This window comes from Poromitra crassiceps (assembly GCF_964638095.1).
Source record: "Poromitra crassiceps genome assembly, chromosome: 2".
Classification (NCBI taxonomy): domain Eukaryota; kingdom Metazoa; phylum Chordata; class Actinopteri; order Beryciformes; family Melamphaidae; genus Poromitra; species Poromitra crassiceps.
In genome coordinates this window covers 118,034,261-118,106,349 of record NC_139624.1, presented here as the reverse complement: position 1 = coordinate 118,106,349, position 72,089 = coordinate 118,034,261, and the positions used below count along the sequence as shown (strand labels likewise).

The 72,089-nt window shown below is 44.5% G+C and overlaps 1 protein-coding gene across 1 annotated transcript; it reads right to left on the bottom strand.

Annotated features, from left to right (window-relative positions):
* Positions 1 to 13,380: 13,380 nt before the first annotated feature.
* LOC310771490 (XIAP-associated factor 1-like) lies at positions 13,381 to 52,361 on the bottom strand (the record flags this gene model as incomplete). Its single annotated transcript, XM_083631914.1, is given in 5 exon segments — positions 13,381 to 13,489; positions 44,576 to 44,694; positions 51,654 to 51,822; positions 51,915 to 52,195; positions 52,197 to 52,361. Coding segments are annotated over 5 exon segments (843 nt in total).
* Between the last annotated feature and the right edge of the window lie 19,728 nt (positions 52,362 to 72,089).

The following is a 72,089-nucleotide window of genomic DNA, read 5'->3' as shown; positions in this document are numbered from 1 at the left end:
GCCCAGCCCAGCCCAGCCGACATGTAGGCTACCTTTTGAGTGAACTCTGTCCCTAAAAATCAAAAATCAAAAAAATATGTTATTATTATTAAGCTATTATTATGATTATGATTATGATTATTATTATTGTTGTTTTTATTGTAAGTTGTTATTATTATTATTACTACTATTATTGTTTATTATTATTATTATTATTATTATTATTATATTATTGGTAGTGTTATGTTATTGTTGTTACTATTATGATTATGATTATGATTATTATCATCATCATTGTTATTGTTATTATTTGTATGTTGTTATTATTATTATTATTATTACTATTACTATTACTATTACTATTATTATGATTATGATTATGATTATGATTATTGTTTATTATGTCGCGGGTGCACATGTGTGTGTGTGTGTGTGTGTGTGTGTGTGTGTGTGTGTGTGTGTGTGTGTGTGTGTGTGGTTAATACAAATCTGTATGTACATTGCGACCGTGACATTGTGTCGGATGCAGTAGCCTACAACAGATTTTACCATCTAGTGGAGCAATGAATAAACATCCAAGAATGTTACCAGAATGGTCCAATTATAGTACTATTCCCCCTATAAACATAGCTCTGTTGTTTCAGAATTGGCAGGGAAGCCTGTTTGCTGTGCTTAGGTTGTTACAAGGTGTCAGATCTATAGTTTTGAACCTCATAGGCCTATGTGGAGTGTTTCGTGAAAAAAGGAAAAATCTAGCCAACTGTAGTCCGCCATTCACTATATGCACAGAGCAGCAGCATCCCGATTCCCGCGGACAGCCAACACGAGATCAAAATGGCAAAGCAGACCATAGCTGGGCAAGTTATTTTTTAAACATATGATGGTGCAAGTACTTCAGCCGAGGCCAGCAAGATGACAGAAAAGCATCAAGCTCCTGCTACTCCTGAGAAGAGGTCGGGATGCCCTTATATCGATAAAACACATTTCTTGGATGATTGCATCTACCTTTGTTTTTGTGTGTTTTATTGCTGTTTAAATTTTATTTCTGAAGGTAAATTCAAACCTGAACTGAATTAATTAATTAATTAACGAGTGGTGAGGCTCTCCTTAGTGCATAGATAATTATTTTGAAATAAACGTCAACAAAAATGATTTTAAAATGAAAATTGTCTTTGCTAAAAATATGTTATCTATGTAAAAAATGATTAAATCGATCTTCTTTCAATAGCTACATTTTGACTGGGTTGGTAAATATTCTATAAGGCTGGAATTTTGGAAGATACTGGTTGCATTGGCCGCGGCCACTAAAAATCCTAGCCGAATCCCTGCTGTCCATGGTGCTGAAATTGAATGGAGCTAGGAGAGATAGACACACATCACTTTGATTCAAACAGTCTACTTTTCGTGGTGAATTGAACTTTCGGCCCTAATTCTAGGCTATTTTTTTCTCAATTGTCTCAATCCACAGAATGGAAACCACGGAGAAGTGAAATTTGCAGTGACGTCAATGAGAGAGAGAGAGGGAGAGAGAGCTGCACCCACATGAGCAGACAACGCGATCTGATCACTTATTTAGTGATCAGATTATTTAGTTATTTACTGTTGGCTATTATTTTGTTTAGGTTTTGTTTATTTTTGTAGTCAACTAGCCTACATTCTATTATTTCGTGAGTGCATAGACATTATACTGTATGTTCAGACTCAGAGTGCAGACAGTTCCTGACATTTTGCATTGTGCAAGGACACTCAGGTTTAATACTGCCTTCATTTCACCACTGCTGCAATAAATATTTTACTTGATTTCGAAACAGTAGTCTTTAGTTTCTTGTGTTGTTATTTAGCTTTTCAGAGGCTATTGCATGGTTAACTAGAACGACCGCAACGCGGACTTATGCCTCCGCCATTGTTCATTCTGGAGTCCAAATGGCCATTTGAGGCAAATTGGAAGAGATTCGAACTTTGACCACCAAAATGTAATCAGTTCATCCTTGAGTCCAAGTCGATGTTTGAGACAAGTTTGATTAAATTCCGTCAAGGCATTCCTGAGATATCACGTTAACAAGCTTGAAAATGGCGTTCGAGAGCTCACCTTGACCTTTGACCTTTGACCACCAAAATCTAATCAGATCATCCTTGAGTCTAAGGCGATGTTTGAGGCAAATTTGATGAAATTCCGTCAAGGCATTTGTGAGATATCGTGTTAACAAGCTGGAAAATGGCGTTTGAGAGGTCACAGTGACCTTGACCTTTGACCAGCAAAATCTAATCAGTTCATCCTTGAGTCCAAGTCGATGTTTGAGACAAGTTTGATAAAATTCTGCCAAGGCATTCCTGAGATATCACGTTAACAAGCTTGAAAATGGCGTTTGAGAGGTCACAGTGACCTTGACCTTTGACTTTTGACCACCAAAATCTAATCGCTTCATCCTTGAGTCTAAGTAGATGTTTGAGGCAAATTTGATGAAATTCCGTCAAGGTATTCATGAGATATCGCGTTAACAAGCTGGAAAATGGCGTTTGAGAGGTCACAGTGACCTTGACCTTTGACTTTTGACCACCAAAATCTAATCAGTTCATCTTTGAGTCCAAGTCGATGTTTGAGACAAGTTTGATTAAATTCCGTCAAGGCATTCCTGAGATATCGCGTTAACAAGCTTGAAAATGGCGTTCGAGAGGTCACAGTGACCTTGACCTTTGACCGCCAAAATCTAATCAGATCATCCTTGAGTCTAAGTCGATGTTTGAGGCAAATTTGATGAAATTCCGTCCAGGCGTTCCTCAGATATCGCGTTAACAAGCTTGAAAATGGCGTTCGAGAGGTCACAGTGACCTTGACCTTTGACCTTGGACCACCCAAATCTAATCAGATCATCCTTGGGCCTAAGTGAATGTTTAAGGCGAATCTGATGAAATTTTGTCAAGTTGTTCCTCAGATATCGCGTTAACAAGCTTGAAAATGGCGTTGGAGAGGTCACAGTGACCTTGACCTTTGACCTTGGACCACCAAAATCTAATCAGATCATCCTTGGGCCTAAGTGAATGTTTAAGGCGAATCTGATGAAATTTTGTCAAGTTGTTCCTCAGATATCGCGTTAACAAGCTTGAAAATGGCGTTGGAGAGGTCACAGTGACCTTGACCTTTGACCTTGGACCACCAAAATCTAATCAGATCATCCTTGGGCCTAAGTGAATGTTTAAGGCGAATCTGATGAAATTTTGTCAAGTTGTTCCTCAGATATCGCGTTAACAAGCTTGAAAATGGCGTTCGAGAGGTCACAGTGACCTTGACCTTTGACCTTGGACCACCAAAATCTAATCAGATCATCCTTGGGCCTAAGTGAATGTTTAAGGCGAATCTGATGAAATTTCGTCAAGTTGTTCCTCAGATATCGCGTTAACAAGCTTGAAAATGGCGTTCGAGAGGTCACAGTGACCTTGACCTTTGACCTTGGACCACCAAAATCTAATCAGATCATCCTTGGGCCTAAGTGAATGTTTAAGGCGAATCTGATGAAATTCCATCAAGGCGTTCCTCAGATATCGCGTTAACAAGCTTGAAAATGGCGTTCGAGAGGTCACAGTGACCTTGACCTTTGACCTTGGACCACCAAAATCTAATCAGATCATCCTTGGGCCTAAGTGAATGTTTAAGGCGAATCTGATGAAATTCCATCAAGGCGTTCCTCAGATATGGCGTTAACAAACATCCGTACGGACGGACATCCGTACGGACGCCCGGCCGTGCGTACGTACGTACGGACGGACAACCCGGATCCATAATGCCTTCGGCCTGGCTTCGCCGGCGGAGGCATAAAAAGTGCAGAAATAGTAGGCATGGCGGGTATATAACCTAATGTTTTACTACAAAAAAAATATCAGCCCCCTCCCCATAACTGCACCCTCAGTCATGTCATCCTCCCGCCAGCCCGTATAGGCCGAGTGGAGGCATAATGTTAGATTGCGTGGACAGCTGTGGAGTGCATGGAGAGAGAGAGAGAGAGAGAAAGAGAGAGAGAAGAGGAAACTAGTTAAAGTATCCTAAAGCAGTACAATAAAATATTAGTTTTTACAGTCGGTTTAGGCTACATTTCAGCACCCCTGCCGATGGACAGCGACATCAGCCTGCCTGGGAAAGGATGTTCTTGAGTGCGACTCAGCCATTGGTGAGAAATAGCCTTTATTTAGATGTCGGCTGCCTTTATTTAGCCTAGATGTCGGCTGCCACAGATTTTTTTTTTTTTTTTTTTTTACAGTGTGACTATTTTTGTAGGTTTCCAATTCCTCATGAAGCCTTGGTTAGACGCTCCCATAACTCCCCTCATTCTCCTCAACCGAAAAATAATCCACAAGACCATTTGATGAAGCTTAACTGTTTACTTAGACGAAAAGGACAAAAAACAAAGCTTACAGTACAGAAAATATGTCCATTTCCAAATCCTCGGTTAGAGAGGGAGAGAGAGATAGAGATAGAGAGAGAGGTCAAAAAACCGTGTGGCTCCACTCTCTGTTCTGTTTGACTGCCACACCCCCTCCTGCCACCAGCATCCATTTACCCAACTTAAAGTGACATTGTACGGTTACTCCGAAAACAACAGCAATATTCAACCATGTAACTTTATGCATTTTAAATTATCCACAGACTCTATGAAATTATTGCAGCAACATCTGTAAATACATTAACTGTAAATACTGTAAATATCAATCAAATTACTTTTAAAACAATGCAGTCTAACTTACTGATATTTTAATTATGAACTTAAATTATTGCCTTTTAATTAGTCACCCATTAATGAATTGCATTTACGCTCCTACATTACCGGCCCCTAATTGTTGTCAATGTCCTTGAAACAATTACCTAAATAATGTAACTTAAATTAAAGGAGCATTCATGATATGTTAATCAGTCAAAAGGTTAACTCCAAACTAAAACAATCTTCTTCTCATCCTTCACCCCGTCTGAATCGGGTAGTGTGCCTCGAGCTTTAGTCCATCATTATCTTCTCCTCATTCCAAACTTGACTTCCCAACACCTCACTCAGTTATCTTCGGATTCTAGCAGGAGACATAGCTTTGTTATTGGACGACAAAGCTCGTTGGTCTTAGTCTTGACTTTCACTTGGCGAACAAGGCCTTTCTTGTCAGGAAAGGTCTCCACAATTCTTGCAAGCGGCCATGAATTTCTGGGTGACGTGTCGTCCACAATCAGCACCACATCACCGACGCAGAAGTTTCTTCTAGGCGTGGACCATCGTTGACGTTCTTGGAGCTGTGGGAGGTATTCCTTGCACCAGCGTTTCCAGAAGACGTCCGAGAGGTACTGGATCTGTTTCCATCTGCGGTTAGCGTACTGGTCTTCTCTGTTAAATACTCCTGGCGGCAGTGCGGGCTTGACCTTGAGCAACAGCAAATGGTTAGGTGTTAAGGCCTCTAAATCATTGAGGTCTGAAGAAGCCTTTGTGATGGGCCTGCCATTTATGACAGCCTCCGCTTCACACAGCAAGGTATGGAGACCTTCTTCATCTAAAGTCTGTTCCTTCACTGTGATGTTCAAAATCGTTCTCACCGAGCGTATCAGCCGCTCCCAGCTTCCTCCGTGGTGAGAACCTGCTGGAGGGTTGAAGTGCCATTGGACACCCCTTTGTTGCAAGTCTTTTGTTATCTTGCTGGTGTTCCATTCTTTGATGGATTTCCTCAACTCACTGTCAGCCGACCGAAAGTTGGTCCCGTTATCTGAGTACATCTCTTTCACTTGTCCTCTTCTGGCAAGGAATCTTCTGATAGCATTGAGACATGCATCCGTGTCAAGTGAAGAGGCGACTTCTAGATGTACGGCTCGTATGGCGAGACAAGTAAAGATCACACCGTATCTCTTCACTTGGACTCTTCCTCTCTTCACCAGGAATGGGCCAAAGTAATCGACGCCGACTCTTGTGAATGGAGGATCGTCAGGCAGGACCCTGCAACTTGGTAGATCCGCCATGAGCTGCTTTCCAGCAGTTCCGTGTAGTCTTTTACAGACGACGCACTTGGACAGGAACTTTCTGATCGCTCCGTTCGCTTTAGGGATCCAGAAACGTTGACGCAGTTGAGCCAACATGTGATTCCTTCCGGCGTGAGCTGTAACATCATGAATGTGTCTCAGCACAAGCTTTGTGATGTGTGAATCCTTCGGCAAGATGACTTGCTGTTTGGAATCATCCGGCATAGCTGCTCGGCTCAACCTTCCTCCAACTCTAATGACTCCGTCTTGAAGTACTGGGTTCAACTTGTAGAGTGAGCTACTCTTCTTCACCCTTTGATGTTCCTTTAGCATTGCCAGGTCTTCGCTGAATCTTTGTTTCTGATAGTACTTCACAATTTCTGTTTCTGATTTCGCCAAATCTTCACATGTGAGATCAGTTCCTTTGAAATCTTTCTTAAACTGATTCACTCCGTTTTCTCTGCTTAAGGTGTTTGCTTCCTTTCTCTTCGCTTTCAGTTCCTTAAGTAGATCTTTCAATTTCAGAAACCAGGCAACACCACGTTTTAGCTTTGTCCAGGAAGAGTAGTGTGTCATCCACTGGTCCATTGTGTCTTTGGGCTCTTGCACCTGAATGACGTGCATCTGAGCTAATCTTTTGACCTCTGGGTCATCAATATCCAGCATTCCCGGATCTGGATTCTTGGGCCACTGATCTTGCGCCCGGAGCAAGAAATCTGGTCCTGAAAGCCAGCTTTCATTTTTCAAAAAAGCTTCTACAGTCTGTCCTCTTGAGACATGATCAGCAGGATTCAGAGTGGTATTGACGTATCTCCACTGTGAAGTCTGAGAGTGTTCCAGGATTGCAGAGATTCTGTTTGTGACAAAAGTCTTGAACCTTGTACTTTCGCTGTTCAGGTACTTTAGCACCGCCGTGCTATCAGTCCAAAAAATGGAATCGCACAGTTCCAGTTCAAGCTCTTTCTTCAGCAGCTTGTCCATCTTGACTGCAACTGTGGCTGCGGTCAACTCCATTCTGGGTATGGTTGGAGACTTCAAGGGCGCGACCCTTGCCTTGGCCATCATCAAAGTCGATTGAGCTTCACCAGTTACATTGCGTAGCAGCAGGTAGCTTGTTGTTCCATAAGCATCCTCGCTCGCATCGGCGAAGTGATGTAGCTGTGCGAAGACTGGTTCACCAAACTGCTTTGTTTTGACACATCTGTCAACTGCGAAATTCTCAAGCAGTTGCAGACTTGAAATCCACCTTTTCCAGCTCTTAACAACATCGTCTGGCAGATCGTCGTCCCAGCTGTACTTCTGCCGGCATAAATCTTGTAGAATTCTTTTGGCGGGCAGGACCACTGGAGCGAGAAAGCCCAACGGATCATAGATGGAACTGACGAGGGAAAGCAGGCCTCTCCGAGTGTGTGGTCGATCTTTAAGGTTGATTTTGAATTTGAACCGATCTGATTCAGCACACCACTGGATTCCCAATGCTCTCTCTATCGGCAGGTCCTCTTCATCCAAGTCCAGGTTTTGAAACCCTTGAGCTCTTTCCTCTTCAGGAATTGAGTTGAGCAATTTCCGGCTGTTGCTCGACCATTTTGTTAGTCGAAATCCTCCTTTTGCCAACATGCTCCTCAGGTCAGCACAAAGGGTGATTGCCGTGTCTTCATCAGTAGTCGACTTTAGACAGTCGTCTACATAGAAATTTGTCTTGACTGTTTTAGCAACTTCTTGGCCAAAGTCATCTCCGAAATCTGTTGCACATTTCTGTAGCGCAAAGTTGGCAACACTTGGTGAAGATGTAGCACCAAAGATGTGGACCAACATCTTGTGTTCAACAAGCTCCTGCTCAAAGCTCCCATCAGGCCACCAGAGAAACCTGAGGAGATCTATGTCTTCCCTGCAGACTCTGACCTGGTGGAACATAGCCTCCACATCGGCCATAACTGCCACGTTCTCTTGTCGGAACCTCATGAGGACCCCCACTAGTGAGCTTGTTAGGTCCGGTCCTTGCAGTAGTTGTTGGTTGAGCGAAGTTCCTTGAAAGCTTGCTCCGCAGTAAAAGACTACACGCAGTTTTTGCTTGACTGGATGTCTGACTCCATGATGAGGCAGATACCATGTTCGTCCCTCAGGTTTGTGTTCAACACTGTCGAGTTTCTTTGCGTAGCCTTTCTTAAGAATGTCATCCATGAATGCAACGTATTCTGCATAAAACTTGTCGTCCCTTGTGAATCTTTTCCGCAGGTTTAGCGCACGTTGCTCCGCGACTGATCTGTTGTTTGGCATGCACAATGACTTGTTCCTCACCGGAAGGCAAACATTGTAATGACCATCCACAAGTTCTGAGGATTGAGACACCATGTTGATGAATTGGTGATCCTCCTTGGACATTTCGATGTCTTCATTTTGTCCAGCGTCAGGGAAGTCCTGCCTGAACTGCAGGTGCCAGAGCTCTTCTAGCCTGGCTACAGAGATTCGGTTTACAGCAACCTCTGTCAATTTGTCTGTCTGCATGATGTCACTTCCACCTTTGAGCGGTCCATTTACCGTCCAGCCTAATATTGATCTCACAGCGTATGGTCCGTCGTCCAGGCTGTTGATCACTTGTAGTGGTTCCATCGCCTTGGGAACGTTTGCTCCTATGAGCAATCCAACTTCTGCTTGGATAGTGGGAAGTTTCACCTCTTTCAGGTGAGGCCAACTATTAATATCCTCTTGGCGGGGAATATTATCTTTGGTTACAGGGATGCTTTTTTGTGAAAACACCTCTGAAAGCTCAATAAACTGGTTGCCATCCAGGCTACCGACTTCCAGTCCAGTCACAAAACGTGTGTTCACAACAGATTAATTTCCCATTGTTCGCAACAAGATGCTTGTATTGCGTCCATTCATGTTAAGTTGACTTATCAATGACTCTGTAGCGAAAGTAGCGGAGCTACCGGTGATCCAAAAATGCATACGTCGTCACTGTCTTGGTTCCTTTTTGTGCCTTAACACGCACTGGGACAATTGAAAGATAACAGCAGCGTAGGATGCAGTCGTGAGCATTCTTGACATTGAGCTTTGTCTTTGCAGCTGCTACTCATGTGACCGTGTTTCAAACAAGCAAAACACAGACCTTTGCTTCTCAGGAAATCAATCTTTTCTTTGTGTGTCTTGTTCTTGAGTTTTCTGCAAACTGTTAGGCTGTGTTGCTCTCCTTTGCAATAAACACAAGGCTTGCTATTTGCGTTCACTGAGAGATTTTGCGTTTTTGTTGTTTGTTTGTTGTTTTCCATGTCAACTCTGGTTTCGGTGGGAGGGACAACGGCTGTTGTGAATACTTTCCTTGTTTTGAGTGTCTCTGTGTACGTAGGTTTTGATTTTTGCCGGACTACGTCTCCTGTGCTTGTGGTGGTTTCCTTTATGTTTCCATAGAGCGGGTGTAATATATACTTAACCTGCTTGTTGACAAAGTCGACCAAATCCTTGAACTTCACTCTTTTCTTTGTCTTCTCCTGTAGGTCACAAGCAAACCTTCTCCAACTTTCTTTGAGTTTGTATGGAAGCTTGTTAGCCAGTGCCTTTATGTTAGCTGTGTTATCCAAGTCTTCCATGTAGCTAATGTCACTCATTGTGTTGTAGCAACCTGTGAGGAATAACGCAAAGGACTGTAGGGCAGCGCCATCTTCTGGCTTGATTGTCTGCCAATCCAAAGCCTCCTTTATGTATGCTTCTGCTATCTTGTAATCATCGCCAAAAAACTCTTTTAGCATTTGTTTTGCTTTGGCGTAGCCTGCTGAAGATTCCATGTGAATGCAGCTCTTTACCAACTCATGCGGTGGCCCACTTGTGTACTGCAACAAAAATTGTAGGCGATCACGATTGTCGTCAGTACGGCATTCAACTCCATGTTCAATAGATCTGATAAAGGATTTATACTCCAGCGGGTTACCTTTGAATGTTGGAATGATCAGATCAGGAAGCAATGATGCTTTATGATTCTTCACGAGGTACTCTGTGACGTTGACTTGCTGAGAGATGGCTTTGCATAGACTATCCAACACTGGTCCGTCACCGTTTTCCATTTTTGTAGCATGTGAGGCTCTGTGAGGCATTGCTGACTGAGCGCTGTGTTTTTCTTCAGGTGCAGCTGTGGCATGCTGTAATGGTGGCTGAACATTAATTTTTAGCTCCGTTTCGCCAGCCTGTTCATCAATTTCAATGATGTCTTTGATTGATTGTGCATATTCATATTTTCGCAAAACTTCCATTTTTGCATCCGATTCAGCAAGAGCAGTGTTCATTGCATGCATTTCCTTTCTAGCATTTATAGCGGCATCTCTTCTTCTTTGCTCTGCCTCCAATTCCGCCTCTCGCCGTTTTTTCTCTGCGTGCCATTCTGCCTCTTCCTGGTCTATGGCCAACTTTTCCTTTAAAGCTGCAGCTTTCGCTTGTAATGAAACACGCTCCATTTCCGCTTTCATTCTGACTGAGGAAGATGTTGTTGACGCGCTTCCACATCGTGATCCTGTTCTACTCGGTCGCCTAATGGTCGATTTTGACGATCTGCTATCTGTGTGTGTGACTTCTTTATCACTGGCTTCCGCCTGCCGAGAGCGTTTCATGACCTCTTTCATCCATTCTTCGCATTTCCAGAAGAAATCATTCATTGATTTATTTTTAGGACCAAACCAATTATTTTGATCATCCACATATTCCTCTTCAGTCATGTATTGCTTCAAATCAGAATTTTGCGCATAAAATTCTTCAATCAGACCACCATATGCAATTTATTTTTAACGACATCGACATTTGCATCATCTTCCTTTAACTTCTCAAGTTGCTTTGCCATGCTGGTTATCTGAGCTTCTGCCTGCGTGCCTGGACTTGTCTATTCTTGTGTTCTTCTATAGCCTTGTCAGTCATTTTTACTTTTCGCTTTTCTTTTTCACCATCTTGTTCATTCGGCACTTTTTCACCGTCTTGTTCATTCGGCACCTTTTCACCATCTTGTTCATTCGGCATTTTCCACGCTTAATTAGTAAAAATGTCAAAGCAGAGTGAGCCTTACACACAAGATGTGTTCCACTTCGTCATTCAGCTGAATGGCGTTCTTTTTCCATAAGACTGAGGCATATACACCACACTGAGGCATCCAAATAGGCTATGTTCGATTAGCTTAAATTAGCTTAGCATCAAGCACATGGCATGGCTGAAAATGACTTACTGCTTTCTTGTATTTTCCAAGCAAGTTTCCTTCTTTTCGACGTCCGTTGACAAGCAGGCTGTTCCAAGTTCCTTTTAATCCGTGCAGAGCGGGTTTTTTGAGTAAAATGTAGGTTTCCAATTCCTCATGAAGCCTTGGTTAGACGCTCCCATAACTCCCCTTATTCTCCTCAACCGAAAAATAATCCACAAGACCATTTGATGAAGCTTAACTGTTTACTTAGACGAAAAGGACAAAAAACAAAGCTTACAGTACAGAAAATATGTCCATTTCCAAATCCTCGGTTAGAGAGGAAGAGAGAGATAGAGAGAGAGGTCAAAAAACCGTGTGGCTCCACTCTCTGTTCTGTTTGACTGCCACACCCCCTCCTGCCACCAGCATCCATTTACCCAACTTAAAGTGACAGTGTACGGTTACTCCGAAAACAACAGCAATATTCAACCATGTAACTTTATGCATTTTAAATTATCCACAGACTCTATGAAATTATTGCAGCAACATCTGTAAATACATTAACTGTAAATACTGTAAATATCAATCAAATTACTTTGAAAACAATGCAGTCTAACTTACTGATATTTTAATTATGAACTTAAATTATTGCCTTTTAATTAGTCACCCATTAATGAATTGCATTTACGCGCCTACAATTTTATTAGATAATATGTATTTCTGATTGAATAAAAACTACATGAAATTGATTGTGACAGACAAAGCACTACTCGGGGCGATTGTTTGCACTCTGTTGTTCAGAATCGCGCAAGCTGCTGCTCAGGGACTGGGCACAGCTGTCCCGCTTGCTTTCTCCCCCACTCCGCTGTGGGAGATCTCCCACAGAGCAAAATAAATAGGCTACACCTTGAGAACGCACACTCTAGTCTAAAGCGCGTATTGGGCCCGGAGCAGTGTTTTTTTTTTTTTGGCACACAGACCTTCCACTCTGCTGGTCTAAATACCAGGTGTGGTCTTGCACATTCCTGGCTCGCAGTTTTCTGCAGGTGCACAGAGATATCTCTACAATCACTAAACATTGCTCATTTATGTTGTCTTGCCACACAGTTTGTTAAGTTTGTCAAATGCGTAATCCGAGAGCGCGAGGATCTGTTCCACAGCAGCATATTCAACTGATTATTTAGGCTATATCTCCTGACACACCGACAGGATCTAATCATAAATTATGTTTTCTACACATCTAAAGGTGAGCTGTTACACACGCCCACATTCATACCGTGAAAAGTGTTTGAAAAACATTTATTGTAACTTTGAGTCAAATGCTCACAGTTGAATAAGGACCATTGAGTCATATTAACAAGATGAGGACGTTCTTATTTGTGAATGCCAGTCGGATTGAACTGATTTTGTGTTATGAAAATCGGAGGAAATTTAGCTTCCCCATTCCCGATGGTCTAGCGCCGCCTATGCATATTTTCAATAAAAAACAATGAGTTGAACGTTAATTTCAGCTTTTGTAATTGGCTGCAGCTTTATTTCCGAATTGTGCGATTGCAGCCGGAGAGCTGGCTGCAGTGTTTGATGCAGGAAACTCGGAGAAATATGGACTTGAAAATCAATTTCGGAGTGGGGGGGTTTCGAAATGGAGGGAATGTCCCCATTCGGAATAGCGGTGTCTTTAAAAAAAATGGGAAACCCCTCCATTATGAAGAATGGAGGTCGATCTTCGGAGTGGGGGGGTTTCGAAAAGGCAGGGTGTATCCCTTGACTGTAATGCTAGCTTGTCTGCCTTTCTGTGTAACTAAGAGTATCATCTGATTAGCATAAGCCCTAGGTTGTTTACAGTATACAAACTGTACAGTATAGCAGACTGTACAGTTTGTAGTGCTAGCTTGTCTGCCTTTCTGTGTAACTAAGAGTATCATCTGATTAGCATAAGCCCTAGGTTGTTTACAGTAGACAAACTGTACAGTATAGCAGACTGTACGGTTTGTAATTATCTACTTAGACACACACACACACACACATTCTGATATATCTGCCTGTGAAGAACAATCTTCATCTATACTGATATAACCTAGGTAGCAGGGGCAAGATGTCTATCTCCCTCACATTGAACACCAGACGTAATCTTTAAAACAAATAAAGGTCTGGAAAACATGGAATTTTTTTATTTGAAAATGTGAAGAAACCCTGTGTTCAACAAAAACACAATGTGGAACATAGGCTATCATTAGAATGCAAAACACAGTATACAATGTATTTTGTTTTATGTGCAGAAGTCATCTTTATGGACCAGACCAAAAGCCTCCACCACAGCCTGGCCTGCCTCCACTACAGCTATGCCCTGCCTCCACAAGAGCCTGCTTTGCTTCCCCCTAGAGATGAAAGGGTAAGAACATTTCATATCACGATTATAGTGGCCAAAATAAAATGATAATGATGAAATACATTCACTGTAATAATTTCACCAAGTTTTATTTAGAAAACTCAGACGTGCAACCTGCGTCTGGATAGACCAGACCAGCAAATCTGGGTACTTTGCAAAACGTCAAGGCGCTGCGCCCCTTTTAGGGGGAAAACACAAGCCACTCGCCGTTGACTTCAATGTAAAAATAACAGTACAAAAAAAATCAACAGAAAAAGAACAGAATTAATTTTGTTTATAAATGACCCAAAGACACCATGACATGACAATATATTTCAACTCGGCTGTGCTTGCCTTATATGAACGCTGTGTCCAGCCCACTGAGGAGTTTCAACCAGGTTACCTGCATCATCCATATAGACGGTGTCCTTCTGCAATTCATTCTCTATGTAAGGACGCGCTAAACGTGCTCTCAACATGATTTTCATAGCTAAAATGAAGTAACCAATGCACTCTTGTAGGTGAAAAAAGTTAAAAAGCCTTTATTGTATGGCTAATGCATAGTAGCAAGAATTTAAAACGCACCGACGTGTTGCGGCACACAGGCCTTCATCAGGGTGACAAGGTTGTTGTCACCCTGAGAGGGCAGAGAGGACGCCTCAAGAAGGCCTGTGCGCTGCACGTCATTCGCCTGCGGCGAGCACCTCGCTCTAGCCTGAAGGACCCCAGGCCGCACCGATCTTTGCACAGATTTATAAGAGGCTAATCCGTAGCGTTTGTGGATTCCTCCCTCACGAGAGAGCCAGGATCAGGTGCTGATCCCATCCCGTACCGGATGATGTCTCTCCGACCGTCAACTGTCTCTCCAGCTTGTCACCAAACTATACTTGGTTGTCACCTAGTCGATTCCTAAGTGTCACTGGCCAGGGGAGCCAGTGACACAGTATTTACAGTCTTTTTCAAAGCGCTGTAATCAAACTTTGGTTTTATTGATCATTAAAATTTGAAACAGTAATACTATCATCAGGAATTTGATCATGGTTTATCAGTAAACCGGTAATAATTTCATCCCTACTTCTACCACAGCATGGCCTGCCTCCACCACAGATGACTGTCACTACTAAAGCTGCATGTGTCCCAGTCACACTTCTGCCCCCTGCATCACAAATCCCCAAGCACAGGCTGCTCCTGCTGTTGAGAAGATGGTCCACACCAGCTTGGAGAAGCAGCAGCTGCAACAGCCACCTCAGACATGCCTCTCCTGTGGCCAACCCAAGTCTCGCTACGAAGGTGATTCACTTTTTCTATCAGGGTGGACAAGTCAGATACTGTTATTGCTCATCCAAAGTGTACAAGATTTACAGTTCCGAGGGTCTCACAAAGGGGACTGCCCCCTAGTCCGACACCTCACGAGTCCGAAAAATGATGCATTGGACAGACATCTCATTAGTCCGACAGCTCGTTAACCCGACAACGAAAATCTCACTAATCTGACAGCTCGTTAGTCCGAAAGTAATGTGCTTTGACTCCAGCGCAAACGGCAAATTTCTCTGCTGGTTTTATTCTTTCTCTCATGAACATAATGTAGTAAACCTGCTGAGGTAGAAGTTTGGAGGGTGTGCACACACACACACACACACACAGAGAGGGGGAGAGAGAGCGAGTGTGTGTATTAAATCACAAACTGGCAAGGTCTGTGCTGTGCCGCCCTCTCTCCATGCACGCATCCACCAGCCATGCAGTTTCCAAGTTTCTACAGTGAAATCATCAAGAATACAGGATTTTTTTCATTGATCATTTAGGGAACATTATTAGCGCCGCCTGTGAGAGTAACATGACTCTCTGATAATGAACTCTGATCAATTGTTATGACTGTTATTGAAGATCATGACCAGTCAGATGGATAATAGATTGGTTGTGAGGATGATATGAAGCGCAGGCTGTGTGACGCAGGCAGCTTTACGCACAGGTGAGGTAGCCTATGTTACAGGCATTTTTCAGCAGCTAAGATTGTCATTAACTCATTGAGTGCCAGCCACTTTTGGAGAACGGAAGCTCCCAGTGCCAGAGTTTCAGAGCGTTTTCAGTGATTTCTCGAGGCCCACAGAATATTGTGTGATATTACTATGTAAACACCGAACGAGGAGACTCTCTTCTATCATCTGCAAAAAAAAGTTTATTGATCCCATTTTCCGTTCTTTAGTTATAAGCCGGAGAAGATAGGCTGTTTTGAGCAAAAAGACAGTTTTCAAATTATAAGCTGAGATATTCAGCCTTTTGTGAAATGCAGCATTTCAAGCACATTCACTGACGCTAGCTAATATTTTCTGATGTAGTGACGTGGTGTAGTTCTGTGGAGCCTGCGTGCCCCACCCGCCCCACCCCCCTCTCCCCGCCTCAGCTGCAAACTCCTCCCCACACGCACCCAGTCTATTTTCGGAGCCTCCGTTTTTGCGCCGGACGGCTCCCGGCCGTCTCCCAGCGCGACAAGGAAATGCCAAACGGGACTGCAGGGATAGGTTTGGCCCTTCGGCGTCGGGTGCTGCCTTTCTGGCGGGTAATCGTGTGGAGAAACTATATGCAGACAGACAGACAGAGGCAGAGGCGCTCAGTTGTGTGCGCGGATTGACTGATGTTCGCAGCCCGACTTCAGCTGCAGACAGAGCAATCTATATGGCTCTGGCTGCAGCATGCATCGGCTTCTCTTTGATCACGGCTTTTTGCTGTAGTTTTCCGGACCTTTCTGTAATCTGGAGAGCACTGTCGCCACCTACTGGGTCGGTAAAATAGGTTATAGACCTCCAATAGCTACAATATTTGTACAGGAGATGCACGAGGCTTTGATCCACGTCCCACCGTCAAAAAACGCAATTGACGACTTTAGTCGTCTTTGGCACTCTACGTTACTGAGTTAAGCTATAAGGGCACAAACACACCAGGCTGGCTGGCTGGCAGAGGAGCAGGCTGGAGTCAAGTCCGATGGTGATCTGAGCAGAGACAGGAACAGGTTAGAACAGGTAGGCAGAACAGAACAGGATTTGTAGAATCTTAAAAGACAGTTTTTAGACTGGAGCGACTAACTGGATGCAAGTGGCTCCAATCCTGCAATCACACACACCACACACACGTACAGAAAGAAAGAGAGAGAGAGACTAGGAGGCAGGGGGCATGACAGGATCATAAATTATACATCCGTGTCATCAGGCTATAGCATAGGCTTCAGTCTACACTGAATGAGAACAGTGACTTTCGCTGCTGTCAGAGCGCATTATTTTCGATAACGAGCTGCCGGATTAGTGAGATTTTCATTGTCGGGTTAACGAGCTGTCAGACTTATGAGACATCTCTCCAATGCGTCATTTTTCAGACTCGTGAGATGTCGGACTAGTGCCATGGCACCCTCACAAACCCCAAAATACCATTTGAGGAGTTCTTCAAAACTCCCTTCTTTCAGTGGACAGAAAAAACATGTTTAAGCTTGTGGATCAAGAGTACAATGCTATGGTCCATCAGTCTGCCACAGATTCAAACAGTCTGCTCCATCCAACAACCAAACACCATATAACACAGTACATAAAACACCTGGCGAAACAGGTGAACACGAACTCATCACTGAACACCAGTCCAGAAACAACTTTTGGAGACAAAAAAAACTATGGCAAAGTTTAAGGCTGGGTTCACACCGACGACCCAAGCCTTGCCTATGCCTTGCCTTTACCCACGCTTTTTAATAGGCGTCCGTTTTAGTCAACGAGGCTGTGTACACCGGCCGCCTGAGCGTGAACCCTGCGTGTACCCACGCCTTGCCTGTGCCTTGCCGATTTTATCGAATAGGCGTGAGTTCTATTTTGAAGCCGACAAGGCGCGTGCAGGCAGGCTTCTTCTGTCAAGCCATGAAAGAAAAACGCACAATATCCGTCGGAAATTGCAAAGTCAACTGAATTTCAAAATAAAATGAAGTTGCTACAACATGTTGAGCAGAGAGACAGAGAGATTGACGGGTGGCTATCATGTGGGGCTTTCTCCCCGTCGGCAAACAAATCTTCATGAGAGAGAATAGCGACCGAAGAAGCAAGATGGACAACGTTGTTGTGCCAGCACATATTCTTGCAAGATCACCTCTCTAAAATGTCCGACTATAGTCAGACCTGGTTATACATATCCAGCATCAATAGAACATTAATTATATCTGATTTATTTTACCTAGAGGCTACCCATGACAATTCTGGACAACACGTGGAAAAAATACAGTCGGGAGAGAGGAGAGGCGCTTGTGACTCGGCTCCAGGTTCGGCGTGCGGTGTGATCGCAAAAGCGTGTAACAGGTTCACGCCCAGCTCGGCGTAGGCGTGGGTTGAGGCAAGGCAAGGCATAGATTGTCTGTGTGAACGAAGCGTTAGGGGATAGCGCCTGTCGGAAGGTAGGGGCCAATGGGTTTTACGGTGGAACAGAAGAAGGATCACATCCGGGTGACTTGCAGGGTTGACTGTAGTTAGCTGTTAGCTTAGCATGATAAACATTGCAGATATTTATCTGTTTTTGAGAATATAAACGATTCATTTGAATTCGATGGCCACCCGTATGGAATAACGTCATATATGGATTACAAGCAGCAGTGGGGGAGACGGCGGGAGCTTTCAGACATGCCTTGGAATTCGGGAGTAATCTAGAGGGCATCCGGATGGTGGTGTATGTGTGAACACATTTTGGTGAGCTCTGCGCGTCCCATGCGATCCTCCTCCTACCCGCAGGTAAGTGTACCTCCAGCCCTAGTGGCATCCCCCCCCCCCCCCCCCCCCCCGAGAGCTCCGTGAAGTAGCCAGCTCAGTGAGTGCATGAGGACAGAGACAGAAAGCCAGGGTGACAGATTATTCTTATATAAATAGTCGATGTGAATGAGCAAGCAAAAAAAGATCATGCCGTTTCGGGAGCGTGCCTATGTTCCCACAGCCCTATGTTCCCACAGCCCTAGGTTCTCACAGCCCTATGTTCCCACAGCCCTATGTTCCCACAGCCCTAGGTTCTCACAGCCCTATGTTCCCACAGCCCTATGTTCCCATATTTCTAAGATTTTTTTCAAAATTAGGCCCTATGTTCCCACAGCCCTTTCTTGACTATTTTATAGAGCAGCAACGCGTCGAAAATAGAACAGTGGCGTAAAATAGAGCAGCGCGTGTGCTGCGCGTTGCACGCTGACATGCCACGGCCGGTGTGAGTGTTTACATTAAATATAATTGAATCTAAAAGGCGCAGCGTGTTTTTTTGCGCGACATACATGTTTGGTGTATTTTGGCCATGTTTCAGCCCATGCGCCTCTGACCTCCACTTCATCCACAGTACCTGGGATGGCTGGCATTGCCTCAGACCTGGCTCTCTGCATGGCAGTACGGATAGACTGAAATCCAGGTATTTGTGGTCTGTCACCTCCACCTTGGACTGCCCGACGATGACGAACAAATTCTGCATTGTACACCCGTCTTACTGGAACAGTTGGGTCCTGCCTCACTTGTTCTAAAACATCTTGACGGAATCGAGCTCTGCTGACCATGGCTTCGTCCTGGGGGTGGGTATGGTCCTGGTCATGGAACCCAATCACTTCGATAACTGGATCGTCATCCTCATCATTCAGCAGGTTTGTGTATACTTTAGCTCTGCAGTTCTGGCGCCAGCAACGCCAATGGATCTTTTCTCCTCTCGTTTCATGACGGTGGAAACGGAAATTCTGAACAACTAAAACCTTTCCTCCACGGTTTCCAGGGATCAAGCTTCCATGAATAGCAGCCATCTGAGCAAACACTGTGGACCACTCAGCACCAATGGGGCATGGCCGCGAATTACGATCAAAATATAAGGGGGTCGTCGGAACTACACCTCTCCACCAAATATCGTGAAAATCCGTGCTGTAGTATTTACGAAATTGTGCATTTGGTTTTTCAAACTGTTCAATAGAAACAACTATGGACGGATCGTGATCAACACAAAAGTGTTCCACGCAACACGCCTTCACCAAATTTGGTGCAAATTGGAACATTCTGCATCGAAACGTTTAGATCACATTGTGTCTCTTTGACCTTACTCAGTCATTCGTAGTGATGCATTGTGTAAGTTGGATTGTGAATGCCTTTTTGATTCTTCATTAATACAATAAAATAAAAATAAAAATGCACACAGACAAAGAGTAAGTAAATCTTAGTAAACGTGGGAACATTTTGAGAACTAGTGCAAACCACTTCTTGTAGTTTAGGGGGCTGGGGCCATATCTGATATGGATGAATTGCTAACTAGTGCTAGTCATATTGTGTATTTTTTCATGATCATGTGTATTCTTGCATGATCAAAGGCACACAAAACTTTGAGACTGGTGTGGTTGTGCAACAAGACTATTGTTGGGAAATGTGGGAACACAGGGCCTTATTTTGGAAGAACAAAAAATCTAAGAAATGTGGGAACATAGGGCTGTGGGAACATAGGGCTGAAATCTTAGAAATGTGGGAGCATAGGGCTGTGGGAACATAGGGGTGACCCCGCCGTTTCAAGAAGCTCAAACCTGCTCCGTGTGCGTCAGCCAACAGGCTACATGTTGCTGGATTGAAAGGCTCATGGCTCTGATCTGATTTCATTTCTGCATTCTTCGCACAGCACACACATTTAATGAGCATTTTTGGATGCGAGGGTTGTCCCGCTTCCCAGTATTGGACATCGCTAGGTAGGGTATCTGGATCTGGTTGCGTTCATGCCTTTGATTTAACGTTTACACAGCGTTTGTGAAGATTCACGTGCAGGACCGCAAATTCCAAGTAACGTCAAGTCAGGCAGTATAAAACGGAAACTTCCGGGTATAACCTTCGCAATAATGGCAATTAAATGAAGTAAATGCACGTGTAATGTTTTTTTGTGTGTGTTATCCAAAAGATACAGAACAGAGATAAACTGGAAGAATATCTGCTCCCTTCGAAAAGTCAATTTTAACCCGTAGTGAGTTGACCGTTCTGATTTCTTGTTACTAAGCAATACAACATTGATTTTATTTTGAAGGTAAAAATGTGTAGATTCCTGTATTCTGTATAATTCTAGTAGGTTTGACGCATTTTAGGACTGAACATAGCAAAGACCTGTTTCTTTGTAGTGCTTGAGACTTGAGGAAATCGATGCATCTGGGCGTGAGTTGTAGGGTTGTTTAATTAATTACTAACGTTATGAACAAATGATTATATGCCGTGAACGTTAAGCAGTTATCGCCCATTATTTTTAGCAACTTGTTTTCAGACTGCATGTCGTGATAGTTTGTTGAATGTCAATGCGATTCACTTAAGGCTATCATGCTCAGATAGTGAAGTGCAGCTGTGTGGTTAGTTTTACACACACACACACACACACACACACACACACCCGCTTCCTTCAGTCTCTGTGGTTAGTTTTCACAAGGGTGCTCCACATGTATGAAAGCCACATGCCTCATGTCTGAAAGGGTACACTTCACGTATCATCTGGGGCAGGCTCAGTGGGAAGCAACCCTCACCTAAACCGGAGTTCATGTCTGAAAGTTGCTTATGTGACAGACAGCAAACAGAGCAGGCTGCCAGTAGCACGGAGGTAAATAGAAAGCTCATATTTTCGTCGCCTCTATAATCTAATAAGCATATGAGCCGCTGTGTGTCAGAAAATAATCTATATACAGGACATAAATACAGGCATTTCACATGCCCTGTTTACCTCGTTTTCAGGTCGCAGTTCAAAACAAATGATAGTTTCAGCAAATAATATCAAACCAAACTTGTCAGGATGACTTAAACATCATATTTAAAGCTAGAAATAAGGTCCAGGGTGTAAGAAACCGGAATTGTCCTTTAAGGCCAAAAATCATACAGTAACTGTCAGTGACAAATATGGGGCGGGGGGGGGGGGGGGGGGGGGGGGTTGCAAAAAAAGACCGTCTTGCCCCCACAGAATTAACAGTTATCAATTCTGAACAGAATGTCAGGGAAAAGTTTAGCCAAGCATTCAGTTCTGGTTGTTAACTATTAAATGTACATGTTTCACCTTCCAACTCAATCAATTTAAAATGTAAATAGAAACTTCCATTTATTTGATTTTGTTCAAATGCTTATTCTATTCTACATTGTTAGGTTTTCTAAATCTGCACATATATTACAGTAAAATGTTTGATAATAGTTGTAAATCATATTCACATGTGTTCTTCACTGTAGCCAAGTGCGGCAAGAAGAGCAGAGCCGTTCAACAGTTCTAGCAGTACATGGTGAATATTTCAGCTAAAAACTGGGTGTAAATGACATCTTCTCAAGTCAACTTGGCATCTCATGGATTGTGGAGGCTTGGATTATGCCACGTGAGCAGTGCCCCCCCCCCCCCCCCCCCCCCCCGCAGATGGGTCTAATTTTTCCGAATTGGCAGTACACTGACTGTCGGCAAGTACCTCATAGAATCTCACATCAAAAAATTTACCTAAAATACACTACAAGAGTTTCCCTCCGATTTTACATAGGATTTCCAGTTGGGCTCAGTCTGTCTTTGTTGACTGTAGTCTGCAGTTGTTGTGGGCAGTTGTTGTGCCAATTAGCAGCAAAATCTGTTAGTGTATTATGGGTACAGATTTCTAATCGTCAAGTGTAAACTACCTCCCGACTCCAGTCAGAGTCAGTCGGAGCCACAACGATTATATCAAACATGTTTGAATTTCTCTTGTAGTGTAAAGTTGTTCACCGACCCGACTCAGTCATATCGCTAGTCTTCATACAATAGGCTAGATATTTCTGATACCAAGGCACACGTGAATGAAGGAAGCAAAGACGCTATGCCGGTTGCTCACGGTTAAGTCAGAAAGAATAAAACCGAAACTTCCCGTTACGAATTTCAAAATAAAAGTATACCATTGCAACCGTGTTGTGTGTGTGATCCGAAATACCCCAAGTACCAAAGAGGAAATAAAGAACACATTCGCATAGAAACCTGTTTTAAATTAACGTAATGTTGTGGCTTCGAAAAGTCAATTTTAACCCGTAGTGTCATGCAGTAATACATTGGCGCTTTTATTTTGAAACTAAAATTATGTCTAGCTTCCTTATGGTTAGTGTGGTAGTGTGGTCACGTCAGTTGGCTGGTTATTTGTGTTGTGGGTTCAAGACACCGTCTTATAACTTGAAAGACGCAAGTTTGCTGAGTGCGGGTAGTGTATTTTGATCTGTGATTCCAGTCGTGTAATGTATTTCAGTGAGTTTTTCAGTCGTGATAAAAAGTCTTAACTCATTGAGTGCCAGCCACTTTTGGAAAACGGATGCTCCCAGTGCCAGCCCTTTCAGAGCGTTTTCAGTGATTTCTCGAGGCCCACAGAATATTGTGTGATGTAAACACCGAACATGCCCAAAGAACGAACTATTGTATCATCAGCAAAAAAAAGTTTATTGATATCATTTTCCGTTCTTTAGTTATCAGCCGGAGAAGATAGGTTGATTTCACCAAAAACAGACGTTTCCATCTAGAAGTTGAGATAATGAGCCTTTTGTGAAATTAAGCATTTCAAGCAAATAACTGACTCTGAAGCTAATATTTTCTGACCTGAAACATCTGAACAGTAATTTCCTTCAATAAAACAGCACCCCCACCCCCCTCAACTGCAAACTCCTCCTCCGTGGGAGTGTCTCTGGTGGCTCTGCTCGCTCTGCTGCGTGTGTCAGGCGAGTCGCAGCTTTTCCACAGCGTTCCGCCGTTTTTATCGCCGGCTCCCAGCGCTTCCAGCTGAGAATAATGTAACTTTTCAGAAAGACGCTGGTGTCGGCAACTAATCATGTGGAGGGGCTATCGCAGCGGAGACGGAGGGGCTCAATTGTGGCAGCAGATTGGCTGCTGTTCACAGGCACAGCTAACGTTATGCTTCATGCATATCGATGCATACCGATGCGGTTTCCGTTTCCCCATGACTTCTTCTCTGTTTTTTCCTCACCTTTCTCTAATCTGGAGAGCACTGTGGCCACCTAATGGGTCCGTAAAATAGCTTATACACATTCGACATCGCCCATATTTTTACAGGAGATGCATCTGGCTTTAATCCACGTCCCACCGTCAAAAAACGCAATTGACGACTTTAGTCGTCATTGGCACTCTACGTTACTATTTGAATTGACGACGATAGTCGTCATTGGCACTCAATGAGTTAATGAACCAGTCATGTAGTGTAAACTCCCAGTCTTTTCATAATCACTGTTAAGATTTCAAAGTCTGCTAGTGTATTTCCTACATAAGGCAAGTTTGCACCAAAGATTCACAACGAGACGATTTGAAACCTGAAACTACTGCAAAAGAATGTGGTCTGCAACATTCTAAAACCTGCCAGCTTACACCAATGACACTAGATGAGACGGCTATCATTTCCATATGCTTTACTTCAGTGTTTCTGTCAGCTTTCTGCAGCGCAGCTTCATGCTGCCTTCACGGAAACAGGACGTCAAATTCCTGCTGAGAGGGGGTTTTGTTTAGTAGTGAACATTAAAGTCGTCATTAAACATCTTTAATTAGTCTGTGAATAAGTAAATAAAAGGAAATGTGAAATCCCAAAATGTGGGACATTTACCAGGTTTAATTTGCCTGGAATGACACAAAACAACCTCAGACAAAACAACATTGAAAAAACCACTGCCAAATACCGTAATTTCCGCACTATAAGCCGCGACTTTTTCCCCATTTTTCGGCCCTGCGGCTTATATAACGGTGCGGCTTATCTATGGATTTTTTCAGCAAACGGCCACTCGGGGACCTCCAAAATCTATGGATTTTACAGGTTACACAGCTTCATCTGCACATCATTTGGCGGAAATCAACCGGCATCACGTGATCGCACGGTGAACATGGCGCTCAGCTAGACAGCTGCTACACCAGACCAAACAATATGTTTTAGTGATCTGATCTAAAATGAATAAGGTGACCAGAACCAACTGAATAACTTTAAAGAGTGGGGCGAATGTCTGCTGGAAGAAGCACAAGACTGAAAACCAGTAAGCAGAAAGAAAAAGACGAAGCAATCACCGCCATGAATGAGGAAATGACTCACCTGCTGGAGGCTGGAGATACACCGGCTTGGGCTAAACTTTTACTCCGTGAAACACTATCGATTAAGTCCGACATCGCTCAGAGGTTTGAGCAGCTTGAAAACAAGTTTGAAAACGTGCAGAAGTCCATCCACTCACTCACTAAAGAAAATAAGGCAACCGTGAACAGAGTTTCTAATGCGGAAAAGCGCATCAGCGCACTGGAGGACAAAAACAACACAGTGAGTCCGAAAATGGATAAAATGCAAAAACAAATCGAAACCCTGCACACGCAGGTTGATGACTTAATCAGCAGGAGTAAAAGAAATAACATTCGCCTGATCAATGTAAAAGAGGGAGCTGAGATTGGTGACATGGATGCTTTCCTTGGCAAAATCCTGTGTTACATCCTGGACCTGAAGGAAGGCGAGAAACCACCAGAGGTGGACAGGGCACACCGGGCGCCTCGGCCACGTCCAGACCCCGGCCTGCCACCGAGGGCCATCTTCATCCGCCTACTCCGCTGGCCCGACCGTCAACTCATCCTCCAGGCTGCGGGGAAGAAGCCCCTCACCTGGGAGGGTACGCGCTTTTTCGTCCGGCAGGACCTCTCCGCGTTGGTGCAACAGAAACGCGCGAACATACAACAGCATCATCGAAAAGGTTAAAGTCAATGGATATCGCTTTGGCGTACTGTACCCAGCGAGACACGTCATAACCATTGATGGACAGCGGCGGAACGAGAGCTCAAAGTGAAACTGCCGAATATCTTTTGAGTTGGACTGGTCAATAGTACTGTGAGTAACTAAAATAAAAAAATAAAAAACGGAATTCTCTCTTCTTTAGCACTCTTTCTAACTATAAATCCACTTCTGTTTTAATTTCCTCTCTTGCCCTCTTTTCACCACACCGCGGACACTGTGTGCACTGTAAAAAAAAACACAGGTGGTGTTGTGTTATGTTGTTTTGTTGAAACGTTAATAAATGGGAGCTTCCTCAAACAGCCATCTCTTTCCCGACAATCCCCTCTGTGCACGAACCCTTACATATGGTAATTAAACATCAAAACACCCGCGGCTTATAGTCCGGTGCGGCTTATATATGTAACAAACAGGCAATTTTGCTGCTGCGGCTTATACTCAGGTGCGCCTTATAGTGCGGAAATTACGGTACTCATGTTATGGTATTTTTTTATCTTCTTTGAGTTGGGATGTGGTAAGGTCTGTGGCTATGTCTCCATTGGGTTTCTAGCCATAAATACAACAACCACAGGTAACTGTTTAGACTCTAAAAGTGTTTTTTATTCTAGGCGAGAATCAACCACTGTGTTTGAGCTGGTGTTACTCAGGGTCAGTAACACATAGATTCATTCTGACACTTGGAACAGAAACTTCAAAGTCTTACCTTTCAGAAAAGGTCAGGCAGTTGTCTGTAACCCTAGCGGTTCAGCCACAGTAAGCATCTTAGTTTGGGTATGTCGTTTTCACCATTTTCTTCAGAAATAGGTGGCTTTAGAAGAGGTTTTAACAAAGATGCCCACATTATGCTAATCCCATGCTTTTTTCCTTTTCTTTTTCAAAAACAATGCAGGTTTTTTTGCATGCAGAATGTGTTATTTTCCCATATTTTATTTGAACATTTCTGCATACTGGAGTCTCTAACAGTCTTGGAATTGCATAAATTAGGTATGACTGGAAAGCTGAGACTCATGTGGATTCACTTAACAATTGTATTTATGTGAGATGATGTTAGTCCCCATAGGCCATAGTATCCATTTCATTGTAGTGAGACCATGTTTATGCCTCTGCCGGCGATAGCTGGGTCGGAGGCATTATATTTTTGGGTTGTCCGTCTGATGTTCGTTAAAAACGATTTCAGACGGCAGCCCGTCTTTATTGTCACACAAACACACTACAACACATGCATGCGGCCACTACACACACTCATGCTGACGGTGGCCGGTGAAATATGTCCTCTGCATTTGACCCATCCAGGCTTGTCCTTTCCTCCAGGGGGCAGGCCGGGAGCAGTGGTCGCTATTTCTTTCCAGCGCCCGGGGACCTTCATTGGACCATCATTGGACTAACTTCAGATGTTGTCGTCACTGGTCGGATGACGATCTTCTGCATGTTTTTAGTGGGGGGTTATTTACGGAGGAACCCCATGGGGGGTACGGGGAGAACATGCAAACTCCACACAGAAAGGCCGTTTCAACGAGATAGCCCACCTGGGCAGTAGGCACTGAAGATATGGGGGGGTCACAACTCCAGCGCCCACAGCGTCCCAGGTGGGAATCGAACCCAGGACCTTCGAGCTGTGAGGCGACAGCGCTTACCACTGCACCAGCGTACCCCCTTAACGTTAACGTTAACGAATAACGTGATATCTCAGGAACGCCTTGATGGAATTTCTTCAAATTTGCCTCAAACGTGCACTCTTCACAATTCGATTTTGGTGGTCAAAGGTCAAGGTCACTGTGACCTCACGAACGCCATTTTCAAGTCTGTTAACGCGATATCTCAGGAACGCCGAACAATGGAATTTCTTTGAATTTGGCTCAAACGTCTACTTGAACTAAAGGATGAGCTGATTAGATTGGCTCTCATCAGAATGTGACACCCACAACGTGCACTTCTGGCTATCTAAAAACCTAACATATCAGCATCTACAATCCTCGTGCTCTGCTGACCACCTGTAGATCACGTCATCACAAAGTGCCCAGCCTGCTGTCCAGTCCTGATGAGTGTGTTGGAGTTTGACGTTCCTCCGGTCTAGTCCCTACAATAGTTCCACCTCGTACACTACCGGCTCTATCGTTGCAACGGCCTTAAATTAGCGCCAGGCGCAGTGCATATTAGTGGGCGTGGACTGGCGCGCTCGATATTTTCATGTCGGTGCTACACACGGCCTTAAGCATTATTACCACGCCTTTTAAGCGTAGAATTATTCACAACTGTGCTCATTGGTGAACTGCAGTTACTCAATGACATTCTTCCTTTCGAAGCTTCGATCCATGTCCGGGTTTTGACTTCATGCCAATTTGGATATCTCAGCACATCACAGATCATAGCCTGAATAAAACAATTCAACCTACAGCCAGGCAAATACAGATCTGTTCAGCAGGGCTGATGCGGTCTCCCTGTAGCCTACAATATAGAACATTAACTATCGGTGACATCCCTGATAGCATCCATTTCCATGATCTTTATGTTGTAAACATAACTTTCACAATAGTGAACAAGCACCCCCACTCGGCTCATTCAGGGCAGGTAGTTTTATAACTTGTAGACGACCTGTTGCACAGGCTAAATGATGCACATAAATACAGCCTACATTATGTAAAGTCATTGCATAAATGTGTTTTTATTGTAAAAATACATGTGAAGTAAGCCAAGTCTTATTGGAGCGGACATCACAGTAGAACCATGTTACGGCTATCACTCATCTATATCACGTTAACTTTGCGAGGGATATACAGTATATACCACCTGGATTACATATATGTTTCACGTAGGGTTGTGTTTTCATTTTTATGTTTTATTTTGTCCAATATTGAAATGTTTCAGAATTGCATCTTGTGTTAACATACATATTATTTATATCTACCACTTAGCCTATTTAGGCTGATTTGGTTGCTATTTCTTGTCGAAATGTATTAGCCTCAATGCATGCTGGGAGATTTCACATGTGTGGCTTTGGTAGGGGAGCGCACAGGTAGGATGATGCAACAGCCTCTGAATGACAGGGGCTCAAAACTACGGTATAACAACTTTCTTTTTCATCGGTCATTGTGCCTGTCTGACACGCGAGAGAGAGGGATTCAAGATTCAAGATTTTTATTGTCACTCCATGGTACAAGTATCACGTGTGAAATTCTTGTGCTGTGGACTCCGTTTACAACATAGTACAAATATAACAGGGCATATGAGTGCAAAAACAACAAGAGACACGACAAGCAATAAGTGAGTGAGAGAGAGAGAGGGGGAGAGAGAGTGAGATGGCAGAGGAGAGCTCCGCGCAATTACGCACAGTAATATAGCCGGCGCACTGAATAAGGCCTTGTTTTGAAAAGCGCTAAGCGCTAAATTAACGCCAGGGGGGAAGATAGCGTTAGGCTTCTGGCCTATTCTGGCACTGCGCCACGCCTCTTCAGTGTAAAGCGCATTTCGGGGCCTGGGATCATAAGGCTGGTTTCACACCGACGACCCACGCCTTGCCTTGCCTCAACCCACGCCTACGCCGAGCTGGGCGTGAACCTGTTACACGCTTTTGCGATCACACCGCACGCCTTTTGCACGCCGAACCTGGAGCCGAGTCACAAGCGCCTCTCCTCTCTCCCGACTGTATTTTTTCACGTGTTGTCCAGAATTGTCATGGGTAGCCTCTAGGTAAAATAAATCTGATATATTTAATGTTCTATTGATGCTGGATATGTATAACCAGGTCTGACTATAGTCGGACATTTTAGAGAGGTGATCTTGCAAGAATATGTGCTGGCACAACAACATTGTCCATCTTGCTTCTTCGGTCGCTATTCTCTCTCATGAAGATTTGTTTGCCGACAGGGAGAAAGCCCCACGTGATAGCCACCCGTCAATCTCTCTCTCGCTCTCTCTCTCTGCTCAATACTGTTGTAGAAACTCCATTTTATTTTGAAATTCAGTTGACTTTGCCAGTTCCCACGGATATTGTCGCGTTTTTCTTTCATGGCTTGACAGAAAAGCCTGCCTGCACGCGCCTTGTCGGCGTGAAAATAGAACTCTCGCCTATTCGATAAAATCGGCAAGGCACAGGCAAGGCGTGGGTACACGCAGGGTTCACGCTCAGGCGGCCGGTGTACACAGCCTCATTGACTAAAACGGACGCCTATTTAAAAGCGTGGGTAAAGGCAAGGCATAGGCAAGGCTTGGGTCGCCGGTGTGAAACCAGCCTAATTCAGGCCGGGCATTTATACCAAGCAGACCAGGCCAATACGGGCCAACGCGTGTGTGTCGGCGACAGAAAAAAACGTGGGCTGTTTGAAGCCCAATTTGGGTCGTTTGAAGCCAGATTTAGTGAATATAATGCTAACGCTATGATACAATAATAGAAACATCAACATTGCCTAGATAACTGCAAGTATAATATGAAGAAGTAAAACCAAAAACATGCCTCTGTACAAACGCTTCACAGCAAACTTTATTTAAGGAAGAGTGATCAGATCGTGCATACTGCGTTATTCTCCACAGGCTTAAGAACTACACGTCATAATAACAATAATAATAAACATCAACATATTCTTAGTTTCATTAAACATCTTCCTGTTTAAGCAAGCCCCTAACATTAAACACATGGTAGTGTGTTCTGCTCAAGCTCCAACCTTTGTTTCTGAAAAATTTGGCCAACAATGGTTTTAGTCTCTATAGCCTATATAGCCAAGTGTTGAGCAATGCAAAACTCAAGGCTCCAGCACAAGAGTCCAGAAATGAGCAGTGGCCTGCCTGGCCTGCTGTTCAGTGAGTGGCCTGACTGCGGGCACACACCAACATTTTTCTTTTTTTGCAGGCCAGGCCAGGCCAGGCCAGGCCACCGGGCATTTGCCCGACGTGCCCGATTATGCAGTCCGCGCCTGGGCCTATTCTATCGGGCTTGGACCATCTAATGATATTTTCAATATGTCGTCAGGATTAGCGACAGACAGCCACATGTAAACAGTAGAGGAGCAATTATCTGAAGGACTGTCAACAAAAATAACCTCATTTATGTTAATTACCAGCTTCACATACCAGTTTTATCGTCCAGTAAGCCCTCACTTGATACGCCAAGTAACGTCCATTCAGGAGGCTTGGCTTTTTACACATGAATGTGGATCAAATTAGAATCTGGGTCCAACAAACCAATCCAGATATTTTAATATTATCAGACAACCTGTTTGTCTGATGAAGTTAAAGATGTCATTGCACTTAATGGTTATAATGTATAATATACAGTAGGATGGATGTCATAGACTCACAAAAGGGGGTGGGATTGCTATCTTTACTAGAAACTGTTTTGCTGTATCTCTGCTGCATTCGGTGTCCCTGCCAAAACAATTAGAATGTTTGGCTTTAAGTGCACTTGGTAATCTGATGAATATTTTATCTGTGTATGAGACGGACCTCTGAAGTTTTGTTTACGGGTAAACTTAACCTTAACTGGCTCCTCCTCTGAGGGGCTAAACAATGATTGCATTGATTTAAATCTTACTCAGCTCATTACCATGCCAACTCGGCCTGACACTAAGAATCCTGAAAGGTCTTCTCTGATGGATATAATCCTAAGCAGCAGACCACATAAATACACTCTAGATTTCAGTGATCATTGTCCAATTTCCTGTATTAGAGGTCTCAGACAAGAAAGATTTTCACCACATATCATTGTGAAAAGAGATTTTAAACATTTTGTTGAACAAGCAATTCTTTGTGACTTATATCTTAGTGACATCTCAAAGTTGGATGCTATTCCAGATCCCTATTTAGCCCTAACCTACTAAATTCAATATCTTCAATTCATTGGCAAACAAGCATGCTCGTTTCAAGAAATGTAGGGTGAAGGAAAAAAGCTTTCGCACACCTAGGCTCAACAGGTGCGTTGGAGAAGGGCAAAACCCGACACAGTACAAGAATAAACTCCCGCACACTGTCTCCACATGCAATTACAAGTTTAATAAGTCAAAGAAAAAGAAGAAGAATAACGTTTCGGTCGTAAGACTCCTCTGGAATCTGATGAAGAAATGTAGGGTAAAAGACAAATCAAACCCTTGGTTCTCATCTGAGATCTCAGAAATGTTAAGGGAAAGAGATGCAGCTTGGGCAAAAGCAACCTCAAAGTCTTCCACTGATTGGCTGACCTTTAGACAATGGAGGAATAAATGTATCAAGACCATTAGAAAGGCCAAAGCATCATTTTTGTTAATGCCATAACAGTTACAATAATGCAGCAAAGTTTTGGAAAACAACGCACTAAATCATGCATGCTCCCTCTTCACCCAATCATCTGTCATGACTCTGGTGTTGTTTCTGGGAAATAACCAATTTATGATGTTTTCAACAAGCACTTTGTTTCTTCCAGTTTTGTGATTCTGAGAATGAAAGCACTCTGACAGAATGGACATCAGCAATTATGTCACTGCGATGGTGCATTCAAAGACCTAATGTCGTGGGAAATTTCAATGCCTGTGTAAAATGCCTTCAGACAAATGCAAATGTTGTTGGAATCACTGCAAGTTCAAAGTCAGAGAACAATAAAGTGAAATACAAAAAGGTGAGTTTTGTTGTCTTTGCCAAATGATAAAATGTCTTTGCCAAGTGACAAAATGGAGTCTGACAAAATGGATCTACCAAGTGACAAAATTGGGTCTGACAAAATGGAGTCAAGAGAAACAATGGATCCACTAAGTGACAAAAAGGAGTCTGACAAGATGGAGTCAAGGGACAAAGTGGAGGACTTGGGAAGATATATTGATTCTGTTTTTGCAGAAAGTCTCAAGCGACTGAAAGCATCAAGGAGTGCAAAGTTAGGTGTATTAACCAAAAAGAAAAATGAAATCATAGAGTTGATGGAGAACGTTTGTAACGTACAACTGGTGAAATCTAAAATTGAAACTGAGTTTTTAAAACTATGCAGAGAAATGCAGGAGTTGAATGACTTTGTTAAAGATTTATTGTCCACAGAGGATGAGAAAGAAGCGGAAATTGATCAAGCTGAATGGCTCAAACCCAAATCTGAAGCTTTCCAGGAATTTGTGAATGAAGTGGAAAAATGGATCGATGGAGCTCCTGTGTCCAATTTGCCAGAGAAAAGTGTTGGTAAATCAAAGAGTGTCTATTCAAAAAGTTCAAGGTCTTCTGTTGTCTCTGCAAAGTTCAAGTTGGAAAGTGAAAAGGCATTGCTGGCATGAGCTGACATGCTGAAAAAGAAACTAGCTCTGGAAAGAGAAGAAGCTATTCTTAAAGCCAAAAAGGAAGAGCATGAACTTGAGATGGAATTAGCAGCAAACACTACAAAAAAATGTCACTGCAAAAAACACCAGGTGGCTGTGTCTTCGTCCCCTAGAGGAAACCGGAGGACCAAAGTGGAAGGACCAAAGCGGGAGGACGGGACTAGCAGACTTTGATTCCAGCAGTGGACTTGGGGCTGGGCCGGGACAACATTTTAACATTATTTTATTAATAACCACTGCAAAAATGAGCATCATTCGGGAATATGAGTACTCTGTTGAGCCCCCTTTAGGAGACAGGATGAATGAATATTTTGAAAATGCATTAATGGGGGACACATTTGATGAATTGAGAGATGTATTCCAGGCCAAGGCACCAATTCGGAGCACAACCCTGGAACCTGGAATTCAGCAACAAAGATTTAACATCAAAGTAAATAATTCGGTAACCTTTCCTTTTACAGTCCGGTAATTACAAGGTATTACGTTTATAATTAATATGTCCATAACACAAGGCCAGATTCCTCGTGAATTCAAAATTGCTAAAGTAGCCCCGTTATACAAAAAAGGAAGCAAACTGGAACCAGGAAATTATCGTCCTGTTTCAATTCTTTCTTCAATCTCTAAAGTAATCGAAAAAGTGATTTTTGATCAGATAGACAGTTATCTATCATTGCATAGTCTGCTGTATGAATTTCAATCTGGCTTTAGGAAGTCACATTCAACAGACTCCTGCTTGCTCTATTTAAACGACTTCATAAGGCAAGAGGTGGACTCTGGTAAATACTGTGGGATGGTCTCATCTGGACCTTCAGAAGGCATTCGATACTGTAAACCATGATATCCTCCTGTACAAACTCAGGTCCTTGGGATTTAATGGCACCTCCCTCAAATGGGTGGGGTCTTATTTAAAGGGAAGAGAGCAGGTTACCGACGTGAACGGTACCCTGTCCTCCCCTCTCCCCCTACGGTGCGGGGTGCCCCAAGGGAGCATATTGGGTCCACTCTTTTTCCTTATTTATGTAAATGATATGAAGTCGGCATGTGACTGCGACCTGTTTCTCTTTGCGGACGACTCGGCTCTCCTGGTCTCCCACAAAGAGAAAAAGGAGGTAGAACTTATCCTTAGTAATGAACTCCAGAAAGTAAGTACATGGTTAGTAGATAATAAATTATTAGTAGGGTCATCAGGGGCACTTCCGTGACCGTGGAGAGCGAAGGTCCGTTTCTCAATGGATTTGTCATCTAGGAGGGTTAATAAACAAATTTAGCTGGGGTGTATTTTTAAAAAAGGCGGGGAAAATAGTTGAGAGACCAAAATCCAAAATGGCTGCTGTGGAAATGAACTTTTTAATGCTTTGACCTACAATGATGCACAATACATGGTTTCAGAGCTTATTCTGGTCAAGGAATACATATTTGGTGTTTATATAATGATTTGACCTATTTTTGACCTTCAAATACAAGATGGCTGCCAATTTTGATTTTGATTTTTGAATTCAATAAAGTCAATGTTTGTGTGTAAACAACAGTTGCTGATTTGCGGTTTCCCATTAAATAGGGTAGACTACTGAGAATATGGTGTCCAGTTCATCCCATCACATTTTCATAATGAACCAAAAACAATTTTGCACTATAGCCTAACATAAAATAGTATTCTGTATGCAAAGCTAGCAAGGTTAGTTGCTTGAGCTGAATTTAAAGGTGAACTCAAAACAAACAATGAAATTAACTTTGAAAATAAAACTGAATCCTAGGCTACTAAATTTCATCAGCACACAGTAAAGGAAACTTGTCTTTGAACTCAGCTGACTGTCTAGTCCTAATCCCTGTTGTGCAATGTCCCTTTTCAGTGAAGTTTTAGTTTTTGTTAAGAGTATGGACTTTTAATCTTGACCTTGTTGGTAGGCAACGGCCCTTTTTCAGTCAAGCATTTTCAGATTAGCTCAGTCAGTCTGTGAAGCATGCGTCAGCACTTGCGCGAGCTCGCTTTTTCTCTAACTAATGTTAACATTACACACTTTAAGACACTTTGTTTGAGGATATCAACGTTATTCACTAGTCTAAAGATAGTTCTACCATCAAGAACATATAAAACAAAAGCAAAAACAATTTTTATTTGCAGAAGTCATCATTGATATTTGGTGTTAGCTAACGTTAGGTAACGTTATTATTTTTAGCTAAAGTTAATGTTATCTGTCTCCACACTTCTGTCAACTGACATATGCATTTGCTTTTGAAAATAAACAGTCTGGCTTGCTTAAGCATAACTGAAGATTAAATATAAATATAACATGACGAATGCATGTACCGATTGGTTGGCCCATCTTCCCAGGAGGTGGTGGTGTAAACATCATCAAATTTATCAAGTCCTGACCAGTCTTGGGCTTTTAATTGTAAGCTGTCCCATTTGCCTTGATTTATTGTATCGGTGGGCTTGCAAGGCTTGTCACATTTTAGGACACATTCATAGGACATTGTGTGCTTTGTCTTTCATTGGGAGGGAAAGCAACTCGCTATTATATTACTGTTATATTATATTGCTGTTATACGCTGTTTATTTTCAAAAGCAAATGCATATGTCAGTTGACAGAAGTGTGGAGACAGATAACATTAACTTTAGCTAAAAATAATAACGTTACCTAACGTTAGCTAACACCAAATATCAATGATGACTTCTGCAAATAAAAAAATGTTTTGCTTTATATGTTCTTGATGGTAGAACTATCTTTAGACTAGTGAATAACGTTGATATCCTCAAACAAAGTTTTTATTTTATATTCCCCTCCCCCCCGATTTTTTATCCCCCATTAGTGCTAACGTAATTTCTTTATCCTGGTTGCTACTCCACCCTCTGCCGATCTGGGGAGAGCCGAAACTGGCTCCATGCTTCCTCCGAGACATGGGCAGTTAGCCAGCCGCTTCTTTTCACCTGACAGGGGAAGCTTCACCGGTAGGACATAGCACGTGGGAGGTTCACGCTAGTCCAACCAGTTCTCCTCCCTCTGAACAGGCGCCCTTAACGACCAGAGGAGAAGGATACTGCAACCAGGATATTGCATGTTTTTGGTGAAGGGGGTTCCTATATGAAGGAAACCCCCGGGAGGCACGGGGAGAACATGCAAAATCCACACAGAAAGGCCCTTTTGACGACCCCACCCGGGCGGTGGGCACTCGAGGACATGCGGACGGGCACGCATTCCTTCAGCGTTCACATCGTCCCAGGTGGGAATCGAACCGCCGACCTTCGAGCTGTGAGGCGATAGTGCTTACCACTACACCACCGTACCTCCTTTTATATCCTCAAACAAAGTGTCTTAAAGTGTGTAATGTTAACATTAGTTAGAGAAAAAGCGAGCTCGCGCAAGTGCTGACACTGACTGCTTCACAGACTGACTGAGCTAATCTGAAAATGCTTGACTGAAAAAGGGCCGTTGCCTACCAACAAGGTCAAGATTAAAAGTCCATACTCTTAACAAAAACAAAAACTTCACTGAAAAGGGACATTGCACAACAGGGATTAGGACTAGACAGTCAGCTGAGTTCAAAGACAAGTTTCCTTTACTGTTTGCTGATGAAATTTAGTAGCCTAGGATTCAGTTTTAATTTCAAAGTTAATTTCATTGTTTGTTTTGAGTTGACCTTTAAATTCAGCTCAAGCAACTAGCTTTGCATACAGAATATTATTTTATGTTAGGCTATAGTGCAAAATTGTTTTTGGTTCATTATGAAAATGTGATGGGATGAACTGGACACCATATTCTCAGTAGCCTACCCTATTTAATGGGAAACCGCAAATCAGCAACTGTTGTTTACACACAAACATTGACTTTAATGACCTCAGAGATTACTTCTGTGTACTTATACTGTATATTATTCAACTCATCATGAGAAGACCTGTCATTCAAGCCTAATATGAAGGCTCTATGACGATTTTGAAAAAACTGCCTTTTAGAGCTCAAAATTGGCAGCCATCTTGGATTTGAAGGTAAAAAATAAGTCAAATCATTATATAAACACCAAATATGTATTCCTTGACCAGAATAAGCTCTGAAACCATGTATTGTGCATCATTGTAGGTCAAACCATTAAAAAGTTCATTTCCACGGCAGACATTTTGGATTTTGGTCTCTCAAATATTTTCCCCGCCTTTTTTAAAAATACACCCCAGCTAAATTTGTTTATTAACCCTCCTAGATGACAAATCCATTGAGAAACGGACCTTCGCTCTCCACGGTCACGGAAGTGCCACAGATGACCCTACTATATCTCTCCATCTAGGAAAAACGGAGTCAATTCTGTTTGGCTCTAACGCCAAACTTAAAAAATCCCCTGGCTTCACCATCACAGTCGACAATGTGACCGTCGAAAGCAAGGAGGAAATTACATATCTCGGCAGTATCCTGGACAGTAAAGTATCGGGAGAAAGTATGGCTTTAAAAACCATCTCCAAAATAAATCAGAAAGTGAGATTCCTGGCCAGACTTTCCTCCTTCCTAGACGTAAGTACTCTAAAAATTCTGGCGGGCGCTTTGATACAATGCCACTTTGATTATGCATGTACTTCCTGGTTCACCGGCATCACCAAGGCCCTCAAAAATAAACTTCAAATATCTCAAAACAAACTAGTACGGCTGTTACACTCTCTCCATCCCAGAACCCACCTCCTGCCTGGCCATTTTTCCAGCCTCAGATGGCTCAGAGTGGAGGAAAGAGTGAACCAAATCAAGCTGTGCCTGGTCCATAAGATCTTGCATAATATGGTCCCGAAATATCTCCAAAATTATTTCACCAAGGTAAATGACGTTCATAACTACTCCACCAGAGGGAGCTCCCACAATGTTGTCCCCATTAAATTTAAGAGCTGTATGAACAAAAACTCTTTCAAATACTCAGCCGGGCTGTTGTGGAACAGCCTTCCGGACAGCCTGAAGATGATTAACACCTTGAGCAGCTTTAAAATCGCTCTCAAAATCTGGTTCATGACTGGTGCGGGTATGTAAATGTAAATATTTTTGAGTATTGTTAATTTATAGCCTGTTTAAAGTTATTTTATTTATTTTAGTCAGATTGGTTTTTTAGCCTTTTTAATGTGTTCTTTATTTTCGGGATTGGGTCCTGTTTCAAATGTCTTTTTATATTGCTTTTGTTAAAACTGTTTTAACATCTTAAATGGTTTTTTTTAATAGTCTATAGGTGGAAGTAGTTTTATGTTTCTTTATTGTTATGTCTGTTTTTATGTCGGTCTGAGTCGTCTGTCCGAGACCAAGGACCACAATGGAAACAAGTCCTCGGACTTTATTGTGTTTTTATCCTTGATGGTGATGTATGAGTGGCCTTTATATTTTTGTGTATGATGTGCTTTACTTTTGTCATTCATCGAATAAATCAATCAATCAATCAATCAATCAATTTACCCGGTAACTACCAGGTAATTACCTGGTAATTAGAAGTATTTACTGGGTAATTACCTGGTAATTACCTGGTAGTTACCGGGTAAATACCTGGTAATTACTAGATATTGTTCTGAAAACTACCAGGTATTTACTTGGTAATTACCTGGTATTTACCCAGTAATTATAGATTACAGATTGTAAATCTCCACTATCACCCATCAATTTGTCTAAATGTGACCGTGTTAGCAGTGGTGTAGTCCCGGCAGAACGCGTGGGAACGGCGTTCCCATACTTCTCCAAGCAGTGTTTTGTGTGTGTCAACGTGTGTGTGTATGTGGAGCCAATAAAACGAGTGAATCTGGACAAAGTTGTCATTCGTCTATATTTAAGGTGGGCTGAATGATTCACATGGCATCAACTCGTGAGTCGTGGCTTGAAGGAAGAAGGAAACGTTCCACCTTAAATTTAAGGTGGGCTGAATGATTCACATGGTATCAACTCTGGCTTGAAGGAAGAGGGAAACACTCCACCGGTCCACCTTAACTAGCTAGTAGTGGCATTTTAAGCATCAAAATGTTTTTTTTCTCCCAGTACCTGACGAGATAACAAGTAAAGATGAAAAGGCAGCCAAACATCCTTTCATTTTTCGGACCAGTTGCGAAAAAGGTACGTTTACAATCATTTAGAAACAATGTTAAAAGCTGTTTTGGCACCAGGCAGGCACACGCCCCCTGGGCCAAATCAGCTACACACGGAAGCACACCGGTCCGGTTTCTCAGTTTCTGCACATGCGCAAGCGGTGTACATTTTACTATGGAGTGCACGTTACATTACAGAGATTTATTTTCAATTAACGCTAATCAAAAGTTAGCGTTAATCACCAGATTGCAATTTGCAACGCCAGAATTCGCCACAAAATGGTAAGTTACTTGCTAAAAATGCCAGCCGCCGTGCCAAATGATCAATTATGCAGCCTTGTGCAACTTGCGTGATGCTTGAGACTTGTTTAGCTTAGCTGTTTGTGATAACTGACTCTGTCATGGGCTACTTCTGCAGTGTCTAGAGGACACAATAAATGATGTGTGTGTGTCAGTGTAGTGCGTGTGCTGGGGGAGGGGGGTGTTCCGCAAATAGGTGCGTTCCCTCACTTCTCAAGATAGCACTACACCTCTGCGTGTTAGTGTGACAATAACTCAGATATTTACAAGGTAATTACCAGGTATATACTCGACAATGGACAGGTATTTACCCAGTAACTACCAGGTAATAACCTGGTAATTACCAGGTAAATACCCAGTAATGACTAGATATTTTCTTGACAACTACCAGGTATTTACCTGGTATTTACCCAGTAATTAGAAACTTGTACCACATACATTTCCAAAACGTTATCAAGTAAAAGCTCACGAGTTACCCGCTAAGTAAGGTGGAACTGTACTGTAAAAGGAAGCGTGGTTTGTTTCCCTGGTATTACCATGTATGCTCCCGGTAATTGTAGATCATTAACATCCACTATTACCCATCAGGCTGTCTAGTTTTGACTGTGTTCCCTGACAGTAACTCAGGTGTTTACCCAGTATTTAGAAACTTGTACCATACATTTGCAAAAACGTTTTCAAGTAAAACCATCAACAAGCGGTTCCACCAGGATGTCTGTTGCTCTCCCGGCTCTTTCATTGTCTACTGACCAGGCCGGAGGCTGGCGTCCTCCATTTGTGTTCCGTGCATGCAAAAGTCTTGGCTCTCCGCTCCGACACGGTGTCCGTGAGTCTGCTTCTCCACCTGGACGGCACATTGCACACCTACACTGCATCTGTAATTAGCTGTCGGGAGATAGGAGGAAAACACCCACAGTTCCCAGGACCTACCCAAAACAGCACCCCCATTACCAGCCATCAAATACATCAAGATAAAACACATTATTATTACATGCCCTCACACACACCTCAAACACACCCCCACCCTGTGACAAATATGCCAAAACAGGTGAACTGTCAAAAAGAGTAACTTTATAACTCTTAAGTCCATGTCAAATACCCGTTTGTTATACAAGGGATCAGCCGAACAGCATTTTTGTAAACAAACCTGGGAAAAAACAAGCATGGTACCTTATGGAACCAGCCTTGAATGTATCACTCTAGTGGATGTTTATAATCTAGAATTACCGGGAACATACATGGTAATACCAGGGAAATAAACCACGCTTCCTTTTACAGTACAGTTCCACCTTACTTAGCGGGTAACTCGTGAGCTTTTACTTGATAACGTTTTGGAAATGTATGTGGTACAAGTTTCTAATTACTGGGTAAATACCAGGTAAATACCTGGTAGTTGTCAAGAAAATATCTAGTCATTACTGGGTATTTATTTACCTGGTAATTACCAGGTTATTACCCAGGAGATACTTCTAATTACCAGGTAAATACCTGGTAGTTACCGGGTAAATACCTGTCCATTGTCGAGTATATACCTGGTAATTACCTTGTAAATATCTGAGTTATTGTCACACTAACACGGTCACATTTAGACAAATTGATGGGTGATAGTGGAGATTTACAATCTGTAATCTATAATTACTGGGTAAATACCAGGTAATTACCAAGTAAATACCTGGTAGTTTTCAGAACAATATCTAGTAATTATTTATTCTAGTATTTACCTGGTAACTACCAGGTAATTACCAGGTAATTACCCAGTAAATACTTCTAATTACCAGGTAATTACCTGGTAGTTACCGGGTAAATACCTTGTAATTACCGGACTGTAAAAGGAAGGGTTACCCCTCAATCCATACCACAAAATACAGTACGTCAAGCCATACCACAAAATACAGTATGTCAAGCCATACCACAAAATAGAGTACGTCAAGCCATAACCCAAAATACAGTCCCTCAATCCATACCACAAAATTCAAGATAACGTTGACAGAGTTCTACTTCATCCAGCACATCCTCTGGAGAGGATAACATGAACAACATAATAAACATAATGGAAAAACAAAATGTGATCACAGAAACACTGGTAAAACAACATAAACTCTCTTCATTACCAATATGAAGATATTCCTACTTTTAGTGGAAACCCCTTGGATTATCAGTTCTTTATAAGAGCATTTGAACACAGTATTGAGGACAATAAAGACGCAATGTACTGTTGGCCAACCAAGAGAGCTTGTGCACAGTTGTCAATATATGCAACCCGATACAGGATATGCTGAAGCAAAACAACTATTGAAACATTATTTTGGAGATGAAAACCAGATTGCCATGGCCTATATTGATAAAGCTTTGAATTGGTCATATATTAAAGCTGAAGACCCAGAAGCTTTAAAGGCATTTGCAGTGTTTCTTAAGGGCTGTCTGAATACAATGGATCATGTGGACTACATGGAGGAGATGGATCACCCAGCTAACATGAGAGCTGTGCTCTCGAAACTACCATATAAGATAAAAGAGAAATGGAGGGTTAAGGCTTGTGACATACAAGATAGAGAAAACAGACGAGCCAAGTTTAAAGATCTGGTGCAGTTTGTGGACAAACAGTCAAGAATACTGTCTCACCCTGTGTTTAGAAACCTAAACCTAAAGGAACCCTCCGCAGCCACTAAAACAAGCTACACATTTGTACCTGGTATTTCCAGCATGAAGGTAAAAACGAGTAAGAGTGGTTTTGCCACAAGCGTATCATCAATATCTCCACAAGCCACAAGAAACGATAACAAAACAGACAACCGGCCATCTAACCGATGCATGTATTGTCAGGGAGGACACCATCTTTCTGCTTGCTTTCAGATCCACAAGAAAACCCACAAGGAGAAACTGGAATTCCTCAAAGCTAAAGGGCTGTGCTTTGGGTGCATCGAAAAAGGACACGTGTAAAGGTTGTCAACATAAACTTACTTGCAAAGAGTGCACCCTGAAACGCCCAACTCTTCTGCATATTGCCAACAAAGACTCATACAAGGATAAGGATGGAAGGATACTGGGGCTGGTGGGCCTCCTGAAGGAATCCTGGCTGTTGTTCCTGTAAAGGTGAAAGCAAAAAAGAGTAATAACATTGTAATAACATATGCTTTTCTAGACCCCGGCAGTACTGCTACCTTTTGTACAGAATCAGTTCTTCAGCAGCTCCAAGTTACCGGACGAAAGACAGAAATTCTGTGAACGATGAATAAAGAGGAGTCTACTAAAACATCTGTAACATGTGACTTGGAAATATGTGACCTAGAAAGTGATGAGTATCTGGAACTTCCACACATATTCACACAAAACAAGATTCCAGTACATAAAGAGAATATTCCCACCCAGGAGGATGTGAATCAATGGGCATACCTGAGAGAAGTTAGGATCCCTCAGATAGATGCAGATGTTGGCTTGCTAATTGGATGCAATGTGCCAAAGGCTCTAGAGCCATGGGAAGTCATAAACAGCCAAGGGAATGGGCCATACACTGACTATCCTAGGTTGGACAATCAATGGACCACTACGAAAAATTTACTCTACGCGTACTGGAAAACATGTTGTCATGGCAAACAGAATTTCTGTCACAAGAATGGAGGATTTGTTGCAGCAGCAAATTAAGCTAGACTTCCCAGAACATCAACACAAGGAACATATGGAGATGTCTAAAGAGGATCACAAGTTCACGGACAGTGTCTCCACATCTGTCAAACTAGTGGACGGACACTACAGTATTGGACTCCCATTGAGAGAAGAACTTGGTTTTCCCAACAACCGAGGTGTTGCGGAACAAAGAGCTTTAAACTTAAAGCGAAAGTTTCTCCGGAACAACAAGTTCTATGAGGAGTACAAAAGGTTCATGGCAGATATCATTGAAAAAGGTTTTGCCATCAGGATGACACCTGAACAAAAGGACAAAGCAAATCAAAGCAAAATGAGTTGGTACATTCCACACCACGGAGTGTACCATCCAAAAAAGCTCAAACTAAGGGTAATGTTCGATTGTGGAGCAACCTATCAAGGTACATCTCTGAATGCACATCTTCTACAAGGCCCATACTTAACCAATTCTCTTATTGGTGTCCTTACAAGATTCCGACAGAAGCGCGTTGCATTCATGGCAGACATAGAGGCCATGTTCCATCAGGTCAAGGTGCCTGAGGATGATTCTGATCTACTCAGATTCTTGTGGTGGCCTGATGGAGATCTCAGCAGTGAGCTAGATGAGTACAAGATGGTTGTGCACATCTTCAGTGCCACATCCTCACCTAGTTGTGCAAACTTTGCCCTCCGACAGTGTGCAAAAGACCATGTGGATGGATTTAGCACCGAAGCAATCTCCTCCCTGTTAAGAAATTTCTACGTGGATGATTGCCTAAAATCAGTCGGGATGAAAATGAGGCAGTGGAAATCACTCAGGACCTCATAACTCTATGCAGTAAGGGTGGTTTCAAGTTGAATGAATGGGTCAGCAACAGCAGAACCTTACTCCTTTCAATACCCGAAGAGAGTCGATCAAAAATATCAAGGATTTGGATCTTGATCAAGACATCCTGCCTGTTGAAAGAGCCCTAGGCGTGCAGTGGTGTACTGAAACCGACTCATTTGAATTCAAGATCAATCTACAGGACAAACCACTTACCAGGCGGGGTATTTTATCTATGGTGAGCTACCATCTACGACCCACTTGGTATGTTGGCCCCTGTCATCCTCCCCGCAAAGCAAATCCTGCAAAACCTAACTGGAATGAAGCTTGGTTGCGACGAAAGGATCCCTGAGGAATTTAAAGAGCTATGGTCCAGATGGTTATATGATTTGCCTCTGCTGGGAGACTACAAGGTCAAGAGATGTATCAGGCCACCTGACTTTGGACATACAGTCTCGGCACAGCTTCACCACTTTGGAGACGCTAGTGAAAGAGGTTATGGTACAGTCTCTTACCTTCGACTGATGAACAAGTCCAGCACAGTTCATTGTTCGTTCATCATGGGTAAAGCCAGAGTAGTTCCACTCAAGCCTGTGACCATTCCAAAGTTGGAACTTACTGCTGCCACTGTAGCTGTACGGATAGACAGGATGATGCATGAAGAAATTGAGCTTCCAATTGAACCTTCTGTGTTTTGGACGGACAGCACATCCATCTTAAAATACATAAAAAATTAAACATCAAGATTTCAGACCTTCATCACAAACAGAGTGGCGGTTATTCGAGGTGCCTCAAAGGCTTCACAGTGGAGGTATGTGAATGGTTGCATGAACCCAGCTGACTGTGTTAAGTAGTTTTCTGAGAAATGAGATCTGGTTGTCAGGGCCGGAGTTCCTCCATCTCCCCGAGCCTCAATGGCCCAAAACTCCGGATTTCACCCTCACAGTCAGTGACCCTGAAGTAAAAGTACTTGCAGTGAGTGTTACTGTGGCGGGGACACTTTTTGTATTTCAATGGACTGTACCAGATTCCTGATCGCACTTGAAGGCCACACTGCAATCAGTGGAACTGGCCTCACCTGCAAACCTGTGCGGGCAGTGCTGGTGCAGGGAATATAACGCACTTGATTCACAGAGCGAAGGGAGAGACCAGAGGGGAAGGAAGATGACATGCTAACAGCAAGAGTCCAGAGGAGGAGCGGCTGAGATAGGGAGCCATGTTTAGCCCTGCCCGCGGCTTGGGTAAGATGCAGGTGTGAGCGGCTTCAGCTGGGATGGCCGCCGAGTACCCCTCTCTCCTAGGCGTACTTATGGGCGCACCTTGGCGGATTCACGGGGGAGAAGGAGAGAGGGGGAAGGCCCGGAAGCCGCTCCACCTGGAACTGGGAGCCGTTGGCGGGGTGGGGTTCCCCAGTCTCTTCCAAGCTGCCGTTCCTCCTCTAAGACGATTGAGAGAGTGAACAGTGCCAACGTGAGGCGGAGGATCAGACGGAACAGACGGCCCAACGCAGTCCAAGACAGAGGAGCCAGCAGCAGCACCTCAACGATCGGGACGAACCCAGGACCACTCCAGAACCTGAAGCGCAGCAGCCAGTGTCTGTTCTGCTCTACTACTCCGGCCTCGGTCAATAGCAGGACGCTGTTATTGCCCAGGCAACGAGTAAGTAATAATTGAATTGCGGCGGACACGTTGAGGCCGGCTACGGGGCCAGGCAGGTGTGGGGAAGCATTATTGTGTGTGCGGAAGACTGGCTTGTGTTTCTGTGTCCTCCAGAACAGGTGAGGTGTGTGGCACCGGACAACGGCCTGTGGTGGAGTGGATCGTCTCATCGGTGAAAGCAAGGGGGAAGCCATTGGACTGCAGCAGAGGGGTGGCGTTTCGACGAGCCCCTCTCTCGAGTTAAGTAAGCATTTTTACCCCTTGCTCCTTCCTCCTCCTACCAGTATTGCATCGAATACGGCGATTGCCAGATTTTAACCTCCTTTTAGCGTTTTATCCTGGACATTTTGATTCATTGTTTTTATCTTAATGGGCCCTTTATCCCCAGCCACTTTTAATTGTCCCACCGTCCTATTTTATTTTGCTACCCCCTCGCCAAGGCCACCGGGACTTTTGTTGGGCTGCTAACAGCATATCACCCCCTAATCTCGATCAGAGTGCTGTGTTTGACTGCATGTTTTTTGAGCTTACTACCTACGGGTTCTTTTTTCACAAAGGCTGCAGTGACCAGTCTGCAGTGCAGTGGATACTTGTTGCAGTGGATTTTGTTTGAAGTGAGTGGCGGTGGCTGACGCTGTGTCTTGGTCCCCTAGAGGAAACCGGAGGACCAAAGTGGGAGGACCAAAGCGAGAGGACGGGACTAGCAGACTTTGATTCCAGCAGTGGACTTGGGGCTGGGCCGGGACAACATTTTAACATTCTTTTATTAATAAACATTGTTATTCCTTTTACCTTGGTGGTAGTTTTTAACTCTGCTCACTCCTGATTTTCAAAGAACCTGTGCAGCCTTTTTTTTATCAGAGTCCTAGGCTCTACCAAACAACCTAGGTGGCGTTGTTGGACAACACTTTTATTGGTTGGAAATCCTTAACAGTTTTAACGTGGTAAAGTGGCCCATGTTACATTACCACCATGGAGGACGCAGAGAGACGGTCAACAAGTTGCTTACACACTATGCCCAATGGCATCGCCTCAAGAAAGCCGTTGCTTGGATTCTACAATTCAAATCTGTGCTAAAAGCTCGCACAAACCCGGGCTTGGATGACGAAATGGCAAAAGATGAAAAGGGACCTCTCACCGTTGAAAAGCTTCAGGAAGCGGAAACTGCAATCATCCAGTTTTGCCAATCTGCTTCATTCATGGATGAGATAACTGCACTGAAGAAAGGACAATCAGTAAAAAAGAGCAGCCATCTTCACAAGCTCTCCCCCATTCCTCAGAACAACTTGATAAGAGTGGGCGGTAGGCTGTTGAGATCTGCTATGCCATCTGAAGCGAAACATCCAGTCATCCTACCCGCAAAGCATCATGTGACTCAAATCCTCATCAGACATGTTCATGAGAATGTAGGGCATAGTCACTACTAGTGTGAGAGAGTGTAACTCCTTCCACTATGCCATAGTGGAAGGAGTTACACTCTCTCACACTTAAGGCAGAAATATTGGATTCCTGGAGGAAATGCTGCCATCCGAAAGGTCATCTCGAAATGTGTGACCTGCAGGAAACTCACTGGAGTGAAAGGTGAGCAGTTCATGGCAAACCTGCCAGAAGAGAGGGTCACCCCTGATGCTCCACCCTTCACAAATGTGGGTGTGGACTTCTTTGGCCCATTTGAGGTGAAGCAGAGAAGAGCCACAGTTAAACGGTATGGTGTAATTTTTACCTGCCTAAACATCAGAGCAGTTCACTTGGAACTCGCCAACAGTCTTAACACTGACGGAGATTTCTGGCGAGAAGAGGCACTGTTATGGTCATGAGGTCAGACAATGGAACCAATCTGGTTAGAGCTGAGCGGGAACTGAAAGAAGCAATACAAGGTTTCAACAACACACAAATTCAAAATAATCTTCTAAACAAGGGAATAAATTGGATATTCAACCCACCAACAGGATCACATCATGGAGGAATCTGGGAACGACAAATCAGAAGCATCCGACGCATTCTCAGTGCCCTAATGCAGCAGCAAAGACTTGACGAGGAAGGGCTCACCACACTTTTCTGTGAAGTGGAGGCCATCATAAACGACAGGCCCATCACCAATGTTTCAAATGACGCTGGAGATTTGTAGCCCCTTACACCTAACCACCTTCTCTTACTGAAAACACAGCCTTCCCTTCCACCTGGTGTGTTCAATCAAAATGACTGTTATGGGAAAAGGAGGTGGCGTCAAGTGCAATACATGGCCGACTTGTTCTGGAAGCGATGGGTGAAAGAGTACCTGCCCGAACTCCAAAAACGACAAAAATGGACCAAGACAAGAAGGAATTTTGTCACTGGAGATATCGTCCTCATCATCGATGACATTGCTCCAAGAAACTCTTGGATTATGGGCAAAGTCACTCAAGTCTTGCCAGATTCAAGAGGTTTTGTTTGACAAGTGCAAGTTCGTACAAAGACACTTTGCCGACCCATCACGAAGCTTGTGCTGCTGTTGGAGGATCAAGATGGACAGTAACACCCCCCCCCCCCCCCACTTTCTCTTCTTTTCACTGTGAGGACCAAGATGGACAGTATCATACCCCCTTCCCCCCCTTTTTCTCCTCTTTCAATACATACACATCTTATTACATTGAGGATGCTGCTTGGTGACACATTAGCCTATAGGGATTGCTCCTGTTTCTTAGTTTCTCTTGAAAATGAGATCTTGGACTCAAAGAGAGTAGTTACCTATATGAATGAAGGAAAATTAAAATCAGTTAGGGGCGTTTGCATGCTCAGTTGATGTAACATCTGTCACCACTGGCCACCAATCGACAATGAGGTTATCGCTCTGGCCACCAATCGCAGCTTGGGGCTGGGGCATGGCATCAGTCATACCCACAGCACAGACATAGATACACACATACATGTGGAGCTTGGCCACCAACGATTGTGGGGCCCACAGGACGGACGGTCAGTGCCATAACGGACGGCGGAGGGAAGGACACACAAAGTAAGTTATAGAAGCGGCTGCACCGCTTAAAATGACAGCAGAATTCTATCAGATGCCTTTAGCTATACCCCACAATATACAATATATGTTGTTGCTGCAGGTTCAGGCTTTATTGGCTGCATGGGCTAGGAGCAAGGTTGATCCAATTTATAATCTCAGCAGGGAAAGATTCATGACATCACTGATGATGCCACAATGTCTATGACATGATCAGTGGGTACGACATAATCAGTGACTTACGTATATGGCCACAAATTATGTCACTGATGATGTCACGGTGCCGCGTCTATGTGCCGACAGGCCGCAGTGCCGACAGGCCGCAATGCCGATAGCCCACAAGCAGAACCAGCTGAGCGAGGCGGCGTGCAGCGTGTCGGTGGAGCTAACCTCTCCCAGCCCCCACGCCAAACCTAACCTCCCCCCATGCCATGCCTAAACCTAACCTCCCCCAGACCCTAACCCAAAACCTAACCTCTCCCACCCCCACGCCTAAACCTAAGGTCGGCATTGCGGGTGGTCGGCATAGCGGGTGGTCGGCAGAGCGGGTGGAACCCGATGTCACACTATGCATAAGTTAGAAGGAGAGCTCCGCACATGTCTTTTTCGGGCAGGTGCGTCGGACAGGAACAGATTGTCCATAAAATGTTTGTCAATTTTGTTTGAAAAAAGTCGTCACATCAGTTCACGTCACATCATTGTCATTAGCCCCTTTCACACAGAGATCCCCTGCAAAATTGGTGTAAAGGGCTTTAAAGAGGATCCGCCATTAGTTCCCCTCTGCCCTTTCACACAGAACCAAGCCGCAGTGCAATATTTCCGCCCTGGAGTGTGCTTTTAGATAGCATCCACCCCTGCCGGATTGAAATGAGGCGTGAACCATGGGCGCTGAGTTTCCGTTATTATAATTAATCAAAGTCCGACAAATTAAAATGATGCTGGTCACCAAGTCCAGTGAAAATAATCCCATCTCAGCACAGTTTGAGATGTAGCCTATTAAAATACGCTCAAATTACATTTCCACCCAGCTCCCCTTATTAACTCATTGAGTGCCAATGACGACTATCGTCGTCAATTCAAATAGTAACGTAGAGTGCCAATGACGACTAAAGTCGTCATTGGAAAGAAAGGTGAGGAAAAACAGCAGAAGAAGCCCCGTGATGAAACGGAAACCGATGCTGGAGCCAGAGCCGTATAGATTGCTCTGGCTGGAGCTAACGTTAGCTGCGAACAGCAGTCAATCCGCTCCCACAACTGAGCCCCTCTGTCTCTGCTGCATAGTTTCTCCACACGATTAGCCGCCAGAAAAGCAGCACCCGACGCCGAAGGGCCAAACCATTCTCAGCAGTCTGGTTTGGCTTTTCGGTGTCGCGCTGGGAGCCGGCGCACAAAAATGGAGCGCTCCGAAAATAGATGCTGGGTGCGTGTTAGGCTGTGTGTTAGTGTGGTGTGGGGATGAGTTTCTCCCAGCTCCGCCGGCATGCAGGCTGTGTGTTGGTGTGGGGGTGAGTTTCTCCCAGCTCTGGCATGCAAGCTGTGTGTTGGTGTGGGGATGAGTTTTTAATCCCAGCTCCATGCAGAGATTCGTCGCCTGACGCAGGTAGCAGAGATTCCAGCAGAGCCACCAGAGACACTCCCACGGAGGAGGAGTTTGCAGTTGAGGGGGGTGGGGCACGCAGGGCACCACACAACTACACCACGTCACTACATCAGAAAATATTAGCTTCAGAGTCAGTGATGTGCTTGAAATGCTTCATTTCACAAAAGGCTCATTATCTCAGCTTCTAATTTGAAACGTCTGTTTTTGGTGAAAACAACCTATCTTCTCCTGCTCATAACTAAAGAACGGAAAATTATATCAATAAACTTTTTTTTGCTGATGATACAATAGAGTCTCATCGTTCTTTGTGCGTGTTCGGTGTTTACATAGTAATATCACACAATATTCTGTGGGCCTCGAGAAATCACTGAAAACACTCTGAAAGGGCTGGCACTGGGAGCATCCGTTTTCCAAAAGTGGCTGGCACTCAATGAGTTAAAGAATATTTTAGATTATAGTGTATGGCTACTGTGATGAACGAAACAACCAAACATCGCCGATGTACGCAACAGCTCTCAACAGTGCAGCTGGTCATTAAGAAGATCAAAGGACAAAAGATGAGAGCTCACCCAAATATGCCAACAGAAACTGGTAAGTGTTCTCCAAGACAGACAATTAAGGCAGCATACAGGTAACCCAAGGCTTTCAATATTCATCTGATCGACTTTAGGGATCACAGAGGCAGCATCATGTAGGTACAAGGCAAATTCTTACCTTTTGGTTCCAGTTTTTTGTAAAGCAAATTATTCCCATGAAGTAGCCTAATTAGCCTAAGTACTTTCTGAAAGCAGTCGCCCATGTGTCAAACAGCTGCAGTCTGCTTTTAATGTTATCCTCGTCGGGGAAGTAGTAGGCTATAAATGCACAGGAATACTATAATGTTAGTTGTTTTTCGTAAGGGAACGCACAACAGGCTAGACAGACTGCCGTTCTCTGGAGCTGGTTTCCCCAAACATGGGATTGTTTTGAGGAGAGACTGACAAGAACAGAGGGAATATCCTCAGACCGACTCGCCACAGACAGATGCACGCTGAAAAGTAAAGAAAAAGACAAAAAATAGGGAAACTGCTGTGGGCGTATTGTGAGAAAAACAGCGATAAAGACGTCCTCTGAAGCATATTGTTATTTCCGTAAATTTTGCCTACAAATGTCAACATCGTTTGAGCATAAATAGCCTAACCTACTTACTCATAAACTGTAGGCACGGAGCATTCCTCCTACTGTTGGAGCCATGATCGTATAGGCTACTTTTTTAGTTTCACTTGTGCCTTTCTTGCTGTGTGAGGTGGTTTCCCCTGTAATTTTTATGCCTCCGCCGGCGATAGCCAGGCCGGAGGCATTATGGATCCCGGTTGTCCGTCCGTCTGTACGTATGTCCGTCCGTCCGTCCGATGTTCGTTAACGCGTGAACTGATTCGATTTTGGTGGTCAAAGGTCAAGGTCACTCTGACCTCTGGAACGCCATTTTCAAGCTTGTTAATGCGATATCTCAGGAATGCCTTGATGGAGTTTCACCAAATTTGCCTCAAACATCGACTTGGACTCAAGGATGAACTGATTCGATTTTGTATGGTTAAAGGTCAAAGTTCAAGGTCACTATGACCTCACACACCCAATTTCCAAGCTCTGTAATGCAACATCTCAGGAGTGCCTTGACGGAATTTCTTCTAATTTGCCTCAAATGGCGATTTGGATACTAATGGCATAGAGGCATAAATCCGCGGTGCGGTCGTTCTAGTTTTATGAATGAGCTGAGCTGAGCGGGTACACTTTCAGACAGATGTCGATTCAGGGCTATGACTACCTCCACTGGCGGAACGAAAGGCGTAACAAAATGATCCACAACTCTGCACTTTCACGCAGGAGGGAAAGCGTAATAATCCCACAACAATCACAGCACAGGCTGTGTGAAAGGGGAATTGTGACATCATTACATCACTGATCGCAATTCCTATATTAGAATTGGCACGTGATATCACTTTTGATGTATTCACACATGACTTCTGTGTTGACGCTTCTGTGCTCACATCATATTGATAGATGTTATTTTGGACCAGCCACAGCTACATATTCGGAGCTTGATTCCAGCAGTTGATGTCTCAAGTGCTGTAGTGATTATCTGATTCGTATCCATTGCAGCGTCAGTTACCAGGTTGTTGGTCAATGAGTCACGAGTCGATGAGAAAGAGGCAAAGGCTGAGGCTGGACTGCAACCAGTCTGATGCAAAACGAGGTCCTCTTTAGGAAACAGCTCTTCACAAAACTCACAGGGCAGCATGGCATCTTGATCATGGTCCAGGAGTGAACTCAAACTTGTGCTCGTAACGAGATGTTGGAAGTTGTTGTTGGGGGGAGAGAATGGAGAGAGGAGAGACGTGTTAGAGGTCCTCCCCATTTTGTGGTCCCAGACATCAGACCACCCTGTGTCCAGTTGTTGTTCTTCTCTTGGGGCGTTGTAAGGCTTCCACACAACACTGGATGTACAGCTTTGTCCCTAAACATCACATACTTGCAGAGTGGACAGGGCTCGGTGCGCGTCCCACAATAATCCTCGTGCTCTTTGGACTGACTGAAAGGCAGCTCTAGGTCACAGTACTGGCAAGGGACCAGCCGCTGAGGACATTTAGACCTCTGGTGAACATCATAATGATTCTTCTCCATTTTCAAGCCACACTTGCATTTAATTTGGACAATGCTCCTGCTCCTTGTGTTTCTGCAGGTGTGACCGGGGCACTGGTTCCTGGCACATCTCACACAGCGCGATGTATCTTCGGCAGTGGATCTCATGAGTGGTGAAATTGGCCTTTGGAATGTCATGTTTGCAATTGCCACAGAACTGTGTGTTTTCATCTGTCATGGCTTCACAAATGTTCAACTAAGCATGCTCAGAATGCCACTCTATTATAAGCTTCGAGGACATTCTCAGCGATCAGGCCCAGAGTGAGATGAGGCGCACATGATGGTGGAGTACAAGCTGGGATTGTTGTGAAAGAGGACAATATACACAAAAATACATAGACAAATGCAATTTTGTAATTTCTAAACGTCATAGCTCAGTCTAAAAGGTGTGGGTTCATTTGACAGAATGACTATAAATATGTTACTGTTGATAAGAATTGTGATGATACTGACATGGTTAGGACAGTTCAACAGCAACAAAATCACACCCAGGTGTAGTCTCACTTTCCAGCCTCCCCTCCCTTCCGTGAGAGGAGTCTGGCTGCATGGAAACAGGCTGCTGGCATAAGCCCTCCCCTGCTCTACAGCTGCTCTCCCATTGGAGGAGACCATTTCAGTCGCCGGATTTCCACTCCCTGCTTACAAGTTCTGTCATTGCCTCCGACCATGTCAATCAGAGCGGCTTCCGCTACATCCTCCCTGTGTGTCGCTGTAAATGTCCCCGGCCGCCGAAATGAAAACAACAAGGCTAACTAGCTAGTAAGCTAACGGCAGAAACCTACACACTCGTTGCTACATGCTGAAATTGGCAAGTTTTGACGAAGGGCACGGCCGCTAAGCGGCGAGACGAGTGTGATTGGTTAACCAAACAGAGCATTTTCCCCCCTGCAATTCCAGAATGGAGACCAGTGCTGCCAGACTCCTCTCACGGAAGGGATGGGAGGCTGGCATGTGAGACTAACCCAGGTGTTGAAGTAAGCAGTGCCGACCGGATAGCTGGGGGAGGGGCCTAGGCTGCAAGGCTACAGATCTTGTGTGCATAATAGAGCTGCAACAACTAATCGATAAAATCGATAAAAATCCATTATTAAATTTGTTGGCAACAAAATGCATTATCGATTCATTGGGTTGCGATTTGTTGGGTCGCATAGCTATATTATAGATTATAAACGTTTATCTACATTGTGAGTTGCGTCTCACTGTCACGCCTCTGCCGCAGACTGACTACATGTTGCCAACATGGCGGATGCAACGAAAACTATTCAACTAGACTATCTAAGGTATGGGAGCACTTCACATTTTGTAAAACTAAAAAGTCTGTTATCTGCAAATATGTAAAATCGACCTTGCATGGCACGGACACGGGAATGAGGACAAAGGAAAACATAATGTAACTAACGTTAGCTGAGCAGGGTAAGCTGGTCAACGTTAATGCTACAAAATCTTTAAACAAGAGGGTGCTTTAATTAAGTAAACGAGATTAGACACGTGCTTTGCGTTTTGAAGTGAGGAAACATTAATCTAACGGCAGGTAGTTTGTCTTGTTTAACGGTGTCTCTAGCCGGTGTTTTGATCCAGCCCACGTGTGTGTGCGTGTGTGTGTGTGTGTGTGTGAGAGAGAGAGAACGTGTTACTGTAGAAACAATCTACCTTCATATAGTCCGTGGCCTGTTGTTGATAGATAGATCTGCTCCCCTACTTTTGAGAAATTATTCTTTGGTTGCCTTGAGAGGCAGCCAAGTCACACCACAGTCACTGAAAATCAAACATGCCAGGCATGGCACATAAAACCTCAAACCTGTTAACAGATAGTGATGTAGTTCTTTCAATTTAGTACTTAACATTTTTCATAGGCTAATTGTTTAGACAGCTCTGGTCCATTCAAGCAGCACTTTTGTGCACTAATATTGTCAATTTGGCACATTTCGTTTTTTTTTTTTTTTTTTTTTTTTTACCTTTTATTTATACAGGGGGAGTCTCACTGAGAGCAATGCTCTGTTTTTCAGGAGTGCCCTGTTCACATTCACACACACATTCATACCTGGAAGCTGACCAGTACAACCACAGTCTGATCTGCTGGCCACTGATCAGCTCCACTGGAGCGGTTGGGGATAACGACCTTGCTCAAGGGCACCCCAGTGGTGGTAATGAGGGAGGGGCAAGCGCTGCCTTTTTTCACTTTCCCCACCCAGATTTATCCTGCCGGTCCCGGGGATTGAACCGACGACCTTCCGGTCACAAGCTCGCTTCTCTAACCATTGGGCCACCACTGCCCCACAAAAAATGGAATGGAATGGAAAATTGAATAAAATTATTGGAATAAAATCCACACATTTATTTTTATCTGATTAATCAAATAAATAATCGACAAATTAATCGATTATCAAAATAATCATTAGTTGCAGCCCTAGTGCATACCAACATCAACAGTGTCACTTATAGAAGCGGCTGCACTGTTTAAAAAAAATTCAAACAAAGACACACACGCTCAATAAGGCATGGTCACTTTTTTTTACTGAATGCACACACTCAATCGGAATTTCCCTGGCTCGAGCCAATTTCTTTCCATCAGTGATGTCACTCCACAATGTCTGGGTCAGTGTAGTCTCCCTTGCCAGACTGTCTCCATTTCGCACTGTACCAGTGCAAAACTGAAATGGTCGGAGCCAATGGCAGAGCTTGCAGGAAGCGAAAAGGGATTTCCCTTGCATGCTGACTGAAATGGTTTGCACCAATGGCAGAGCGTATCCCCACAGCCTGCTTCCAGTGAGTCAGACTAGTGTCAGTGTGAAGGCCTAAAATATGGAAAATATTGCTGTAGCGCCCCCCATGGGCACTTTCCCCCCCGCACCAGATTCATGCCAAATCCCTGAAAAGTGTTGCGGCAAAATCTGGAGGTGATCGGAGCAACGGCACACCTTGCAACTCTGGACAAACAGAAACACACACAGACACGCCTTATAGTAACCTAGTCATCATCAATGGACAACCAAGTGAATCCATCCCTCACCTTCTCTGGATCTAAGTGGAGTAAAGGGCTCATTATACTCAAGCAAGCTCCGTGGGGTGGAGCTCCGCGAGTCTCCGCGAGTCACCGTGCGGACCTCGCGCTGGGGCAGATGCTTTTATACTCAGAATCAGCCAAGTGATCAGCATGTATTGTATAATGGTAATAGTGAGAACAGCCCGTGAGAAGTCGCAATGAAACGCTATTATGTGCAGTACTGAGTGCGCTTTCACTCTCAAAGGACCGTACATCAGCACATGAATGAATCACCAAACTTGTTTTTACTGAATAGCCGTTTCAGTTCTCAGCCCTGATAGCCTACTCTGTGCTGCTTTTAATCTCTCTCAATCATGCTCTCAACACAACACATTTACTTGGTGAAATGACTAAAAATGAACAGTTGCAAATCAAAGTTTAGCCTACCACATGGGTCAAGAAATGTGGTGAAAACACAGCTCAGTGTTCAGGGCTCAGTGGCTTGAAAGCGGCCATGTTTGGAGAGAAGCCGTGCGGAGGTCGCGCTGTGAGAAAAATCTTCAGGTACACGGTGGGCACCCTACGGAGGTAGCGCCCGACCACGCCCAACACATTTATTGACGCGTCCGGCCCTCGCTCCACCCCCGCGCCCTTCAAGGCATGGTGAGTATAAAGCAGCCTTAAAGGAGAATTTCGGTTTTTTACACCACGGTCCTCATTTCCAGCTTAAAATATGATGTTTTCTACCCCCAAATACTTTTGGGTTCATTCGGATCCCCACAGAATATTTGTCGCACCGAGTACACTCCTCAAACGGGCTAGAACGGGAGCCTGTGGGGCATGCTGCACGCGCTCTGTAAATTACACTTTTTCTGTCAGATCACGGTTCATTATGGTTGTAAATATAATTATTTAGCTAATAGCTAGAAGCTAAGCTAACAACAACACAGCAGTCGGCGTTGATCTGCCCCGGATGGGGTTACAGTGCTTATCTTCCCCCTTCTGTGGTTTCTCTGAAGAAGTGTGGTTTCACAGAGGGGGAAGATGGGCACTGTGACCCCATCCGGGGCAGATCAGAGTTGAGTCGCTCGGTGATGTTGTTAGCTTAGCTTTTAGCTTGGCATTATTATAGATATCTGATGTCAAGATTATGGACGTTTCAATTCCATTACCGCTCGTGTGGAATCATGCCACATATCGTCAACAACAAACAGCAGCGGGAGATGTGATCTATCTATGTGATGGACACCCGGACAGCAAACGGAGTGGGCTGTCGGGACTCCCAGCAGACGATGGTTAGTTAGATATCGATTTCATGTTCTCATAATTATATTTGCAACCATAATGAGCCGCGATGTGACAGAAAAAGTGACATTTACAGAGCGCAGGCACCTTGCCCCGTATGCTCTCGTTATAGCCTGTTTGAGGAGACTACTCTGAGCTCAAAATCTTCCGTGGGCATCCGAATGGAGCCAAATATATTTTGGTGAGTAGAGCATCATATTTTAAGCTGGAAATGAGGACCGTGGTGTAAAAAAACGAAATTCTCCTTTAAGTGTAGTGAACGTCTACTTATTGTTTGCACTGCTGCCTGTCTGCTTCACCTGTGTACTGGCCCCACCTTTCGCCCCAGAGCCTCACATCCGCCATGATAGAGCTAGCTGGCACCCATTAAGACGGGCGATAATAGCCTAATGACTGCATGAGCACACACACACACACACACACACACACACACACACACAACCATTTACGGCCCCCAGCGAGCCTGTAAAAGGCTCTGATGTATAGGTGTGGGAGAGCCGCGTCATTTTCTCTCCTGGACCATAAAGGGCTGCTTGGCCATTTTCAGCAGCCTACTGGTCAAACAGCATCTATCACACCACTACCATCAATCTGACTCCCCCCCCCCCAAAAAAAACAGCATCTATCTCACCTCCACCATCAATTTGACTCCACCACCCTCAAACAGCATCTATCTCACCTCCACCATCAATTTGACTCCACCCCCCTCAAACAGCATCTATCTCATCACCACCATAATCTGACTCCACCCCCTCTCTATCTCACTACCACCCACCATCAATCTGACTTCACCCACCTCAAACAGCATCTATCTCACCACCATCCACCATCAATCTGACTCCACACCCCTAAAACAGCTTCTATCTCACCACCACCCACCATCAATCTGACTCCACCCCCCTCAAACAGCATCTATCTCATCACCATCAATCTGACTCCACACCCCTCAAACAGCTTCTATCTCACCACCACCCACCAGCAATCTGACTCCACCCCCCTCAAACAGCATCTATCTCACCACCCACCATCAATCTGACTCCACCCCCCTCAAACAGCCTCTATCTCACCACCATCGCACCATCAATCTGACTCCACCCTTCTCTCTCTCCCACTCTTCTGCCTTGCTCCCCGTCTCCCAGTCAGTGTGTCTCTGTGTCTTTTTCGCTGTGAGCAGTCATGGTCCCTGCTCTATAAGTCACTCTGTTGGTTGGTTGGTTGGTTGGTTGGTTGGTCGGTTCGGTCCACAAAAAAATGTTGGTCCACAAAATCAATCTCAATGGAGTGGATGACATCACAATTGAGTGGATAACATTACACTCTGACTGACATTGCATATCTGGTCGCAGCTATTACGGATTTGCGCTTATTTTTTTCTTTCTTTATCTATGTCTTATCTATGGATGGCCGTAGAGTAGTGATGCGCGGGCCGCAGTTATAACCGCGCTGACCACGGATATCCCGCCCCGCGGGCGGGCGGGATCATAAAAGTAAACATTCTGATTAATAGCGGATGGGTTGCGGGCGGTTGAAACGATGTATCATTAATGAGGAAAAATAATATGAATTACGTTCTCTAGTCTATGAACGTATTTTAAGCTACATTTTTCGTCAGGCACATTCTTAGTTGCCTATTGTAGATCCCCCAAAGGACCCATTGTCGATCCCCCAAAGGACCCACGGCCATAATCACAACAAGCCATGTGCTAGGTCGCTAAGCTCCACTTTTCGTCCATATATGGCCAATGATGTCACCCTCAAAAAGGAGTCTCCGCTGAAGACGTGTTTGAAGAGAAGACGCGTTCGTATTTTCCCATACAATGAGGCAATCCAGTAAACTAAACTTAAAGCTATAGCGTTAACCGAGTAACTACATGAGGGCAAGTGGTGCACTGGACATAATACAGCATGGAAGTTTATTTGGAGTCTTGGACTGCAGCGATCGCACCAACGGCAGCAGAAACCGTAAGTTCGCTCCTTTTATAGCGTTTTATAGCGTTTATAGCGTCGGGTGCATGGCGGGCGCGGATCTATAAATAGTATGAAATAATTTGCGCGGATTTATGGGGGGCGGATGGTTCATGCATACACGCAGATTAGGATGGCATAAAAGCTCATCCGCGCATCTCTACCGTAGAGAGTCAGGGTTCGAGAGTTGGGTAGGGGGAGTGGCTAGGGGATGTGGTTGGTGGGAAGGGGCGTGGTGAGGGAAGGGGTGGGGCTAGTGGAAAGGGGCAGTAACGAGAGGCAGGTCTTAGAAAGAAGGAGTTCGAGGGGTGGTTAGGGGAGTGTCTAGGGGTATGTGGGTGGTGGGGGTAGGACCATTTTCCATGTAGATAATGATTAGCCATGTTGTTGAGGTACCCCCTGACCGGCCCGGGTGGGCCGCATCGACACACACGCTCTCCTCGACTCCGGCAGTGTGGTGACGCTCGTCCAGGCCGACCTCGCGGAGGTCATCACGAACGAGACCATGCCGGTCACTTGCGTCCACGGGGACGTGAGACGCTACGCCGTCAGCTATGTCCGGGTCCAGACCCCGAGAGGCGAGGTGAGAGTCGCCGCCGGCGTGGTGCCCAACCTCCCGGTTCCGCTCCTGATCGGCACCGACTGCCCCCTATTCAGCCGGTACTGGAGTCCCGGCCGCCGCCCTGACCCCCCTCGACGAGGGAAAACGTGTTCTCCGTCAGCACCTCGCCTGCCCAGCCTTCCGGCCGGGTTCCGAAGGACCGCGGTCCGAAAGCTCGGCAGCTGAAGACGGCCAGGCCGGCCCAGACGAGTATGACACTCCACCCCTAGAAGAGGACCCGTTCGCCGAGTTCCCGCTCCCTGACGCCACAGGACCTCCTTCCCGCGGAGAGTTTGCCTCGGCCCAATGGGCCGACCCGAACCTGGGCGCCGCCCGCCGAGCCGTCGCCGCCATAGATGGCCAGCGCTGTCCCGGGGTGAGGCAAACATTTCCACATTTCACAGTAAAAAATGGGTTGTTGTATAGAACCACCAAAACTCAGGGGGGGGAAATCTTGAAACAATTATTAGTACCGAAAACCTATGTGTCACGAGTGTTGTATTTGGCCCACACTCACCAATTGGGGGCCCACTTAGGAGTACAGAAGACGTGTGACCGCGTGCTATGCCGGTTCTATTGGCCAGGCCTAAAGAGAGCCATTGAGGAGTTCTGTAGGTGTTGTGTTGAGTGTCAAAAAACGGCCCCCCGGCCACTGTACCGGAACCCCCTGATTCTCTTACCTATTATCGGGGTCCCGTTCTCCCGGCTGGCAATGGACATCATGGGCCCACTCCCGAAGTCAGGCCGAGGACATCGCTACATTCTGGTAATTGTTGACTATGCCACACGTTACCCTGAAGCAATATCATTACGCACCGCTAATGCAAAGAATGTCGCTAAAGAACTGTTCATGTTGTTTAGCCGGGTGGGCATAGCCGAGCAGGTGCTCACGGATCAGGGGTCATGTTTTATGTCACGGGTCATGACGGCCATCAGAACCTCTGTTTATCACCCACAGACCGATGGCCTCGTAGAGAGGTTCAACCAGACATTGAAGTTGAAAAAGCTGATTGACGTGGACGGGAAGGACTGGGACCAACTTATCCCCTATGTGCTGTTCGCCATCCGCGAGGTGCCCCAGGCGTCCACCGGATACTCCCCCTTCGAGCTGCTCTATGGCCAGAATCCCCGCGGCCTCCTCGACCTGGCCAAGGAGGCATGGGAAAGCCAGCCCTCCCCCCTCCGGAGTGTCATTGAGCATGTGGAGCGGCTCCAGGAGAGAGCAAAGAAGGTGTGGCCGCTGGTACGACTGCACATGGAGGAGGCCCAGGCAGCCCAGGTGCGCACATATGACAAGAGCGCCACCCCCCGGCAGTTCCAGGTGGGGGAGAAGGTCCTGGTGTTGGTCCCCAGCCACGACTGCAAATTCCTGGCCAAATGGCAGGGGCCTTTTGAAGTCACCGAGAAAGTGGGGGCGGTGAATTACCGGGTCTGTCAGCCGGGGCGGAGGAAAGGCCACCAACTCTACCATGTCAACATCCTGAAACAGTGACACGCCGCCGAGAGACCCGCCCCCCTGGCCCTCCTCACCCGCACCCAAACACGGCCCCCCCAGACGGCCCCAGTGGACATCGCCCAGGACCTGGGGCCCGCGCAACTACAAGACATAAAGGAGCTCCTAGGACGGAGCCATGATGTCTTCTCTGAGCTGCCAGGCCGGACCCACGCTATACAACATGACATCGAGACGACTCCGGGGAAAGTGGTGAGACAGCGGCCCTACCGCATCCCCGAGGCCCGGAGAGAAGCGATCCGGGGGGAGGTGAAGAAAATGCTCGAGCTGGGCGTAATAGAAGAGTCGCACAGCCCCTGGTCCAGCCCAATAGTCATTGTACCGAAGCCAGATGGGAGCCTCCGCTTCTGCAATGATTTTAGGAAACTCAACGAAATCTCAACGTTTGACGCATACCCGATGCCAAGAGTGGACGAACTAATCGAGCCGCTCGGTTCGTCAGCACCCTGGACCTCACCAAAGGGTACTGGCAGGTCCCCCTAACCAGACGAGCGCGAGCAAAGACCGCGTTCGCGACCCCAGACGGCCTCTTCCAGTACCGCGTCCTCTCCTTTGGCGTACACGGCGCCCCGGCCACGTTCCAGCGCCTCATGGATCGAGTCCTCCGGCCACATCGCTCTTATGCCGCCGCATACCTGGACGACATAGTAATACACAGCAGCAGCTGGGAGCAGCATCTGGAGCATCTAGAAGCGGTACTGGGGGCCCTCCGCCGAGCGGGACTCACCGCCAGCGCCCGGAAGTGTCGATTGGCCTGGACTGAAATGAACTATCTGGGTTACACTATAGGCCGGGGGTGCGTGAAACCACAAATCCAAAAAGTCGAGAAAATACAAAATTGGCCCCGTCCCACTACGAAAAAACAGGTGAAATCCTTCCTAGGACTGATAGCCTATTATTTGAAGTTCGTAAAAAACTTTGCCACCATCGCAGCCCCCCTATACGACTTGACGCGCCAGAAGCTGCCCCAGCATGTCCAGTGGACGGACGAAACCAACGCCGCCTTCTGTGCACTGAAGGAGGCGCTCTGCCGAGAGCCGGTGCTCATAGCCCCTGACTTCGCCAAACCCTTCGTCCTCCACACAGACGCCTCCGGTACGGGAGTAGGAGCGGTACTGGCCCAGGTAGTAGACGGTGACGAACACCCCATTACATTCATAAGTAGGAAACTACTGAAACATGAGCGAAACTACTCGACAGTAGAGAAAGAGTGCCTGGCGGTGAAATGGGCCATTCACCACCTCCGCTATTACCTCTGGGGCCGGGTATTTACCCTCGTCACGGACCACGCCCCCCTCAAATGGATGTCGACCAATAAAGATAAAAATGATCGTGTAACCCGCTGGTTCCTGGAACTCCAAAATTATAAATTCAAAGTGGAACACCGACCGGGGAAAGAGATACCACACGCCGATGCCATGTCCCGCCGCGATGAAGCAGGAGATATGGAAGCTCACCGCACAGGCAGCGAGCTTAGGGGGAGGATGTGTGGAGTCTCGGCAGCCTACCCCCCAGCAGGTGAGAGCGGGAGGACGGCCAGCCACCAGAGTGACATCAGAGCCCGGGGTTCCCAACAGAGACGCTGTCTAGGCCGCGTCATCAATGATAGGTATTTCCCCAATTATCTCCTGAATCAGTGGGACCGCTAGCAGCCGCGCGCTGTCAGGCGCGGCTCACCCGGCTGAGACAGATTTCCCAATCAGCGCGCCTAGACATCAGACTCAGCTCTGAGTGTTCACTGTGTGGCTGGCTCTCCTCGAGACGGGTCCTCTCCTTGCTGTCGGGCGGTAGGTACAATTCCCACTCCTCTCCTTAAGCACATTATTGTAGTTGTATGATGTTATCTGACCGCACATCTCTCCTCTCGCCCGCAGGCACGGTACTGGAGCACTTGACCGAGGGAATGAATAATTGCAACGTTATGGGGAAAACTCACCTGCGTTGACTCGTATGCAAACCCCTCCTGCCTTGTTTGAAGCTTTAAACGACCAGCCCCGATAAGGGAAGAACTTACGTTTGGACATTGAATAAAACAACTCTCAGTGCGTTTAAACCTGCTTTTTGTGTCTTGGCTTGGGTCCGAGTCCACACCCCAAACATTGCCTAAAGTGCCATAAGGCTGAATGGCCACACCACTGCGCCCTTGGGCTTCAAGGTATTTGTGCTTGTATGAGTCTAGATGTAGACTGCAACTTGATTTGTTGGCGGAGGCATACAACCACAAGGCAGTTATTTCTAGTTCATTTAAATCTCGCCTGAATATATTCAAAGTAAATTGGTGAATGAAGGAATGAATGAATTTATTCGACAAATTAAAAAACAAAAATACATTACACCAACAGGCATGCAGTATAAAATAACTCATCAAGGATATTACAATGAAGTCATTAAACTTATTTCCATTGTGGTCAGTGCTCCCATACCCTGCTCTCTCATTCTGTCTGTTAGCTTGTATGTTACATGTTATTGTTCTTTTCTCTCTTCTTCTTTAATTGCCAGGATACTAAAGACAGTATGTGACATACAGACGCAAAGCCTTGTAGAGTGACGCGTTAAAAGCCATCCATCCTTGTATTCCTCCTTACAGCACACCATAAAGTGCTCCCCCCATCCACCCATCCACACTGAGCCTATAAATCTGAAGGGTAATTTCCCTTCCGCCCCGTTACAGCTTCTCCAAGAAATGCTCTGTTTGGCTTTATTTAGAAGCTGGATTTTTACCACGGCGGCGGACCAGAGGTCCCGCCAGGGTCATAATGGGAACGTCAGGACAGTCAGTCACTTAGTAATTTATTTTATTTATGGCAATGCTGACTGGAGGAATAAAAAGCACAGACCCTGTACTTCTCTGTCTATAGCTGTGTTTCCATTACGCTCAGAAATGTGCAACATCTAAATATATATATATATATATATATATATATATATATATATATATATATATATATATATATATAATATAATATATAATATATAATATAATATATAATATATAATATAATATAAAAATCGGGTAATAAAAACACGTACATTTTGAAAAACCTCCCAAATATCGCAAAAAGTTTTTGCGCTCTCATGAGGTGGTTTTTCAGACATGTCGATATAGCAGTATATCGCAAAAGTGTAATGGAAACACATTTTCCGCATTTGCATTAGCTGATGGTAGCTAATGCTGATAGTTTTAGCTCAAATGTTAATACTTTATGATAATTTATAATAACAATGTAGATTCCCTTTATGAGGTCAGTTTGTCTAAATAACGCTCATTTGGATTTTGAATTTTAGAGGACCAGCTGGGACCGGGGCTCGCATGCCATTATATCGAAATACATGAAATGTTTTGATATCTAACAATTCGGCACACACCGAATTGTTAGATATCAAAACATTTCAATAAATATAAACCTAAAGCTTTCAGATTTGAAGGCTGCTACCAGGCTGTTTTTCCTCTTCTCTGCCTACCTGACGTCCTCTGGACTCCAGGGTTGGTCAGCTCCCTTTCGCGTTTGATGAGATTTCTCACTTTAAATTGACATGTTCAAACATTTCCCCACCTGAGCGCCCAACGATGTGTTGCATAAAGTAATGACAGTTCTCCTCCTGCCTGCCAGCTGACGCACACACTTTCTCAATTCCTCAGAGGCCCAGATCAGACTCTGCAAGTGTGTGCGCTGCCGAAAAGCCTACGTGAAAGTGAAACTAGGGTGAAGCGAGCCAAACATGCAATAATCTTTTAAGCTTTTGCTCATGTGACAGAGGACTGTGGATTTCGAAGGTTAAAAGCTCCTGAAACAATGTCATTGTTTTAGCACCAAGAAGGTTACATCTACAGTAGAATGTTTTAGCCAAATGAATATAATTACTGCAATACTTATGTTCCTTATTATTTTGATATCTTATCATTTATTCTTGTTTTATCTTGAAATGCATATTATGCTTATATATCCTACTGACTAAGTTGAATGTTTTTGACATCTTTTATAAGTTCAATTTTAAAGCCCCAATCAGTAAGATTTTTGACATTTTTTACTGTAATATAACTGATTTTTAGTCACAGGACATGGTAGATTGACTTTTAATAGGGAGACCCTCGTCTTTATTTATCCCACACCGCCCTCCATTGGCCAGCACTGGGACTAAGCAGTTTGTCTGTCACGTCCCGTAGCAAGAAAAAAGAAAAAAAGAAAAGCATGCGCGCATGCGCTGTACAGCGGAAGCGCTGTGTTCATGAAAACGAGGAAGTAACTCGATTCGGATTTGCTACGAAAATGATGTTTCACGGAACTATGGATTATTATTTCATCACGTGGTGAGTACCCGATGTCACAACATGTACATAGAGCTTCTGGCGCTGTGTTTTGTTGACTTTGAACGGCGATATCGTTATCGATACTAATGCACGCAGAGGGCGCAGTGGAAAACTTACTGAATGGGGCTTTAAACTTGCCCTGTGACCTCCTCATTGACACCATTCGGTGCGGTTCTGTGCAAATGGAACAAAGGCGGCCCTGGAGGAGTGCACCCTCACCCAAATATCAGTCAGTCATGTGTGTTTTTTCCACTGAAAGCAACACAGGTGCCACTGGTGTATTCAATGTGGTTTTAACGCTAGGCAACCGTACTTCTTGCAAACGCTCATTGAGGCAGGATGTCTTTGAAGCCCTTTAAAGCCGAACAGGAAGAAGCCGCGGTGGTTTTCGCTTCCTGCCTGCAAAGAGGCAGCGCAGGTGCCTAAGTGACAATGACATCCAATTTTACACAGAATCACTCTCAATAATATTTCAACATTTGCAGAATGAATTATAGGTCCAAATTGTTATGATTAAATATTGAAGGGCAAGTGTGTACTCATTTTCTCTCCTCAGCATTATGTTACACTATAGGTGTATTGATTTAACAAACCTTTTTCCTTACAACATATGTTTAAATGGGTGAGGTTTCCAGCCAAATGTAAACTGACTGCGTGAAGCAAGGAGGATGTGGAAGTCTAATTTATGCCTTTTTCAGCATGTATCATATAAATTCATCTTTACGTTTATTCAGAAATACACATGATTAAGTGTTGATATCACTGTATGTGGAAATGTGCCTACTCCTTTGAATTTACCATAAAGATGGTCTTTTGAACTCGACTTGTGACCCATATAGGTTACTCCCCGGAAGAAGAAAATGTGTCGACACAGATGGAAAATAACATTTCTTTTTCAGGCCTGCCGAGAGACATCTGGAACCATGAGCTTTTATGATTAATTACCTAATGGTTAATATTTTCATTTCATTTTACGGTTATTAATATTACTTTATTTCCTTATTATTTTGATGTTACCATATTTTTACTTATTTGCTAATACTTTGAATTTTTACTTTTATTAAAATACTCAACATTTTACTGGTGTCCACCCGCTATGCCGACCACTCGCAATGCCGACCTTAGGTTTAGGCGTGGGGGGTGGGAGAGGTTAGGTTTTGGGTTAGGGTCTGGGGGAGGTTAGGTTTAGGCATGGGGGCTGGGAGAGGGGAGGTCGGAACAGCGAGAGGTCGGAACAGCGACATGGAACCCATTTTACTTATATAACTAGTTGCTTTTTGATATTGTATGTACATTAATGCATGTGGTGCTTATGGTACTGATTGAATAAGTGTTTTAATATCTTTTGTGAAATGAATTTTTAAGCTTGTTCCATAAGCCAAAACCTGCATGCTGAACTGTAACCCAGAAAACTCATATGACCGTATACTCTGCAAAAATCTTTTGCACCATGCACAGTTCTTTTTTCCACCTAGACAGCAGGTGCACAGGATGCGGTTTTTGACAAGCCTGCAAACCATATCAATTTGCAAAAAGCAAGATGTACAGCTAATTTAATGGACTCTTCTTATAGACAATATAGGTTAGCTGGAAGGTTTTCAGCCCTTTTATTTTAAAACCAGCCATTTATTGTTGATAAAGAATAAAGTGCTTGATTTGCTACTGCTGGCTTATAAAAGATAAAATGAATTGTTAAAAGATTCAGCTGGGTTTTACCTAGGTCTTGCTACAATTGGGCGGGATTCCCCGTGAGAGCGTTTTTACCAACCCATATGGTTGAGAAAGTTTCCGCCTCTCCCTGACTTGTGACAGACTGAATTAGACGCTATTTTGTGAGCCTTGGCTTAAGTAATGCTGCATTTTGAATTTGAAATGTATCAAAGCTGGTATTCTAGAAAAGTATTGAAAGTTTTGTTCTAATTCTTTAAGAGATGGAAGCTAATTGATGGCTATTCAGTGAATAAAACGTTGGTAGAAGATAGGATGTGTTCTCCTGCTGAAGTGCCACGTCACGTGATGCGGGCCTCAGAGGGGGAGAAGAACACACCCACCAGGAAGAGACGAGACGGCTAAGAAGAGCACGCCCACGATACCATCATCGACCGATGAGGAAATAATAAAAAGGGATGGAAAGGAGAAGACGGGGTCTTTCCATCTCGTGTTCTCTGAGTTCACAGCTGATGTTGTGGTGTTTGGAGAAATAATCGGATTGAACCAGAAGCTTCTGAATATTGGTATGCATATTGTAATTAATTTGCTCTGTATAATTGAAATTATTTCTATATAAAAGAACATCTTATTAGTTAAACTAAACTATTAGTTAAACTAGTTCTTGATATAAGTTGAAATCAATTGAATACTGTGGGAAAAGTAATAACCATCTTTAAATCACCTTCTGACCGGAGGGGGGCCAGGCCCTTTTTTCCTGGAGGACGAGGGGAGCCCCAGTGGAACCACTTTTCCCTAACACGTTCCAACATCAACATCTTTATATGAATTTATATCAACACATCTTATCATTTTATCCAACCGTACCTCTGACCAGAGGCAGAGAATGAGCGATTATCTGCCATACATGATTCAGATTTACATTCAACACCAGCACAAGGCTATCTTTCCTCATCAGTTTATTCTCACAAAAGCAAGCAAACATCTGATAAATAAACTGCTAAATGCACTGGTAAATAAATGTTCAAATTCACTAGTCCTTAACGTTAAATAGTAGCATTAAATCATATTGTTTCTCACCATTTAGCGTTATGATGTTATTGCCATGATCCCATTAACAACAAACGGATCACCAGTAAGTACTTAGCCTTAACATTATACATCTCAGGAAAGCAGAAGAGCTTATCATGTACATGAAGATCAACGTTATACAACACTTTAACTGTAGCTATTTACACACAGCCTTTACAGAGCATTGTGCATGTTGTCTCAATAACGTTAGCCGTCTGTCCACGGTGCTTGCTGCCTGGTATCATCAGATCAGTCCGGTGTCATCAGTCCCTAAAAAATGAACAACGATACATGTTATTGTTGTTAATATTACTCATCACACATCCATATTTACAGTTGCAGTTAAGTAGCGCAATGTTATTTCCAAGCTAAGTTAACTCGCTAACGTATGTACATGCTAACAGACCCAGATCCATGGCTAACACACGTATGCAGGCCAGGGCAGTCAATCGGCAAGATTACATTTAAGGTGCAAAGACAACAAAAATCGCCTACCTCCATGTTAACAAAAGCGTTCATCCTTGTGCATCAGCAGTTCTTCATTCTTTTGAATGGCGAATTAATGATTGCACCCTGCAGCTGGATTTGTTGTTAGCATGTTAGCTAGCCTGCTCGGATCCGAGCTATACGTCATATCCCAGTCCCGGTGATAGACAGATGCTTCATCCAATCACCTGCCAATTAGTTTTTTTCCCCCGTGACATCGGCTCTGGGCAGGCCATACCCAAATGGATGTGCGGTTTGCTTTGTGAAAACAAACAATACCGCCCCCATCTAGCAATGTCAGTGGAGTCTCGCGAGAATATATTTTACGAGATTCTACGAGATCTCGCGAGATGGGACTTCAAACTCAACTTCAATGGAAACGCCTGCAAGTCACAATTGTACTTTGTCGAAATTGTAGAAATATCGCAATTATTTTGCGAAAAACTGTAATGGAAACACAGCTAGTGACGGTGGAGAAATATCCCAGAACACGAGTTTCAGATAACATAAACAATACTACTTCTGTTATCACTTCCATGTTAACAAAGCATGCTACTGCTGTCTAGTGTTTCGAGTGGAGTAGTGCACGATCACCAATGTGAAACCATAAATGCTTTCACTGCTGTAGACTGCTGAGAAACTCCGCTGTTACATACTCCGGTTCTTGTTTAATTGTTGTTATTGAGTCTATTCCTGCAACAACTGCACTTCCGACTGTGTTTACTCTGAACATGAACATTACTGCTCGTTGCTTTGGGAGCCGCAGAGATATGGGAGAAGCCATTACTTTTTACTAGTGGCAAACGTAGTTTACATCAACTACGAGGCAAGTCCCTGGCCTGTGCACTTTGTAATTTCTGAAAACAACCGCCCTGGACAATTTCCCAGGAATCTAACTTTATGACTAAATTATTGTCATCTACTAAAAATCAAGCACTGATTACAACAAACGTGTGTGATTTTTATTTATTTATTTATTTGTTTATTTGGAGGGGACAGTGCAAAATCAATGAACACAGAAACCATGGAGCAGATAATAAAACCTGGAACATAATAAAAGTGTAAAAATTGCCGGATTTAGCACGTGGCTAATTTCCATCCGTTGTCCCCGAAAGACATAAAACACAGAAAACATAAAACGTAAAACATAAGTAGCAGCAATACGTAAAACATAAGTAGCAGCAGTACACTCAAAAATACGTAAAACATAAGTAGCAGCAATACACTCTAAAATACATAGCAGCAATTACACTTACAAAAAATAAAAATACATAGTAGCAATACACAAAAAAAGAGAAGAAAGCATATTACCTGTGGACACATGACTGGTTGGATTTCAGCCATTGTTTAAGTCTACCTTTAAAAGTAGCAAGGGTGGGGCTACGTTGGACCTTGCAGTCACCTCTGGTGTCTGACCTGGTGCCAAGTCCAATGATTCTGTTTTTGTGGATGAATTCCTGTAAAGGAGGGGGAGCTAGTCCATGTAGGCATTTGTAGAAAAAACAAGCACTCTTTAAGACCTTGAGATTTTCAAAGAGATGTTGTTCCAGAATGTTACAGTGGTGGTATGACGAAGGTTCTCTAGCAAATGCCTTGATGGCTCTGTGATAAAGCTTAGGTTTTATAACAATAGGTTTTATAACAGTGGCACCTGCAAACGACCAGTTTGTGAAGCAGTATTCAATGTGAGAGAATATCATGCAGTGAAGATACGTTTTAGCTGCATCAACTGTTAACTCATTCATGGCCAGTTTAGGACTGCCAATATTTAGCACAGGCCAAAGATTTTCATAATTGTTGGTCATCTTTCAAGACCCACAGTAAATTATCTATTAGCACCAAAGTGATTTGCAATACCTCAAAATGAAGATGTACGTCTCTGGGTTCACCAGGAAAAAAAAAGTGAGCTTTTAGCATGTTCTGTACTCTACTTATAGCCATTTATATACACCCTGTTTTCACCAAAAAGGTCTCTCTGAGAAGATAAATTGCAGAAAATGGCATTTTTGTAAATCACACAATCTCAGGCAGAACTCGCTCTCAATTCTTTTATTTTGAACTGTATTGACATCAGACATGTAAATATTATTCGTTATGACACAAATGACAAAATATATATATATATATATATATATATATATATATATATATATATATATATATATATATATATATATATATATATATATATATACATGAAGTGCTTTTTTTACATTCAACAATACAGTTTACTCAGTGTGAGTGAGTGTGATCATAGAATAGAATGCAGAGATCAGTGTAGTCACACACACACACACACACACACACACACACACACACACACACACACACACACTCCTTACCGCGAGATCATCCGGGTCCTGTCGCATTGGAATCCAGTCTTCCTCGCCCTCGACAGGAAAGTGGCCGTGCTGCTTCGCTCTGTGTGAAAGCCATTTCTGTGGCGAGGCTGCTGTTCTCCTCCTCCTCACACAGTTGTGACTCTGTCTCGTCTCTTTCGGGCTGGGACACAGGAACGGGGTCGAGGGACCAGGATCGATCATGTTGGTCACGGGTTTGACTACCGCGAACGATCTATGTCCGCTGCCCTGCACCAAGCCGATCAGCTCGTGCAGCGCGCCGAGGGGTGTTTCAATGGCGTTTCTCCTCTGCACAAGGAAGCGCGTTTCTCTGTTTTCTGTTTTTGCTCCTGCTCATTTCAAAACAACAGCTGCGGTATGTGTTTGATAACGTGTTGTCGGCTTGACTTTGAGGCTAGGGACCTGATAACATGTCACAGGCTGGGGAAGTGTTTGAACTACGCGCTGCACTAATAAAAACAAAAACACGTCAAACACGTCTTTGGCGTGGATGGCTATTCCTGATAACACGTCAAAGACGTCTTTGGCGGTGAATGAGTTAAGAAAGGCCGGATTTGTCTAAAATTAACTAAATTAAAATGAATTGTGCTTTTCATTTTTTTGATGTGTTTCTTAAAGGATAGGTTCGAGTCCAAGATGACTCCGAGGTACTTGAAATGGGGGAAAGTCCTTTATGCAACCCCGGACCAAAGGCACGCCTCAGGGGCGGACTAAGGCAGCGCGGCCCTCCCGCCGTGCGGCTTTCGCCGGTCGGGGGGACTGCGGGGACAAGGGCCTCTTCCGAGCTCGGGGCCCAGGTCAGGCGTTGGACACCAACGACGGCGGGCTCGTAACTCCACTCGGTGATCTGCACCAACGTGGAGCACCCTGAAGGCCAGAAAAAATCCCCTTGACGGCTCCAACCCGGTGATGGCGCGCACAGTGGAGGGCCGGTCATGCTGCCAGGTGGTCCCCGCCGGCTGGGGTGCAGCCTGAAGGCCAGTTATGGATCCCATGAAGGCTCCTGGCCGAAGTCGGGCTCTGGGTCCTGACGGCGGCGGGCCAGTGCCATGGGGCGAGGTTGCTAGGAGAGCTCCCGACTGACGACGGGCCCTGGGCACCGTCGACCGTGGGCTTGTCCTTGATGCTACAAACCGAGGCCAGGCCATGACCATGGACCAAGGTGAGCTGACCCGCTTGCCATGCACCCTGCGCCTGTAGGGGGCACCCCAACTGAAGTCGGGCACTGGGCACAGACGACGGTGGGCTTGTCCAGACCTAGGCGAGCTGGCGCCCCCGCTGGTCGTCTCGCACCAGCGAGGGGTGGCCTGAATGGGCCTCTGCTGAGCTCCGGGCCACTGGGCGCCAACGACGGCAGGCTCACCACCCCCCCTCCCCTGAAGAGGGTGACTAGGTGCGTGCCGGTCTCCCAGCCGCACCCGCAGCGCCAGGTCTACGCTGTTGCGGGCGGGCGGGCTGCGCTGCTGCAGCGCAACCGGCCACGGGGTCCAGGATGGCCCCGCTGCGGCAGGATGGCCTGTAGTCTGTGGGGGAGCATGCCCTGACTGGGGGCCCCCACCCGTGGGCGTGGAATGGATCGTGAAGCGCTGGGTTAGGCAACTCCAAGATTGCTCCGGTCACCTCATTGCCGTCGCGGAAAAAGGGA